The sequence below is a fragment of the Hyla sarda genome, chromosome 9 (assembly GCF_029499605.1).
Source record: "Hyla sarda isolate aHylSar1 chromosome 9, aHylSar1.hap1, whole genome shotgun sequence".
Classification (NCBI taxonomy): domain Eukaryota; kingdom Metazoa; phylum Chordata; class Amphibia; order Anura; family Hylidae; genus Hyla; species Hyla sarda.
The window spans coordinates 188217219-188289307 of NC_079197.1; positions in this window are offsets into that span (position 1 = coordinate 188217219).

Below are 72089 nucleotides of genomic sequence, written 5' to 3' on the forward strand. Positions count from 1 at the left end.
CAGGAGGCAGACCACCACAACTCCCAGCATTCCCTTATGGGCATGCTGGGACTTGTAGTTTTGCAACAGCTGGAGGCACATTCTTTCTATGGAAAAGTGTACCTTCAGCTGTTGTATAACTACAACTCCCAGCTTGCACAATCAGCTAAAGTGCATGCTGGGAGTTGTAGTGGTGCATCTGGTGGTTGCATAACTACAACTCCCAGCATGCCCGTTGGCTGTCGGTGACTGCTGAGAGTTGTAGTTTTGCAACAGCTGAAGGCACACTGAGTTAAATAGCAAACCAGTGTGTCTCCAGCTGTTGCAGAACTACAATCCCCAGCATCCCCAGCCAAAGTAGTATGCCTCCAGCTGTTGCATAACTACAAGACCCATCATGCCCTTCCGCTGTCCGTACATGCTGGGGGTTGTAGCTTTTGCAACAGCTGAAGGCACACTGATTGCAAAACACCAATGTGAACGTACAGGGTACACTCACATGGGCGGAGGATTACAGTAAGTATCCGGCTGCAAGTTTGAGCTGCGTCAAATTTTCTGCCGCAGCTCAAACTGCCAGCGAGAAACTACTGTGAACCCCCGCCCGTGTGACTGTACCCTAAAAAAACTACACTACACTAACACAAAATAAAATAAAAATTAAAAAATACTACATATACACATACCCCTATACAACCCCCCTCCCCTCCCCAATAAAAATGAAAAACGTCTGGTACGCCACTGTTTCCAAAACGGAGCCTCCAGCTGTTGCAAAACAACTACTCCCAGTATTGCCAGATAGCCGTTGACTGTCTAGGCATGCTGGGAGTTTTACAACAGCTGGAGGCACCCTTTTTGGGAATCACTGGCGTAGAATACCCCTATGTCCACCCCTATGCAAATCCCTCAAATGCGCATGGCGCTCTCACTTTGGAGCCCTGTCGTATTTCAAGGCAACAGTTTAGGGCCACATATGGGGTATCGCCGTACTCGGGAGAAATTGCCTAACAAATTTTTGGGGGTATTTTCTGCTATTACCCTTTTTAAAAATGTAAAATTTTTGGGAAACAAGCATTTTAGGTAAAAAAATATATATATTTTTTTACATATGCAAAAGTCGTGAAACACCTGTAGGGTATTAAGGTTCAAATTACCCCTTGTTACGTTCCCCGAGGGGTCTAGTTTCCAAAATGGTATGCCATGTGTTTTTTTTTTGCTGTCCTGGCACCATAGGGGCTTCCTAAATGTGGCATGCCCCCAGAGCAAAATTCGCTTTCAAAAAGCCAAATGTGACTCCTTCTCTTCTGAGACCTGTAGTGCGCCAGCAGAGCACTTTTCAGCCCCATATGGGGTGTTTTCTGAATCGGGAGAAATTGGGCTTCAAATTTTGGGGGGTATTTTCTGCTATTACACTTTTTAAAATTGTAAAAATTTTGGGAAACCAAGCATTTTAGGTAAAAAAAATATATATTTTTTTACATATGCAAAAGTCGTGAAACACCTGTAGGGTATTAAGGTTCACATTACCCCTTGTTACGTTCCCCGAGGGGTCTAGTTTCCATAATGGTATGCCATGTGTTTTTTTTGCTGTTCTGGCACCATAGGGGCTTCCTAAATGCGGCATGCCCCCAGAGCAAAATTTCCTTCAAAAAAGCCAAATGTGACTCCTTCTCTTCTGAGACCGGTAGTGCGCCAGCAGAGCACTTTTCACCCCCATGCGAGGTGTTTTCTGTATCGGGAGAAATTGGGCTTCAAATTTTGGGGGGTATTTTCTGCTATTACCCTTTTTAAAAATGTAAAATTTTTGGGAAACCAAGCATTTTTAAAAGTCGTGAATCACCTGTAGGGTATTAAGGTTCACTTTACCCCTTGTTACGTTCCCTGAGGGGTCTAGTTTCCAAAATGGTATGCCATGTGTTTTTTTTGCCGTCCTGGCACCATAGGGGCTTCCTAAATGCGGCATGCCCCCCAAAAACCATTTGTCGCTCCTTCCCTTCTGAGCCCTCTACTGCGCCCGCTATGTGCTTACTCGAGAGAAATTGGGTTTCAAATACAAGTAAAAATTTTCTCCTTTTTACCCCTTGCAAAAATTCAAAAATTGGGTCTACAAGAACATGCGAGTGTAAAAAATGAAGATTTTGAATTTTCTCCTTCACTTTGCTGCTATTCCTGTGAAACACATAAAGGGTTAATACACTTACTTAATGTCATTTTGAATACTTTGGGGGGTTTAGTTTTTATAATGGGGTCTTTTATGGGGTATTTCATTTCACTTGAAAACTGAACTGGTCCCTGAAAAATAGTGAGTTTGAAAATTTTGTGAAAATTTTCAAAATTGCTGCTGAACTTTGAAGCCCTCTGGTGTCTTCCAAAAGTAAAAACTCATAAATGTTATGATGCAAACATAAAGTAGACATATTGTATATGTGAACCCAAAAAAATATATTTTGAATATCCATTTTCCTTACAAGCAGAGAGCTTCAAAGTTAGAAAAATGCTAAATTTTCATTTTTTTCATCAAATTTTGGGATTTTTCACCAAGAAAGGATGCAAGTTACCATAAAATTTTACCACTAAGTTAAAGTAGAATATGTCACGAAAAAACAATCTCGGAATCAGAATGATAACTAAAAGCATTCCAGAGTTATTAATGTTTAAAGTGACAGTGGTCAGAATTGCAAAAAACGCTCCGGTCCTTAAGGTGTAAAATGGCCTGGTCCTTAAGGGGTTAATGGAGTACTCGGGGAAACTAAAACCATAGCCCATCTTTTCCCTTTAATCAAGATATTTAATTGTCTGAATGTCATTCATTACTGTAGCTATATAGAGCAGTTTACCCTCTTTTAGTTGTCACATGCAGGGAATGAAAAAAAAGACATCATTCAGCCTTTCACTGTGTATCTGTCCAAATCCCTATCTGAAAGCATCCCCCACCCTCTTAAGAGACATAGATCACATGGACTCTGTCCTGTACTGATGAGCCATGCTCCCGTTAGTGCTTAGAGCTGGGAGGTGTGTGCAGCCTCAGCCAATCACATACTGAACGCTCTCTCTTATCACATAGAAGGATGCTGCTTTCAGAGAGGGAGTGATAGCTGAAATGGCTCCCGGGAAATATAGTATTACTGCTGAAGGGAAGAGAATGATGGCAATGAATATCAAGCAGCCAAAGAAGACCACAGGGGTCACAGTTGTAATGCATTTGAGACAGGATAATTTACAGGGAACATATCCAGGTAGTGTAGTGACTTTTGAGATTTTTTTTATATCTTTCCCTTTAGTACCTGTTTAACCATATTAGAGATGAGATAAGTAGCTGTGTTGCCTTTTCCTACTCACATCATTTTCGATGCAGATTAACCCCTTTTAATGTGACTAATCCCTGTCCTGGTCATTCAAACCACATTCTAGATTTAATGAAAATGGAAACAATGGTGAAAATAGCCAACGCCAAGTAAACTACAACACAGACTGAGTATGATGCAAGATATTTTATAAGAGGAAATCGAGCAGATTTCAGCCCAGAATATGCGCAGATTCCATGACGTAAATCCAAGATGTGAACATGCTCTAAATCAGACAAGTTTTTCGCAGCCATTCTAATACGTATTATTTTGCATTAATGGGTAATCTGCGGATGTTACTTGGTTCTAATGGTTGTATAATGTCTCCTTAATACCTTTATCAATGAGATGCGGAACATGACCATTTGTGTTCTTACAGAACTTACTATAGTCGTCTTAAGACGTATCCTGTTAACAAGTTTTTTTTTTCCTATGTCAATTAATGTGCGAGTTCCTGTGACTTAATTAGAAGCCTGTTTGCCAGATTTGTATTCACTCTTGTTAACAATTTAATTAAGTTCCAGTAGAATCTTTTCCGAATGTCGGTTGCACTTTGGAGAATCTAATTTTAAGAGTTGAAATGTAAGTAAGTTGCAACAAACTTGATAATTAGCTCTAAATTTCAGGCGAGCTATCACGGGAACAATGGACCGGGTACACGATGACAGGACCACGGTGCATACTTCTTCCTTTTTGTTTTTTTAATCGAAAAAACTCACCAAGGACCTTTACGAAAATGTACCTCCGATCCTAAAAGCAGCCAACTGTGCCGTAAAGTAAGAACATTATATTTTTCATCTAATTTAATTTATTCTCTCAATAATTCAATGTAAAAAAAAAAAAAAAAACTATAAAGCAGATTTTAAAATATATTATAAAAACAAAATGAATACATCTAAAAGAGAACAATGCAGGGTAACAAAGGACTGTATCTAACTAACTGTATCTATGATTAACTTAAATATTTCAGACCATCCTTAGATATTTAAGCTTAGTATTGTATTATATACCTATTGCTTTATTGGCCTTTTGTTACCAGAAAAATACATATAAAGTTATGTGCATATGTTTGATGATGGGACATTGATGTTGTTTCTGTAGAATTTTTAATATTTATTGATTTTGTCTCACATATTTTAGATATATTACCATATTTATCATTTAGAGTTAGCAGGTCCTATATCCTGGAGTATTTTGTATTTGTGTAAAATATTGTTAATATTTACATAATAAAGAAACATTTTTATTGAGCTATCTTTGTAAGTATACACATTTTGTTTTTTTGGTTCTAAGTTGTACCCTAGGAATATTTGTATTATTATTATTATTATTATTATTATTATTGTTAATCGAAAGAAGAAGAAAAAGAAGAAGAAATAGCAGTAGCAGTATATAGATAGAGCTGGAAGGGAGGCGTAGAACTATTATATATACCAATCCCATGAAGATAGCAGCAGTATACAGATATAGCTTGATGGGAGGTGTGCAACCACTATATATATATATATATATATATATATATATATATATATATATATATATATATATACTGATCCCATAGAGAAAGTAGCAGCAGTATACAGATAGAGCTGGAGGAGAGGTTTATACCTACTGCTGTATATAACCTGATCCCATAGAAGGAGAAAGGAGGAGAAAACACAACGGGGCGCTCCCTGTGTAGTATTTCTTGAAAAAAAGATATCTGCCACCAATACCCAAGGTGATGTACTGACCTTGAGACTTGCGCACAGAGGTGTAGGGGACCTCTGAGGTTTGGTGAGGGGTAGGGAGAGAGAAAGATGGTTACAGTCTGCTGCTCTCACCCCTTGTGTTCCGTATTCCCGAGGGAGACGGACAATGATGCGAATGTGGAGAGTGAAAAAATGGGGTTTGTTGAGAGCACTCCTGTGTGACGACGGCGGTAAAATGAAGCAGAGGTCTGAGCCAGCCCTTACGCAGGAACCCTGGCCAGGACTACACAGACTTGCTATTTGTGGACCTGAGGAAGGCGCCAGTGAGCGCCGAAACGCGTTGTCCTGTTTTACCTGTTTGACTTCTTTTTGCAATAAAAGTTAGTCCTGTGTAAGTGTTGGCTCAGACCTCTGCTTCATTTGACCGCCGTCGTCACACAGGAGTGCTCTCAACAAACCCCATTTTTTCACTCTCCACATTCTGATCCCATAGAGATAGCAGCAGGATGAGGTCTCTCTCTAAGTCCCCATAGTAGCCATCAGTCTGTGTTTGCCCTTTTATCTCTTCTTTATCATACTATACATCAGATTAGTTCTAGTTATGATGTGGTATATACAGTAGTCGTAGAAGTCGATGTCACATGTCGCCTCAAACAACCTTCCTGATACAGATCTCAGATTACACTTGTTTTACTTCTAAGAGAACACAAGCTGCGTCCATGTTCATAAAAAATAAGAAAGGACACGAGATGAAAACAATCCGTGAGATTTGATTCCCAGCCGCTTAATTATGAACGACTGCAGAAATATCCTAATATAGAGAGTAAAGCACGGAGAGGGCTGGATATGGAGGAGTCTCTGGCAGTAAATAATCAGTATAAGAGTCCCTCTGTGGGTAATTAAAAAGCCATTCAAAAGTAACATGAAAAAAGTTCTATTATGTGTCGGCAGCTGATTAACTCAGTGATGGAACTGAAAGGGAAATCTGACTATAAAATTAGGATATCATGAAAATATCATATGGAATGTATCAATACACAGCGGAGTCTGTATGTTCTCCCGGAATCCAGTGAATCGGGAGCTATGATCGGACTCTAGTTATCACCCCCCTCCACCGGGAGTCCGGACAAGGTCACAAGTAAAATGGGCACTGTCAGATCCAAAAACTTTTTATATGTTGTTACTGATTAAAATGAAAAGCCTTTTGTAATATGGTAGAAAATGGCTCCTTAAAATCTTACCACTAGGGGTCCCCATACCTAATGGGAAACTAACTATTCCTGCAGCAATATCAGTCACAGACGAGAGATGAGGGATGCACAAGGCTGCATGAGCAGACACACCAATCCCCTCCCACCACCACAAGAGAGGGACACGCCCCCTCCCACCACACACCAATCACCTCCCACCACCACATAGAAGGGACACGCCCCCTCCTACCACACACCAATCCCCTCCCACCACCACAAGAGAGGGACACGCCCCCTCCCACCACACACCAATCACCTCCCACCACCACATAGAAGGGACACGCCCCCTCCTACCACACACCAATCCCCTCCCACCACCACAAGAGAGGGACACGCCCCCTCCTACCACACACCAATCACCTCCCACCACCACATAGGAGGGGCAAGCTACCTCCTACCGCACACTAATCACCTCCCACCACCACAAGGGAGGGACACCCCCCTCCTACCACACACCAATCACCTCCCACCACCACAAGAGAGGGACACACCCCTCCTACCACACACCAATCACCTCCCACCACCACAAGAGAGGGACACACCCCTCCTACCACACACCAATCCCCTCCCACCACCACAAGAGAGGGACACACCCCCTCCCACCACACACCAATCACCTCCCACCACCACATAGGAGGGGCACGCCCCCTCCTACCACACACCAATCCCCTTCCACCACCACAAGAGAGGGATACGCCCCCTCCTACCACACACCAATCACCTCCCACCACCACATAGGAGGGGCAAGCCCCCTCCTACCACACACCAATCACCTCCCACCACCACAAGGGAGGGACACACCCCCTCCTACCACACATCAATCACCTCCCACCACCACAAGAGAGGGACACACCCCTCCTACCACACACCAATCACCTAACACCACCAAAAGGGAGGGACACACCCCTCCTACCACACACCAATCACCTCCCACCACCACAAGGGAGAGACACACCCCTCCTACCACACACCAATCCCCTCCCACCACCACAAGAGAGGGACACACCCCCTCCCACCACACACCAATCACCTCCCACCACCACATAGGAGGGGCACGCCCCCTCCTACCACACACCAATCCCCTCCCACCACAAGAGAGGGATACGCCCCCTCCTATTACACACCAATCACCTCCCACCACCACATAGGAGGGGCAAGCCCCCTCCTACCACACACCAATCACCTCCAACCACCACAAGGGAGGGACACACCCCCTCCTACCACACACCAATCACCTACCACAACAAGAGAGGGACACACCCCTCCTACCACACACCAATCACCTAACACCACCAAAAGGGAGGGACACACCCCCTCCTACCACAGACCAATTACCTACAACCACCACAGGGCAGGACATCCCCCCTCCTATCATACACCAATTACCTCCCACCACCACAAGGAAAGAACACGCCCCCTTTTTTAACACTGTGAGCAAGTAAAGAGATGAATTTTTATGATAAATATAGATGATAGAGGCATAAAAATTAGATATACATGGTCAGGATTAGTAACATATTTTATTATAATTATTATTATTATTATTATTTTTTTTATTTTTTTTTTTTTTTTTGTGGGGTCTGACAGGTACGCTTTAAGATGGATTATCCTGAAGTTAATACAAGGGTTGAATGAACATATCTGGTTATCACCTACGCACAGAAGAGATCATGACTAGTGAATCAATTTTTTTCTGAACTTTAAAAAAAAAAGAAAAAATCTGATTTGTTCAAATCTGAACTTTTTGTGATTTCCCTCCCTGGTTCTGCTGGACCCCCACTGATCAGATATTTTGTTCTAATCCACAGTCCATTTTATTTTTGAATTTTCGTTTTTTCCTTCCCGCCTTCTAAAAATCCATTTCCATCCGCAGACCCATCATTTTACCTTGAAATGTACGGCAAAACAAAAAATATATTTTTTGTGTGGGGAAATTAAAAAGAAGACCTCAATTTTGGTAGGTTTTGTTTTCACGCTGTATACTTCCCAATAAAAATTATGTTTTCTTTATTCTGTGGGTTAATACAATTAAAATGATCCCCCTGGTTACACACTTTTCTATTACTGTACTGCTTTTAAAGCGTAAAAATTTTTTCCCCCAAAATAAGTATGTTTAAAACTGTCCTATCAGTGCTACTTTTGTATATGTGTGACTTTTTATTAGATTTTTATAAAAAAAAAAAATGTGATATAGTAGGACAAAAAAAGCTGCAATTTTGGCCCTTTTTTTTTTTTTGGTTTTTAAATTTACGTTATTCACCGTACAGGATTATTAACAATATATTTTGATAGTTCAGACATTCACGCACACGCCAATACCAAATATGTTTATTAAATTTAGTTTTATGCTTTTTGGGGTAACATTTTAAAAAGGCGCCATTTAAATTGGGGGAGGGAGGGGCTATTAAAATTTATTTTTAAACTTTATTTACAGATTTTTTTTACACTTTATTTGTCCACCATAGGGGACTATTTACAGCAATCCTTAGATTGCAGATACTGATCAATGTGATGTTTGGTGATTATTATCAGTGATTCATTTTATTATTACATTTTTGTAGGTTATCTTCTTCTCTGGTCTGTTTGATGTCAGACCAGAGAAGAAGAGTGAGGGGACCTCCGGCCGTCATCTATGCTGATCTGCTCCGATCACCATTTCAAACACCCACATTGCTGCCCATGACGTGATCTGTATTGATCATGGCAACTGAAGAGTTAATGGCGGACATATGCACGATTGCTGATGTCCCCCATTACCTGATAGCAGCCGGGACCTGCCGTGCATGACACGACCACTGCCCCGATGCTTGCGTTGCCTACAGGACATAAATGTATGTCCTGATGTGTTAAAGGGGTACTACCATGGAAAACTTTTTTTTTTTTTTTAAATCAACGGGTGCCAGAAAGTTAAACAGATTTGTAAATTACTTCTATTAAACAATCTTAATCCTTCCAGTACTTATTAGCTGCTGAATACTACAGAGGAAATGGTTTTCTTTTTGGAGCACAGAGCTCTCTGCTGACATCATGACCACAGTGCTCTCTGCTGACATCTCTGTCCATTTTAGGAACTGTCCAGAAAAGCATATGTTTGCTATGGGGATTTGTGTTCCAAAAAGAAAATAGTTTCCTCTGTGGTATTCAGCAGCTAATAAGTACTGGAAGGATTAAGATGTTTTAATAGAAGTCATTTACAAATCTGTTTAACTTTCTGGCACCAGTTGATTAGAAAAAAAAAAAGTTTTCCATGGTAGTACCCCTTTAACACATAAGGACATACATTTATGTCCTGTAGGCAACGCGAGCATCGGGGCAGTGGTCGTGTCATGCACGGCAGGTCCCGGCTGCTATCAGCAGCCAGGGACCCGCCGGAAGCGGGGGACATCAGCAATCGTGCATGTCCGCCATTAACTCTTCAGTTGCCATGATCAATACAGATCATGTCATGGGCAGCAATGTGGGTGTTTGAAAAAAGTTTTCCACGGGAGAACGCCTTTAAGTACCAGGACACCAGGACATACAATTATATCCTTTGTCATTAAGTGGTTAAATAATGGTGCTCCAGATCTTGCAAAACTACAACTTCTAGCATGCCCAGACAGCCGTTGGCTGTCTGGGCATGCTAGTAGTTGTAGTTTTGCAAGATCTGGAGGTCTGCAGTTTTAAGACCACTGTTCTATCTTAGGCAGCTTTCACACTATAAAAATACTTCCGTTATGAACGCCCATTATATAAAGCCTGGAAATCGTTAGTTATACGGCCGGGACAAAATCACTAATGACCATTAGAAAATCCCATTATAGTCTGTGGGATTTTTCTAATAGCCGCTTTAACCCGCTTTAACCCGTTATTTTGTGACGGGCGAATGAACGGTAGAAATAGTGCATTCATTATCCCGTTAGTCACGCCCATCACAAAATAATGGCCGTTATTAATAACGGGCGAAAGGAAATCGGTCATCCTGTTCATCCTCACTAAACTTAAAGGGGTAGTCCAGTGGTGAAAAACTTATCCCCTATCCTAAGGACAGGGGATAAGTTTGAGATCGCAGGGGGTCCAACCGCTGGGGCCCCCTGCGATCTCTCTGTACGGGGGCCAGGCTCTCCGGCCAGATAGCGGGTGTCGACCCCCACACGAAGCGGCGGCTGACACGCCCCCTCAATACATCGCTATGGCAGAGCCAGAGATTGCCGAAGGCAGCACTCCGGCTCTGCCATAGAGTTGTATTAAGGGGGCGTGTCGGCCGCCGCTTCGTGCGGGGGTCGACACGCGCCCTTTGCGCGGGCTGTCGGGGCCCCGTACAGGAGATCGCGGGGGGCCCCAGCGGTCGGACCCCCCCGCGATCTGCAACTTATCCCTATCCTTAGGATAGGGGATAAGTTGTTCACCACTTGTTCACTACTGGACTACTCCTTTAATACCCTGGGTAATAGTGCGGGGAAACACGAGTGCCAGGAGGGGTCACTGACTAAAATACGTACCTTAGGTCCGGAGCTATGTCCCACCGAATAACTACTTCTATATTCTCTGACTTGCTCCACCGGCTTAATTTGCATATTAATTGTCACATGTCAGGTGAGTGCTCAGTCGGCGCATGCGCTGACGTGACCAGACACTCTACGTCACAGCCAATGAATATGCAAATTGAGCCAACAGGGCTCCAGCGCGTAACTCAGAGAATATAGAAGTAGTTCTTCGGTGGGACATAAGGTACGTATTTTAGTCAGTGACCCCTCATGGGACTCCTGTTCACTCGCACTATAACCCAGAGTATTGGATTTAGTGTGGTTGAACAGGATGACCGTTTTCCTTTAAGGATAGTCCATCAAAAAAGTAATTGGAAGCCCTCATGGTTTTATTGCACACAATATACAACATGATTTAAAATAATAATAAGGGGTTCTCCACCGTAGGGTGATTTTAGTACGTACCTGCCAGACAGAATTGGACATTCCTAGGAAGGATCTGCACTAGTCTTGGGGCTAAATGGCTATGTTGTGAGATTACCATAACGCTGCGGCTATCCTTTTGAAAACTAGCTATTTCCTGTTGGAGTTTGTTCCCTTAAAGGGGTGCTCTGGTGGCAAACGTTTTTATTTATTTTTTGCTCAAGAAAGTTAAGCCAATTTTTTAATTATTTCTATTAAAAAATATTAATTCTTCCAGTACTTATCAGCTGCTGTATGTTCCACAGTTATTTTCTGTCTGATTACAGTGCTCTCTGCTGACACCTATGTTTATTCCAATAACTACTGGAGCAGGAATGGTTTTCTATGGGGATTTGCTCCTATTCTGGACAGTTCCTGACATGGACAGAGGTGGCAGCAGGGAGCACTGTGGTCAGACTGGAAAGAACTACACAACTTCCTGTAGAGCCTGCAGCAGCTGATAAGTACTGGGAGAATCAATATTTTTTTATAGAAATAATTTACAAGTCTGTTTAACTTTCTGGAACCAGTTGACATGGGAAAAAAAAAATAATAATTTCCACCAGAGTACCCCTTTAAGAACCAGGGGTTTTTCCATTTATGCACTTTGCTTTTTACCTTCTTACCTTAAAAAAATCATAACTCTTTCAATTTTGCACCTAAAAATCCATATGATGGCTTATTTTTTTGTGTAACCAATTCTACTTTGTAATGACATCAGTCATTTTACCCAAAAATCTACAGCGAAACGGAAGAAAAAATCATTGTGCAACAAAATTGAAAAAAACAAAAAAAAAAAAAACACCATTTTGTAAATTTGGGGGCTTCTGTTTCTACGCAGTACATTTTTCGGTAAAAATGACACCTTCTCTTTATTCTGTAGGTCCATACGGTTAAAATGATCCCCTACTTATATAGGTGATTTTGTCGCACTTCTGAAAAAAAATCATAACTACATGCAGGAAAATGTATACATTTAAAGTTGTCATCTTCTGACCCCTATAACTTTTTTTATTTTTCTGCATATGGGGCGATATGAGGGCTCATTTTTTGCACCCTGATCTGAAGATTTTAGTGATACCACTTTTGTATTGATAGAACTTGTTGATCGCGTTTTATTCATTTTTTCATGATATAAAAAGTGACCAAAAATTCACTATTTTTGACTTTGGAAATTTTTTGCGCGTACGCCATTGACCGTGCGGTTTAATTAATGATATATTTTTATAATTCGGACATCTCCGCACGCGGCAATACCACATATGTTTATTTTAATTTACACCGTTTTTTTTATTTATTTATTTTTTTTTATGGGAAAAGGGGGGTGATTCAAACTTTTATTAAGAGAGGTGTTAAATGACCCTTATTCACTGCACACACTGATCTCTTATACTGATCATTATTATCCCAGAGGGACCTATAACACTGCACACACTGATCTCTTATACTGATCATTATTATCCCATAGGGACCTATAACACTGCACACACTGATCTCTTATACTGATCATTATTATCCCATAGGGACCTATAACACTGCACACACTGATCTCTTATACTGATCATTGTTATCCCATAGGGACCTATAACACTGCACACACTGATCTCTTATACTGATCATTGTTATCCCATAGGGACCTATAACACTGCACACACTGATCTCTTACATTCATCACTGGTTTCTCATAGGAAACCATTGATCAATGATTCTGCAGCTTGACTGCTCATGCCTGGATCTCAGGCACTGAGCAGTCATTTGGCGATCGGAGACAAGGAGGCAAGGTAGGAGACCCTCCTCGTGTCTAACAGCTGTTCGGGATGCCGCGTACATCCCAAACAGCCCCCTGAGCTAACCGGCAGTGATTTACTTTTACTTTAGACACAGCGTTCAACTTTGAATGCCGTGTCTAAAGGGTTAACAGCGCGCTGCACTGCGATCCGTGCCGCGCGCTATTAGAGGCCAGGCCCTACCCTCTATGACGCAACACTGTATTATATAATGCACTAATTTCACAGCCCCTGTAGCATAGTAAATAAAAATAAAAATTGGAATACCCTTTTAATGAATGATACAGTAGACAAACCATATAGATGAGATGTCTCCTCTCTGGAGGTAACTGCACTCAATAAAATTATATTTCAGTCCCTAAGTGTCACAATTTCCAGGCATTTCTATAACAATAATTATGTGGCTGGCATGTATGCAGACGTGCCACAATATAGTGAGAATACATCACATTCTCCTGTCGGTCTCCTATGCCCACAATTGGCGCGGTGCCTGCCCGGTAAATTTAAATAAACATGGCCTGGGGTGGCCGGACGCCCACGTTTGTAACTAGATAATAACAATCTCAGACATAAGTGGAAATAATTCACAAATCACCCATTGGATAAACTTGTATAACCCAGAAGACCGTTCTGTCCCAGACACATAAGTGCTCTTCAAATCCGATATTTTGTTTCAACATCTAAAAAAAAAAAAAAAAAAAAAAAAAAAGATCGGTCCAGCTCCGAGGTTTGGTTATTAAATCGCACATCAAAGACACGTCTGCCACCGCCACGGAGTGCAGGAGCGCTGTTCATGCTTGTATAACCTTTTGCCATCAAAGCACTTTACACGCTTTTATTCCATCACTTCATCCATTTTTGACCTTGCGGTGTATCTCTCACCGGGTTGGATACAGTAAGTTGCAAATGTTGCTTTATTCCCAGGGGTGGAGATGAGTTATAATAAAATAAAAGCCTTAAAAATTATTTTTACTTGATGACCTGAGCGGTCATATCAAGAGCCAATGTGATTTATAGAATCTGTCTATCATCTATCTATCTATCTATCTATCTATCTCATATCTATCTATCCATCTATCTATCTATATATCTATCTATCTCATATCTATCTATCTATCTATCTCATATCTATCTATCTATCTATCTCATATCTATATATCTCATATCTATCTATCTCATATCTATCTCATATCTATCTCATATCTATCTATCTATCTATCTATCTCATATCTATCTATCTCATATCTATCTCATATCTATCTATCTATCTATCTCATATCTATCTATCTATCTCATATCTATCTATCTATCTCATATCTATCTATCTATCTCATATCTATCTATCTATCTATCTATCTATCTATCTATCTCATATCTATCTCATATCTATCTATCTATCTATCTATCTATCTATCTATCTCATATCTATCTATCTATCTCATATCTATCTATCTATCTATCTATCTCATATCTATCTATCTATCTATCTCATATCTATCTCATATCTATCTATCTATCTCACATCTATCTATCTATCTATTGAAAAAAAATCCAGGAAACAGCAGCACACAAAGGTAATCATGTCAAAAAAGGTGGAAGTTTATTCCATTAATCCAGTGAACAAAAAACGAGCAACGTTTCTGTGACCTCACGTCACCGTTATCTATCTATCTATCTATCTATCTATCTATCTATCTCATATCTCTCTCATATCTATCTATCTATCTCCTATCTATCTCATATCTATATCTATCTCTCTCTATCATATCTATCTATCTATCTCATATCTATCTCATATCTATCTATCTATCTATCTATCTATCTATCTATCTATCTCATATCTATCTATCTCTCATATGTATCTTATATCTATCTATCTATCTATCTATCTATCTATATCTCATATCTATCTATTTATCTATCTAAACAAGGATAAGTTGGCAGCACATACTGATACCAAACTACTGCATGGACCTAGTATACAGGTGCAGGCTGCTGGGCTGAATATACATAAACAGGAGAATACAGCAGCACACTGCTAGCACAAAGATACAGATAAAACATGAAATGCTATATTGCTACAATGCAAAAAATGAAAATATTGAGGTGCTTTGCTCACCATTTGGCCAAATAGCTTAGACCGTCCCACCGCGATAAAGTGGCCTCATTGGGACGGACCCTACACTGTGAATATGCCTCTGTGCAATCAGTTAGCAGGCTTGTAAGGTCTGGAACATCCAGGACCTTATGAGATGGGTGGGTACAGGAGCCAACATGGAGTTAGCCAGGTCCATGCAGTAGTTTGGTATCAGTACGTGCTGCCATCTTATCCTTGTTTGTGTTATACATATGGGGGAGTGGCTACCTCCATGTTGGCTCCTGCACCCCACCCATCTCATAAGGTGCTGGATGTTCCAGACCTTACAATTTTTTGCACTATAGCTGTATAGCATTTCATATTTTATCTGTATCTTTGTACTAGCAGTGTGCTGCTGTATTCTCCTGTTTATGTATATTCAGCCTAGCAGTGTGCACCTATCTATCTATCTATTTATATATCTATCTATCTCATATATATCTCGTATCTATCTCATATCCATCTATCTTATATCTATCTATCTATCTATCTATCTATTTATCCCATATCTATCTATCTATCTATCTATCTATCTATCTATCCCATATGTATCTATCTCATATCTATCTATCTCATATCTATCTATCTATCTATCTATCTATCTATCTATCTATCTAGACAAAGGTTGACAAAGGCTGCACTGGCAGCAGAAACGTTGCTAACTTGTATTATCATGGAATAAACCACTGTTTACACTTTTGAACCTTCCGTGTGCTGCGGCATCCTTCCTTGATGTCTGAATTGCCTTGACCGGGGCTCCACTCGCTGCTTGCACCGCTATCACATTATTGTGGGACGTGCTGCTCTAATTCTCCTGTGCTGTATCTATCTATCTATCTATCTATCTATCTATCTATCTCATATCTATCCATCGTATATCTATCTATCTATCAATCTCATATCTATCTATCTATCTCATATATCTATCTATCTATCTCATATCTATCTATCTATCTCATATATCTATCTATCTATCTCATATCTATCTATCCATCTACACAATAAAGCGCGGAGACAGCACACCAGAGTAGACAGCAGTAGGTGGGTGCAAGCCAAGATGAGCAGTCCCAGTCGCGGACTGTATAATAGATATCCAAAGTCGGTTTTAGGCAGCGCACCAATCCAGGTTCAAGCAAAGTGCAGTTTTATTTTCCCATATCCAGATACAACGTTACAACGATGTTTGAGAAAGGCTGTGGCTGTGTGATACTGCTGAAACATTGTATCTGGATATGGGAAAATAATACTGCACTTTGCTTGAACCTGGATTGGTGCGCTGCCTAAAACCGACTTTGGATATCTATCTATCTTTCTATCTATCTATCTATCTATCTATCTATCTATCTCATATCTATCTATCTCATATCTATCTATCTATCTATTATCTATCTATCTATCTCATATATATCTATCTTTCTATCTATCTATCTATCTATCTATCTATCTATCATTCTATCTATCTCATACCTATCTATCTATCATTCTATCTATCTCATACCTATCTATCTATCTTTCTATCTATCTGTCTATCTATCTATCTATCTATCTATCCCATATCTATCTGTAATAATAGAACTGTCTGTAAAATATTTTAAAAGACAGAATAAAATGTAAGACAATCTAAAATGTAGTAGAGTGTGCCCACTTTTTCATTAAAACGTGTGTCTGACCCGCCACACGGAGGGGGCCATACTTCAAAAGGGACCCTAACACGCTCACTTTACTCACCTCTGCCAGTCATTTAGCTTCCCTGTCTGTACATGTGGCTTACTACCAGCCAGCAAACAAATAAGACAACAAATGTGTTACAGTGGTGCAGGTTCCTCATTCCCTTACTTGCAGACTGACTTTCACCTTGTTTTAAAGCACAATCATTTCTGTCTCACCACCTGTGCTGACTTGGGTTGGAGTGGAGTCATCTGGAGTGGCATGAAAGGCCCCACTACCAAACCCGCCTTTCATCCCATAATAATCCAGGCCTAGTAACAGAACTTATAAAATCTCTAGCCATCTAAGGCTCTCAAGGGACTATAACTATTTCTTCTTGAAAGAGTATACAGTATAGTGTAATAAAGAACAATATATTATAAAGTATACAATGTAAGAGTGTATTGAAGAGAGCATATAAAAGTTATCTTAGAGTGCGCACAATGTACACCATTGAAGAGACTATATAATAAATTACATTTTACAGAGTATACAATGTAACCACCTTAGAGAGTATATACTGTAATTGAGTACATCACATTATAGAGTATACCATCCTAGAGAGGATACCATATAATAAACTATATAATAAATATAATATAATACACTATATTCATGAGTGCACAATGTAGCTGAGTATACCATCTTATAGAGTGCACAATGTAGGTGAGTATACCATCTTATAGAGTATACAATGTAGCTGAGTATATCATCTTATAGAGTGTATAATGTAGCTGAGAATACCATCTTATAGAGTGTACAATGTAGCTGAGTATACCATCTTATAGAGTATACAATGTAGCTGAGTATACCATCTTATAGAGAATACAATGTAGCTGAGTATACCATCTTATAGAGTGTGTAATGTAGCTGAGTATATCATCTTATAGAGTGTACAATGTAGCTGAGTATACCATCTTATAGAGTGTACAATGTAGCTGAATATATCATCTTATAGAGTGCACAATGTAGCTAAGTATACCATCTTATAGAGAATACAATGTAGCTGTGTATACCATCTTATAGAGTGCACAATGTAGCTGAGTATACCATCTTATAGAGTATACAATGTAGCTGAGTATACCATCTTATAGAGTGTATAATGTAGCTGAGTATATAATCTTATAGAGTGTACAATGTAGATGAGTATACCATCTTAGAATTTACAATGTAGCTGAGTATACCATCTTATAGAGTATACAATGTAACTGAGTATACCATCTTATAGAGAATACAATGTAGCTGAGTATATCATCTTATAGATTATACAATGTAGCTGAGTATACCATCTTATAGAGTTTACAATGTAGCTGAGTATACCATCTTATAGAGTATACAATGTAGCTGAGTATACCATCTTATAGAGTGTATAATGTAGATGAGTATATAATCTTATAGAGTATACAATGTAGATGAGTATACCATCTTAGAATTTACAATGTAGCTGAGTATATCATCTTATAGATTATACAATGTAGCTGAGTATATCATCTTATAGATTATACAATGTAACTGAGTATACCATCTTATAGAGTGTACAATGTAGCTGAGTATATCATCTTATAGAGTGTATAATGTAGCTGAGTATATCATCTTATAGAGTGTACAATGTAGCTGAGTATATCATCTTATAGAGTGTACAATGTAGCTGAGTATACCATCTTATAGAGTGTATAATGTAGCTGAGTATATCATCTTATAGAGTGTACAATGTAGCTGAGTATACCATCTTATAGAGAATACAATATAGCTAAGTATACCATCTTATAGAGTATACAATGTAGCTGAGTATACCATCTTATAGAGTATACAATGTAGCTGAGTATACCATCTTATAGAGAATACAATGTAGCTGAGAATACCATCTTATAGAGTATACAATGTAGCTGAGTATACCATCTTATAGAGTGTACAATGTAGCTGAGAATACCATCTTATAGAGTATACAATGTAGCTGAGTATACCATCTTATATAGTATACAATGTAGCTGAGTATACCATCTTATAGAGTGTACAATGTAGCTGAGAATACCATCTTATAGAGTATACAATGTAGCTGAGTATACCATCTTATAGAGTGTATAATGTAGCTGAGTATACCATCTTATAGAGTATACAATGTAGCTGAGTATACCATCTTATAGAGTATACAATGTAACTGAGTATACCATCTTATAGAGTGTACAATGTAGCTGAGTATATCATCTTATAGAGTGTATAATGTAGCTGAGTATATCATCTTATAGAGTGTACAATGTAGCTGAGTATATCATCTTATAGAGTGTACAATGTAGCTGAGTATACCATCTTATAGAGTGTATAATGTAGCTGAGTATATCATCTTATAGAGTGTACAATGTAGCTGAGTATACCATCTTATAGAGAATACAATATAGCTAAGTATACCATCTTATAGAGTATACAATGTAGCTGAGTATACCATCTTATAGAGTATACAATGTAGCTGAGTATACCATCTTATAGAGAATACAATGTAGCTGAGAATACCATCTTATAGAGTATACAATGTAGCTGAGTATACCATCTTATAGAGTGTACAATGTAGCTGAGAATACCATCTTATAGAGTATACAATGTAGCTGAGTATACCATCTTATATAGTATACAATGTAGCTGAGTATACCATCTTATAGAGTGTACAATGTAGCTGAGAATACCATCTTATAGAGTATACAATGTAGCTGAGTATACCATCTTATAGAGTGTATAATGTAGCTGAGTATACCATCTTATAGAGTATACAATGTAGCTGAGTATACCATCTTATAGAGAATACAATGTAGCTGAGTATACCATCTTATAGAGTGTATAATGTAGCTGAGTATATAATCTTATAGAGTGTACAATGTAGCTGAGTATACCATCTTATAGAGTGTACAATGTAGCTGAATATATCATCCTATAGAGTATACAATGTAGCTAAGTATACCATCTTATAGAGAATACAATGTAGCTGTGTATACCATCTTATAGAGTGCACAATGTAGCTGAGTATACCATCTTATAGAGTATACAATGTAGCTGAGTATACCATCTTATAGAGTATACAATGTAGCTGAGTATACCATCTTATAGAGTGTATAATGTAGCTGAGTATATAATCTTATAGAGTGTACAATGTAGCTGAGTATACCATCTTATAGAGTATACAATGTAGATGAGTATACCATCTTAGAATTTACAATGTAGCTGAGTATACCATCTTATAGAGTGTACAATGTAGCTGAGTATACCATCTTATAGAGTATACAATGTAGCTAAGTATACCATCTTATAGAGAATACAATGTAGCTGAGTATACCATCTTATAGAGTGTATAATGTAGCTGAGTATATAATCTTATAGAGTGTACAATGTAGCTGAGTATACCATCTTATAGAGTATACAATGTAGCTGAGTATACCATCTTATAGAGTATACAATGTAGCTAAGTATACCATCTTATAGAGAATACAATGTAGCTGTGTATACAATCTTATAGAGTGCACAATGTAGCTGAGTATACCATCTTATAGAGTATACAATGTAGCTGAGTATACCATCTTATAGAGTATACAATGTAGCTGAGTATACCATCTTATAGAGTGTATAATGTAGCTGAGTATATAATCTTATAGAGTGTACAATGTAGCTGAGTATACCATCTTATAGAGTATACAATGTAGATGAGTATACCATCTTAGAATTTACAATGTAGCTGAGTATACCATATTATAGAGTGTACAATGTAGCTGAGTATGCCATCTTATAGAGTATACAATGTAGCTGAGTATACCATCTTATAGAGTATACAATGTAGCTGAGTATACCATCTTATAGAGTATACAATGTAGCTGAGTATACCATCTTATAGAGAATACAATGTAGCTGAGTATACCATCTTATAGAGTGTACAATGTAGCTGAGTATATCATCTTATAGATTATTCAATGTAGCTGAGTATATCATCTTATAGAGTATACAATGTAGCTGAGTATACCATCTTATAGAGTGTATAATGTAGCTGAGTATATCATCTTATAGAGTGTACAATGTAGCTGAGTATATCATCTTATAGAGTGTACAATGTAGCTGAGTATACCATCTTATAGAGAATACAATGTAGCTGAGTATACCATCTTATAGAGTATACAATGTAGCTAAGTATACCATCTTATAGAGTATACAATGTAGCTGAGTATACCATCTTATAGAGAATACAATGTAGCTGAGAATACCATCTTATAGAGTATACAATGTAGCTAAGTATACCATCTTATAGAGTATACAATGTAGCTGAGTATACCATCTTATAGAGTATACAATGTAGCTGAGTATACCATCTTATAGAGAATACAATGTAGCTGAGAATACCATCTTATAGAATATACAATGTAGCTGAGTATACCATCTTATAGTGTACAATGTAGCTGAGAATACCATCTTATAGAGTATACAATGTAGCTGAGTATACCATCTTATATAGTATACAATGTAGCTGAGTATACCATCTTATAGAGTGTACAATGTAGCTGAGAATACCATCTTATAGAGTATACAATGTAGCTGAGTATACCATCTTATAGAGTGTATAATGTAGCTGAGTATACCATCTTATAGAGTATACAATGTAGCTGAGTATACCATCTTATATAGTATACAATGTAGCTGAGTATACCATCTTATAGAGTGTACAATGTAGCTGAGAATACCATCTTATAGAGTATACAATGTAGCTGAGTATACCATCTTATAGAGTGTAGAATGTAGCTGAGTATACCATCTTATAGAGAATACAATGTAGCTGAGTATACCATCTTATAGAGTGTACAATGTAGCTGAGTATATCATCTTATAGATTATTCAATGTAGCTGAGTATATCATCTTATAGAGTATACAATGTAGCTGAGTATACCATCTTATAGAGTGTATAATGTAGCTGAGTATATCATCTTATAGAGTGTACAATGTAGCTGAGTATATCATCTTATAGAGTGTACAATGTAGCTGAGTATACCATCTTATAGAGAATACAATGTAGCTAAGTATACCATCTTATAGAGTATACAATGTAGCTGAGTATACCATCTTATAGAGTATACAATGTAGCTGAGTATACCATCTTATAGAGAATACAATGTAGATGAGAATACCATCTTATAGAGTATACAATGTAGCTGAGTATACCATCTTATAGAGTGTACAATGTAGCTGAGAATACCATCTTATAGAGTATACAATGTAGCTGAGTATACCATCTTATATAGTATACAATGTAGCTGAGTATACCATCTTATAGAGTGTACAATGTAGCTGAGAATACCATCTTATAGAGTATACAATGTAGCTGAGTATACCATCTTATAGAGTGTATAATGTAGCTGAGTATACCATCTTATAGAGTATACAATGTAGCTGAGTATACCATCTTATAGAGTGTACAATGTAGCTGAGAATACCATCTTATAGAGTATACAATGTAGCTGAGTATACCATCTTATAGAGTGTAGAATGTAGCTGAATATGCAATCTTATAGAGTATACAATGTAGCTGAGTATACCATCTTATAGAGAATACAATGTAGCTGAGTATACCATCTTATAGAGTGTACAATGTAGCTGAGTATACCATCTTATAGAGTTTACAATGTAGCTGAGTATACCATCTTATAGAGTGTACAATGTAGCTGGGTATACCATCATATAGAGTATACAATGTAGCTGAGTATACCATCTTAAAGAGTGTACAATGTAGCTGACTATATCATCTTATAGAGTGTACAGTGTAGCTGAGTATACCATCTTATAGAGTGTACAATGTAGCTGAGTATACCATCTTATAGAGTATACAATGTAGCTGAGTATACCATCTTATAGAGTATACAATGTAGCTGAGTATACCATCTTATAGAGTGTACAATGTAGCTGGGTATACCATCATATAGAGTATACAATGTAGCTGAGTATACCATCTTAAAGAGTGTAAAATGTAGCTGACTATATCATCTTATAGAGTGTACAGTGTAGCTGAGTATACCATCTTATAGAGTATACAATGTAGATAAGTATACCATCTTATAGAGTATACAATGTAGCTGAGTATACCATCTTATAGAGTGTACAATGTAGCTGACTATATCATCTTATAGAGTGTACAGTGTAGCTGATTATACCATCTTATAGAGTATACAATGTAGCTGAGTATACCATCTTATAGAGTGTATAATGTAGCTGATTATACCATCTTATAGAGTATACAATGTAGCTGAGTATACCATCTTATAGAGTGTACAGTGTAGCTGATTATACCATCTTATAGAGTATACAATGTAGCTGAGTATACCATCTTATAGAGAATACAATGTAGCTGAGTATACCATCTTATAGAGAATACAATATAGCTAAGTATACCATCTTATAGAGTGTACAATGTAGCTGAGTATACCATCTTAGAATGTACAATGTAGCTGAATATATCATCTTATAGAGTATACAATGTAGCTGAGTATACCATCTTATAGAGTATACAATGTAGCTGAGTATACCATCTTAGAATGTACAATGTAGCTGAGTATACCATCTTATAGAGTGTACAATGTAGCTGAGTATACCATCTTATAGAGAATACAATGTAGCTGAGTATACCATCTTATAGAGTATACAATGTAGCTGAGTATACCATCTTATAGAGAATACAATGTAGCTCAGTATACCATCTTAGAATATACAATGTAGCTGAGTATACCATCTTATAGAGTGTACAGTGTAGCTGAGTATACCATCTTATAGAGAATACAATGTAGCTGAGTATACCATCTTATAGAGTATACAATGTAGCTGAGTATACTATCTTATAGAGTGTACAGTGTAGCTGAGTATACCATCTTATAGAGAATGCAATGTAGCTGAGTATACCATCTTATAGAGTGTACAGTGTAGCTGAGTATACCATCTTATAGAGTGTACAGTGTAGCTGAGTATACCATCTTATAGAGTATACAATGTAGCTGAGAATACCATCTTATAGAGAATACAATGTAGCTGAGTATACCATCTTATAGAGTGTACAATGTAGCTGAGTATACTATCTTATAGAGTATACAATGTAGCTGAGAATACCATCTTATAGAGAATACAATGTAGCTGAGTATACCATCTTATAGAGTATACAAAGTAAGAGAGTACATAATGTTATACAGTATTAGAGAGTCCGTCATATTAAGGATTATATGTAGATGAGTAACATTCAGTACTCACAGCGTTCTCTATGCTCAGGGTTTTTGTTTTTCTTATGCCTTTTTTTTTTTCAGCCTCACAAAATTATGTTTCTTAAATAAGTGTTTATTTTACAGACATCAATGAGAGCGAACATGAAAAAAAAGAGAAATCTATTTGAGAATTGATTTTTTAGCCTCTCCAGTCAATTTGTGTAGTGCACCGGACAAAGTTTCCTATTTTCTAATGCGCTGCCAGACACTATCATTTTGGACAAGAACAGTTCTCTAATGATAGCGGCAGAGAGCAACATGTTCTAAAAAGCCAAAAATACTAGTGTGATATTGACAGGAAATAAACTCTGCTGCCTAGAAGCGAGTGCTGAGAATAAGTCTCTTTTATATCTGAGGATGTAATTGGTGTGATGTATGACATGCAGAGATAAGCCTCCAATTTCACATGGATATCATTTCTTCTTTATGGAAAAAAATAAAAAACTATAAAATGACTAGTCCTTGCATATAATAAAAATAATGCAAACATCCCCACTTTAATATATAGAGCATAATCTACCCCACTGGGGACACATTGTTCATGAATAGTCATTGGAAACATAACAAGTCATGATCTCAACAGGATCCCGATAGACTCTCTGCCATGGCGGCTCCCAGTTTGGTTAATGGATTTCTCTGATTTAAGTAAAAAACAAATGACGGTTGGATAGGGCTGTAAAATAATAATGATCATGAATAGGCGGCACTCACCGGACATATACGGAAAACCGTTGTCACCACACAGACAATGGTGAAGTGCAACAGCCATTTCACGCCTACAAATGGCTCTTCGTCTGACAAAGCCCCATTTGTGGTCATGAAACAGCTGTTACTTTACTGTAGTCTGGTGACAATAGTGAAGACAATGGTGAAGTGTAACAGCCGTGTCCCACCCACATATGGCTCTTCATCTTACAAATAGAGATGTCGAGAATTGTTTAGCATGTTCGCGTTCACATCGCCGGGCGAACATATGTGAAGTTCGATCCGCCCCCTATACTTTAACATTGCAGTAAACTTTGACCCCGTGAGTCAGAGTCAGCAGACAAATTACAGCCAATCAGCAGCAGTCCCTCCCTTCCAGACCCTCCTACCTCCTGCACGGACGCCATTTTACCTTCATTCAGCATGCTGCAGGCTTAGGAAGTGGAGGGTCAGAGAAGCTGCTCCTGCTGTATAGGGAAAGCGATAGCTAGGTTGCTGCTAGGTGGTGTATTCAGGGTCCAGTTTACTCCTAAAGCACTAGTGTAACATCTGCTTTAAGGACAGCACCCAAAAAAGCCCTTTTTAGGGCTGAAAGATATCAGTCTGTGTGTCTTGCAACAGCTGGAGGCACCCTGGTTGGGAGGGAACCGCTGGTTAAAAGGGATACTCCAGTATAAAGCTTAAGTTCCATCAAGCAACTAACTACTTCAGTATTCAAAGGGCTGAAAGATATCAGTCCGTGTGTTTTGCAACAGCTTATTTATTTATTTTATTTATTTATATATATTTATATATATATAGCGCCTACAGATTCTGCAGCGCTTACAATTATGGGAACAAACAAAGACAAGTATCAGACATAATATTACGCAATAACTATTCAAACAAGAGGTGTGGGGATATGTTGAGGATATGTTGAGGATATGTTGAGGATATGTTGGGGATATGTTGGGGATATGTTGGGGATATGTTGGGGATATGTTGAGGATATGTTGAGTATATGTTGGGGATATGTTGGGGATATGTTGAGGATATGTTGAGGATATGTTGGGGATATGTTGAGGATATGTTGGGGATATGTTGAGGATATGTTGAGGATATGTTGAGGATATGTTGGGGATATGTTGGGGATATGTTGGGGATATGTTGGGGATATGTTGAGGATATGTTGAGTATATGTTGGGGATATGTTGAGGATATGTTGAGGATATGTTGGGGATATGTTGGGGATATGTTGAGGATATGGTGGGGATATGTTGAGGATATGTTGAGGATATGTTGGGGATATGTTGGGGATATGTTGAGGATATGGTGGGGATATGTTGAGGATATGTTGAGGATATGTTGGGGATATGTTGAGGATATGGTGGGGATATGTTGGGGATATGTTGAGGATATGGTGGGGATATGTTGAGGATATGTTGAGGATATGTTGAGGATATGTTGAGGATATGTTGGGGATATGTTGAGGATATGTTGGGGATATGTTGGGGATATGTTGAGGATATGTTGGGGATATGTTGGGGATATGTTGAGGATATGTTGGGGATATGTTGGGGATATGTTGGGGATATGTTGGGGATATGTTGAGGATATGTTGGGGAGGATATGTTGAGGATATGTTGAGGATATGTTGGGGATATGTTGGGGATATATTGAGGATATGTTGGGGATATGTTGAGGATATGTTGAGGATATGTTGGGGATATGTTGAGGATATGTTGAGGATATGTTGAGGATATGTTGGGGATATGTTGGGGATATGTTGGGGATATGTTGGGGATATGTTGAGGATATGTTGAGTATATGTTGGGGATATATTGAGGATATGTTGGGGAGGATATGTTGAGGATATGTTGAGGATATGTTGGGGATATGTTGACGATATGTTGAGGATATGTTGGGGATATGTTGGGGATATGTTGAGGATATGGTGGGGATATGTTGAGGATATGTTGAGGATATGTTGGGGATATGTTGAGGATATGGTGGGGATATGTTGAGGATATGTTGAGGATATGTTGACGATATGTTGAGGATATGTTGGGGATATGTTGGGGATATGTTGGGGATATGTTGGGGATATGTTAAGGATATGGTGGGGATATGTTGAGGATATGTTGAGGATATGTTGGGGATATGTTGAGGATATGGTGGGGATATGTTGAGGATATGTTGAGGATATGTTGAGGATATGTTGAGGATATGTTGGGGATATGTTGAGGATATGTTGGGGATATGTTGGGGATATGTTGAGGATATGTTGGGGATATGTTGGGGATATGTTGAGGATATGTTGGGGATATGTTGGGGATATGTTGGGGATATGTTGGGGATATGTTGAGGATATGTTGAGGATATGTTGGGGATATGTTGGGGATATATTGAGGATATGTTGGGGATATGTTGGGGATATGTTGGGGATATGTTGAGGATATGTTGAGTATATGTTGGGGATATATTGAGGATATGTTGGGGAGGATATGTTGAGGATATGTTGAGGATATGTTGAGGATATGTTGAGGATATGTTGGGGATATGTTGGGGATATGTTGGGGATATGTTGAGGATATGTTGGGGATATGTTGAGGATATGTTGAGGGTATGTTGGGGATATGTTGAGGATATGTTGAGGATATGTTGGGGATATGTTGAGGGTATGTTGGGGATATGTTGAGGATATGTTGAGGATATGTTGGGGATATGTTGAGGGTATGTTGGGGATATGTTGAGGATATGTTGAGGATATGTTGGGGATATGTTGAGGATATGTTGGGGATATGTTGAGGGTATGTTGAGGATATGTTGAGGATATGTTGAGGATATGTTGAGGATATGTTGAGGGTATGTTGGGGATATGTTGAGGATATGTTGAGGACATGTTGGGGATATGTTGGGGATATGTTGGGGATATGTTGAGGATATGTTGAGGATATGTTGAGGATATGTTGGGGATATGTTGGGGATATGTTGAGGATATGTTGAGGATATGTTGAGGATATGTTGTGGATATGTTGGGGATATGTTGAGGATATGTTGGAGATATGTTGGGGATGTGTTGGGGATATGTTGAGGATATGTTGAGGATATGTTGAGGATATGTTGGGGATATGTTGGGGATATGTTGAGGATATGTTGGTGATATGTTGGGGATATGTTGGGGATATGTTGGGGATATATTGAGGATATGTTGGGGATATGTTGAGGATATGTTGGGGATATGTTGAGGATATGTTGGGGATATGTTGAGGATATGTTGGAGATATGTTGGGGATATGTTGGGGATATATTGAGGATATGTTGGGGATATGTTGAGGATATGTTGGGGATATGTTGAGGATATGTTGGGGATATGTTGGGGATATATTGAGGATATGTTGGGGATATGTTGGGGATATGTTGGGGATATGCTGAGGATATGTTGAGGATATGTTGAGGATATGTTGGGGATATGTTGGGGATATATTGAGGATATGTTGGGGATATGTTGAGGATATGTTGAGGGTATGTTGGGGATATGTTGAGGATATGTTGAGGATATGTTGGGGATATGTTGAGGGTATGTTGGGGATATGTTGAGGATATGTTGAGGATATGTTGGGGATATGTTGAGGGTATGTTGGGGATATGTTGAGGATATGTTGAGGATATGTTGGGGATATGTTGAGGATATGTTGGGGATATGTTGAGGGTATGTTGAGGATATGTTGAGGATATGTTGAGGATATGTTGAGGGTATGTTGGGGATATGTTGAGGATATGTTGAGGATATGTTGGGGATATGTTGGGGATATGTTGGGGATATGTTGAGGATATGTTGAGGATATGTTGAGGATATGTTGGGGATATGTTGGGGATATGTTGAGGATATGTTGAGGATATGTTGGGGATATGTTGAGGATATGTTGGGGATATGTTGGGGATGTGTTGGGGATATGTTGAGGATATGTTGAGGATATGTTGAGGATATGTTGGGGATATGTTGGGGATATATTGAGGATATGTTGGGGATATGTTGAGGATATGTTGAGGGTATGTTGGGGATATGTTGAGGATATGTTGAGGATATGTTGGGGATATGTTGAGGGTATGTTGGGGATATGTTGAGGATATGTTGAGGATATGTTGGGGATATGTTGAGGGTATGTTGGGGATATGTTGAGGATATGTTGAGGATATGTTGGGGATATGTTGGGGATATGTTGGGGATATGTTGAGGATATGTTGAGGATATGTTGAGGATATGTTGGGGATATGTTGGGGATATGTTGAGGATATGTTGAGGATATGTTGGGGATATGTTGAGGATATGTTGGGGATATGTTGGGGATGTGTTGGGGATATGTTGAGGATATGTTGAGGATATGTTGAGGATATGTTGGGGATATGTTGGGGATATGTTGAGGATATGTTGGAGATATGTTGGGGATATGTTGGGGATATGTTGGGGATATATTGAGGATATGTTGGGGATATGTTGAGGATATGTTGGGGATATGTTGAGGATATGTTGGGGATATGTTGAGGATATGTTGGAGATATGTTGGGGATATGTTGGGGATATATTGAGGATATGTTGGGGATATGTTGAGGATATGTTGGGGATATGTTGAGGATATGTTGGAGATATGTTGGGGATATGTTGGGGATATGTTGGGGATATATTGAGGATATGTTGGGGATATGTTGAGGATATGTTGAGGATATGTTGAGGATATGTTGGGGATATGGTGGGGATATGTTGGGGATCTGTTGGGGATATATTGAGGATATGTTGGGGATATGTTGGGGATATGTTGTGGATATGTTGAGGATATGTTGAGGATATGTTGAGGATATGTTGTGGATATGTTGGGGATATGTTGAGGATATGTTGTGGATATGTTGGGGATATGTTGAGGATATGTTGGGGATATATTGAGGATATATTGAGGATATGTTGGGGATATGTTGGGGATATGTTGAGGATATGTTGGGGATATATTGAGGATATATTGAGGATATGTTGGGGATATGTTGAGGATATGTTGAGGATATGTTGGGGATATGTTGAGGATATGTTGGGGATATGTTGAGGATATGTTGGGGATATGTTGAGGATATGTTAAGGATATGTTGAGGATATGTTGGGGATATGTTGGGGATATGTTGAGGATATGTTGAGGATATGTTGAGGATATGTTGGGGATATGTTGAGGATATGGTGGGGATATGTTGAGGATATGTTGAGGATATGTTGAGGATATGTTGAGGATATGTTGTGGATATGTTGAGGATATGTTGAGGATATGTTGAGGATATGTTGAGGATATGTTGTGGATATGTTGGGGATATGTTGAGGATATGTTGTGGATATGTTGGGGATATGTTGAGGATAAGTTGGGGATATATTGAGGATAAGTTGAGGATATGTTGAGGATATGTTGGGGATATGTTGGGGATATGTTGAAGATATGTTGGGGATATGTTGGGGATATGTTGGGGATATGTTGAGGATATGTTGGGGATATGTTGAGGATATGTTGAGGATATGTTGGGGATATGTTGGGGATATGTTGAGGATATGTTGAGGATATGTTGGGGATATGTTGAGGATATGTTGGGGATATATTGAGGATATGTTGAGGATATGTTGTGGATATGTTGAGGATATGTTGAGGATATGTTGAGGATATGTTGAGGATATGTTGGGGATATGTTGAGGATATGTTGGGGATATATTGAGGATATATTGAGGATATATTGAGGATATATTGAGGATATGTTGAGGATATGTTGGGGATATGTTGGGGATATGTTGGGGATATGTTGGGAATATGTTGAGGATATGTTGGGGATATGTTGAGGATATGTTGAGGATATGTTGGGATATGTTGAGGATATGTTAGGGATATGTTGGGGATATGTTGAGGATATGTTTGGGATATGTTGAGGATATGTTGGGGATATGTTGAGGATATGTTGAGGATATGTTGGGGATATGTTGGGGATATGTTGAGGATATGTTGAGGATATGTTGAGGATATGTTGAGGATATGTTGGGGATATGTTGGGGATATGTTGAGGATATGTTGGGGATATGTTGGGGATATGTTGAGGATATGTTGAGGCCAATTAGAGACTGTTATAGGCCTGTCTGAAGAGATGTGTTTTTAGGCCACATTTGAAACTATGGATGTTGTTGAGTCTGAGGGATTGAGGGATAGCATTCCAGAGAACCGGTGCAGCACGAGTGAAGTCTTGGAGACGGGAGTGAGAAGTTCGGATTATAGAAGATGTTAGTGTGAGATCATTAGCAAATCGGAGAGAACGTGTAGGATGGTAGATGGAGATGAGAGAGGAGATGTAGGGAGGTGCAGCATTGTGGAGAGCTTTGTGTGTGAGACTGAGGATTTTGTACTGTATTCTGAACTGAATTGGTAACCAGTGTAGTGATTGGCACAGGGAGGAGGCGTCGGTGTAGCGGCTGGAGAGGAAGATGAGTCTGGCTGCGGCATTAAGGATGGACTGGAGAGGAGAGAGTTTGGAGAAAGGAAGGCCTATTAGTAAAGAGTTACAGTAGTTGAGGCAGGAGTGAATCAAAGCAATAATGAGAGTTTTAGCAGTTTCAGTAGTGAGAAACGGGCGGATTCTGGAAATTTTTTTGAGATGCAGGTGACAAGAACGTGAAAGGGACTGAATATGGGGAGTGAAAGACAGATCAGAGTCAAGTATAACTCCAAGACAGCGAGCCTGCTGCCCGGGAGTTATGGTAGTACCCCATACCGAGCTGGAGGCACCCTGGTTGGGAACCACTGCTTAAAAGGGGAACTCCGCTGGCAAGCTTTTTTTTTTCTTTAAAGCAACTAACTACTACAGTATTCAAAGGGCTGAAATATATCAGCCCGTGTGTCTTGCAACAGCTGGAGGCACCCTGGTTGGGGACCACTGCATAAAAGGGGAGCTCCGCTGGCAAGCTTTTTTTCTTTAAAGCAACTAACTACTACAGTATTCAAAGAGCTGAAATATATCAGTCCGTGTGTTTTGCAACAGCTGGAGGCACCCTGGTTTGGGACCATTACTTAAAAGGGGAACTCCACTGGCAAGCTTTTTTGCTCATTGTCACACCAGTGCAAATCTCATTAGGTGTGACAGTTGTGCAAATAAAATAAAAAAAATACCTTTTTTGGTTGTTAACTAAAATCAGTCATCACTGTCAGTTCACGTCACAGTTGCCAGTTTTTTTGCCTGCAGGGCAAATTGTGTCACCCTAGTGCAAATCACATTAGGTGTGACAGTTGTGCAAATAAAAAAAAAACCTTTTTTGGCTGTTAAATAAAATCAGTCGTCACTGTCAGTTCACGTCACAGTTGCCAGTTTTTTTGCCTGCAGGGCAAATTGTGTCACCCTAGTGAAAATCACATTAGGTGTGACAGTTGTGCAAATTTAACCAAAAAAATGACAGGCAGAGGAAGGCCACCCCGCACGGGCCGTCTTGGTGCTGGGACTCCCTTTGGCCCTAGAATGGCCAGTGTTCAGAGGCCATGTACTCTGAACCCCCAAAGTTCTGAGGATTTAGTTGACTGGCTATCACAAGACACAAAATCTACTACAAAAGCTTCCGCTTGGAACCTTGACGCACCGTCCTTCTCCTCCTCTAGCTTAGCTTCGGGCACCTCTCATGCTACCACTTGCCCGCCTGCCGCCACCACCAACAACACTAGCACCACAGCAGCTTTACTTGATCTGTCAGAGGAGTTATTTACACATCTATTGAAGACATGTGTGATGCACAACCATTATTGCCAGAGGATGTAGTTAACAGGGATATGTCTCAGTCAGGCAGCATTACACACATGGACGTACGGTGTGATGATGATGTTGTACCCGCTGCTGCTTCCTTTCTTGAGGTGTCAGATAGCGGTGAAGGTATTGATGATGACGATGTGTCCGTGGATGCCACGTGGGTGCCCGCTAGAAGAGAAGAAGAACAAGGGGAAAGTTCAGATGGGGAGACAGAGAGGAGGAGGAGACGAGTTGGAAGCAGGGGGAGGTCGTCGCAAGGAGCTAGTGACACAGTCAGACAGCATGTATCGGTACCCGGGGTCAGCCAGACGGGACGCCAATCAACGCATGCTGTTGCCACCACCAGAATGCTGTCATCGCAGAGCTCAGCAGTGTGGCATTTTTTTTGTGTGTCTGCCTCTGACACAGCGAGGCAATTTGCAACCTGTGCCAGAAGAAACTGAGTCGTGGGAAGTCCAACACCCACCTAGGCACAACTGCTTTGCGAAGGCACATGATGTCACATCACAAACACCTATGGGATCAACACGTCAGTACAAGCAGCACACAAAGTCAAAGCCGCCATCCTCCTCCTGGTCCAGCATCTTCAGCCAGGTCAATCACTGCTGCCCTCCTTGCCCCCTCTCAACCATCCGCCTCTCCGTCTCTCGCCTTGAGCAGTTCCAGCTCATCTGCCCACAGTCAGGTGTCTGTCAAGGAGATGTTTGAGTGCAAGAAGACAATGTCTCAAAGTCACCCCCTAGCTCGGCGTCTGACAGCTGGCTTGTCTGAACACTTAGCACACCAGCTTTTACCATACAAGCTGGTGGAGTCTGAGGCCTTTAAAAAAAATTTAGCCATTGGGACACCGCAGTAGAAGGTACCCGGCTGAAATTTTTTTGCACAAACCTTTACTCCATTTTGCAAAAGGAAATTATGGCATGTCTGGCACACAGTGTAGGGGCAAGGGTCCATCTGACCACTGATACCTGGTCTGCAAAGCATGGTCAGGGCAGGTATATCACCTACACTGCGCATTGGGTAAACCTGGTGACGGCTGCCAAGCATGGAATGCGTGGCTCTGCAGAGGAGTTGGTGACACCGCCATGACTTGCAGGCAGGCCTGCTGCCACCTCCTCTACTCCTCCTACTCCACCCTCTTCCATAACATCCTCGGCCAAGTCCTCTTCCACTGCTGCATCTTGCTCCACATCACCGGCACCCCCCCAGCTCCCCAGGTGCTATTCCACATCCCCAGTGTCACGCCATCTTGGGATTGACTTGCCTCAAAGCGGAGAGTCACACTGCACCAGCGCTCCTGTCGGCCCTGAACACACAGGTGGACCAGTGGCTGACTCCGTACCAACTGGAGATCGGCAAGGTGGTTTGTGACAACGGAACAAATTTGTTGGCGGCATTGAAGTTGGGCAAGTTGACACGTGCTGTGCATGGCACATGTGTGTAATCTCATTGTACAACACTTTGTGCTCAAGTACCCAGGCTTACAGGATGTCCTGAAGCAGTCCAGGAAGGTGTGTGGCCATTTGAGGCATTCCTACACGGCCATGGCAAACTTGTCAGATATCCAGCGGTGAAACAACATGCCAGTGAGGCGCTTGATTTGCGACAGCCCGACACATTCTAATTCAACACTCCTAATGTTCGACCGCCTGCCATTAATGAATATTTGTATGACCGGGGTGCTAGGACATCATCTGTGGAGCTGGGAATTTTTTTGCCACGTTACTGGAGGCTCATGCGCAATTCCTGTAGGCTCATGCGTCCTTTTGAGGAGGTGACCAACCTGGTCAGTAGCACCGAAGGCACCATCAGCGACATCATACGGTTTGTTTTCTTCCTGGAGCGTGCCCTGCGAAGAGTGCTGGATCAGGCAGTAGATGAGCGTGAAGAGGAAGAGTTGTGGACACCATCACCACCAGAAACAGCCTGATCAGCATCGCTTGCTGGACCTGCGGCAACGCTGGAAGAGGATTGTGAGGAAGAGGAGTCAGAGGAGGAATGTGGCTTTGAAGAGGAGGAGGAAGACCAACCACAGCAGGCATCGCAGGGTGCTCCTTGTCATCTATCTGGTTCCCATGGTGTTGTACGTGGCTGGGGGGAAGAAGATTATACCTTCCCTGACATCACTGAGGACGAGGAACGGGACATGAGTAGCTCGGCATCCGTCCTTGTGCAAATGGGGTCTTTCATGCTGACATGTTACCAACATTACAGCAAGGCGGAAAGGATTCAGCAGGTCCAAAATAAATTAAGAAGTATGCTGTACACAGCGTATAAGGGTCATGTCACAGCACAACAGGGATCTAACAGGGGAAGAGGTGAAAGTAATCCTCCTCCTCCTCCCATGATCACGCCGGTAAGGACAGGATGCTGTACAGACATGCTTTTGATGGAGAACATGCGGAGCTTTTTAAGTCCTACGCATCGCCACAGCCCTTCGGGGTCCACCATCAGAGAACAACTTGACCGACAGGTAGCAGAATACCTGACCTTAACCGCAGATTTCGACACTCTGAGGATCGATGAACCCCTTGACTACTGGGTGTGCCGGCTTGACCTGTGGCCTGAGCTATCCCAATTTGCGCTCGAACTTCTGGCTAGTCCTGCTTCAAGTGTCCTGTAAGAAAGGACCTTCAGTGCAGCAGGAGGTATTGTCACTGAGAAGAGGAGTCGCCTTGGTCAAAAAAGTCTGGATCACCTCACCTTTCTTAAGATGAATGAGGGATGGATCTCGAAGGGACTGACACTGGGCGATACATTTGACTGAACAAGGCCTGATCAGATGACCTGCCTTGGGCTAAAAATGGTCCACACGCTGCTGTATTTGAACTCTGAATGGCGGATGACTTGCGTGACTTATCCGCCACCAACTAGGGTTCAAGCTGCAATGTTTTAGGGCACTTTCTGCCTGGTGAAACAAACAGAAATTCTTCTGGCCGCTGCTACAATACCAAATTTTCCAGCCAGGTGTACATGCCTAATTTTTCTGGCCTCTGCTGCTGCACTTGTTATGGTGCTGCAATTTTTCTGGCCGCTGCTAAAGAAGCGGCTGCAACAATACCACATTTTTCAGGCATGTGTACATGCCTAATTTTTCTGGTACTCTCTGCTGACATCTCTGTCCATTTTAGCAACCGTGGATATTAGAAGTATGCTCAGGGTAGCATGGTGGTTCAGAGGTTAGCACTGCTGCCTTGCAGTGCTGGGGCCTTGGGTTCAAATCTCACTATGTGCTGCCTCAAGGGGGGCTCTAACTATGTGCTGCCTAAAGGGAGGCTGTAACTATGTGCTGTCTAAAGGGGGGATCTAACTATGTGATGCCTAAAGGGGGGCTCTATGTGCTGCCCAAAGGGGGCTAAAGCATGTTATTCCAAACCATTTAGGAATAATAAGTGATTTATGCCCTTTATGGATCAAAACCAGACTCTGCATCAACTATGTAATTTTCCATGGGAGATTTGCCATGGATCCCACTCCGGCACGCCACAGTCCAGGTGTTAGTCCCCTTGAAACAACTTTTAAATCCCTATTGTGGCCAGAAAGAGTCCCTGTGGGTTTTAAAATTTGCCTGCCCATTGAAGTCAATGGCGGTTCACAAACTTTTGCGGAAGCTCGCGTTCGCGAACCGAAAATTTTATGTTCGCGACATCACTACTTACAAAGTGAAGTAATCAGGAGGCACTCATCGGACATGCAGAAAACACCCTTTTTATTCCAAAGTTAGCAACACATCAGAGTATTGGGATAAAAACCTTGACCCCACAGACAATGGTGAAGTGTAACAGCCGTTTCACGTCCACAAATGGCTCTTAGTCTGACAAAGTGCCATTTGTGGGAATGAAATGGCTGTTACACTTCACCATTGTCTGGTGACAATGGTGAAGACAATGGTGAAGTGTAACAGCCATTTCATGCCCACAAATGATGCTCCGCCTGACAAAGCGCCATTTGTGAGCGTGAGACAGCTGTTACACTTCACTGTTGTCTGGTTACAGTGGTGAAGACAATGGTGAAGTGTAACAGCTGTTTTACACCCACAAATAGCACTTTGTCTGACGATGAGTCGCACTGTGAGAGCTAAAGAATTATGCGGTTGTGCCGACTACTGTGCCTACCTACGGTTTCATGTAAAATAATAAAATACACTATACTCTGATTTAAGTACAAAACAAATGATGGCCAACTGGGCCGATAAAAATAGTAATTCATCCGTGTAGTAATCAGGAGGCAATCACCGGACATACGGAAAACACTATTTTTATTCCACTGTTAGCAAAACATCACAGTATTGGGGAAAAAAAGCCTGGGAGCCGTTTCACGCCCACAAATGGTGCTTTGTCTGTTTATGTCGGTTTTGGTATAACATGGAATTCCATGCAACTTTCCCGAGCTGGATTTTGTTTTCTCTCTTATTGGTTTCAAGTGTTGTCCTTCACTTTCTGTGTTGTGGCCGGTCCGTGAGGGTGATCTTGTGTACTATTTGCCAGTGGCGTTGCTAGGGTTAGTGTCACCCGGTGCGGTAGAAAATGGTGTCACCCCATACCTTCCCCCCCTCAGTAAGTTTTTAGCCTGTTGTGACAGACACCACTGTTGTAGCGCATTGTAAGAAATTCCAGTATAATAATCAGATATACCAGTTGCCACAGAATAGGAAAGTGTTAAAGAAGTTTTCACCATTTAAATATACAGCTCCCAGAATTACTTAAAGGGGTACTCCACTGGAAAACATTTACTTTTATATCAACTGGTGCCAGAAAGTTAAACAGATTTTTAAATTAATTCTATTTAAAATCTTTATCCTTACAGTGCTTATAAGCTGTTGTATTCCACAGGAAGTTGTGTAGTTCTTTCCAGTCTGTCCACAGTGCTCTGTCTGTCCATGTTAGGAACTGTCCAGAGCAGGAGAGGTTTGCAATGGGGATTTGCTCCTACTATGGACAGTTCTTGACATGGACAGAGGTGTCAGCACAGAGCACTGTGGTCAGACAGAAAATAAATTAAAAAAGAAAAGAACTTCCTGTGAATCACTTATACAGCAGCTAATAAGTACTGGAAGGATTAAGATTTTTAAGTAGAAATAATTAATAAATCTGTTTAGCTTTGTAGCACCAGTTGATAAAAAAATTTTTTTTCCAGTAGAGTACCCCTTTATGCAGTGGTGAGGTTATGCTGGGAGTTGTAGTTTCACTCATCATAACTGTAGAACTGACAAGTGACTACAGCTCTGATAGGACATAGTGAGGAGAATACACAATGATATCAGTGACTACAGGTGACGTCTTCTCTGTAGAGAGGAGAATGTACAATGATATCAGTGACTACAGGTGACGTCTTCTCTATTGTGAGGAGAATACACAATGATATCAGTGACTACAGGTGACGTCTTCTCTATAGTGAGGAGAATGTACAATGATATCAGTGACTACAGGTGACGTCTTCTCTATAGTGAGGAGAATACACAATGATATCAGTGATTACAGGTGACGTCTTCTCTATAGTGAGGAGAATACACAATGATATCAGTGACTACCGGTGACGTCTTCTCTATAGTCTTTCCTTATCTAATTCAGATGGTACATACCGCCAGGAATTGTTCCAGCTAAAACTTCTGTCTGTAGAATGTGACGCCCAGATGTCTCCACACTATGTCAGTGCATTCTCATCCTCTATATGAAAACAAGTATTATTATAAACCTGCCAGACACTGTATCCTCTAAATATAATACTACTATACAACATACTCTTTGACTATAAACCTTCCATACACCATACCCTCTGAATAATACTACCACACACTGTACATTCTGAATATAATACCAACACATACTGTACACTCTGAATATAAATCTGCCACATACTGTACCCTCTGAATATAAATCTGCCACACACTGTACCCTCTGAATATAAATCTGCCACATGCGGTACCCTCTGAATATACCGCCACACACTGTACCCTCTGAATATAAATCTGCCACATACTGTACCCTCTGAATATAATACCAACACATACTGTACCCTCTGAATATAAATCTGCCACATACTGTACCCTCTGAATATAAATCTGTCACATAATGTACCCTCTGAATATAAATCTGGTGGTGTTGCTAGTGGATGATGGGGGTGCTAGTACTGGGGAGGTGTTGCTGGAAGAAGATGAGGGTGCTACTGGCCATCCCCCCTGGCAGTATCACCCCCATCATCCATCGGCAGGATCCTCCTCCTGGCAGGAGCACCCCCATCATCCACCATCAGGATCTGCTGATGGAGGTGCTGCTGCTGGGGGGTTTACTGGTGGATGATGAGGGTGCTACTGCCAGGGGGGGAGCATTAGGTAGGCAGCAGTTCCCCCACTTAAGGTAGGTAGCAGTTCCCCCACATTAGGTAGGTAGCAGTTCCCCCACATTAGGTAGGTAGCAGTTTCCCCACATTAGGTAGCATAGATTCCCCACATTTGGTACCAGTTTCCCCACATTAGGTAGTAGTTTCCCCACATTAGGTAGCACAGATTCCCCACATTAGGTAGCACAGATTCCCCACATTAGGTAGCAGTTTTCCCACATTATGTAGCAGCCTTCGCACATTAGGTAGCAGTTTTCCAACATTAGGTAGCAGTTTCCCCACATTAGGTAGCATAGATTCCCCACATTTGGTAGTAGTTTCCCCCCCATTAGGCCGCAGGTTCCCTTGCATGTTCCCCACAATAGGTCAAAGTCTCCCCATATTAGATCGCTGGTTCAAACAAACCCCCCCCCCTCCCCCCACACAAAAAACACACACAAAAAACACACACACACACAACACAGAGACACACACACACAGATAGATAGAAAGAGATACACACACACAGTCAGAGAGACACACACTCACAGAGAGACACACACACACAGAGTCACACAAAGACAGAGAGTCACACACAGACAGAGAGCCACACACAGACAGAGATAGCGACAGACACACACACAAACACACACAGAGAGACACACACTCACAGACACACACACACAGTCACACACACACAGTCACACACACTCACAGACACACACACACAGTCACACATACACACACAGTCACACAAACAGAGAGAGAGAAACAGACACACACTCACTCACCCATCCAGCGCAGCGCTCCTTCTCTCCTTCTCTGCGAGTGACGTCACGTCCACCTGCGCCGGCCCTGCGGAGGGACGTCGGACCGGCGCAACAGAAGACGTGGGGGCAAAGGCCGGTTCACTGTGCAGGTGACGGGGAGGGGGGGTGCTAGTACAGAGGCGCAACAAGTGAGGACCGGGGGGGGGGGCGGGGATGCTATTACAGAGACAGCGCAAGTGGGGGCAGGGGGGGTGCTGCTAGTACAGAGACAGGCAGCACAACTGAGGACCGGCGGCGTACCTGGTGTCACCCCCCGCACCCCGGTCGCAACGCCATTGCTATTTGCCCATTTATGGCCATAACATATTACAGTCTGAATCATCCATAAAAATGGATCTTCCTTAATCTATTGAAATCCTTGTTATTTGCATAATACCCTCAGCACCCTTTACCTTCCATCACCCCTAGTCATGGACTTGGAGATATCTTCTATGACTTCTTCCAACTTCATAGATGAAGCCTCCATGTTTTCCCCTACTGCAGTTCCCTATGATGATTATGACCACAACAGAGAGGAGGAAATGACTATACAGCGACAGGAAGTGATGTCATTACTTTGACAGTTGTAGATAGGAAGACACCCTTTTTTATAATATTTTGTATCTGTAACATAAGTCACTGTCTACAAAGATGAAATGAAACAGGGCACTCATCAGCGGTTTTTGCTTGCTTCGGTGCGCTTCATTCTATAAGTAGAATAGCAGGTAGAGTCGCAGGTACGAGACAACCGACAAGCAGTAAACACCCCTACTATGCTGATGGATTCTACTAGATTCTACTTAGAATCAAGCAAGCAGGAAACACTGGTGAGTGCCCTGTTTTATTTTGTCTTTGTGGACAGTGTTTGCATATATAAGTCTATTTAGCAGCAGTGAGCACCACCTCCATCGGTGTTAGTTGTCGGATCTAGGGAAATTGTATAACCAATCGAGAACGTAGTAGTGCCAAGGTCTTCTTCTGTTGTAGGATTGTGTAACATAAGTGACATTTTAATGATGAACAAAGAAGACGACACTCACCAACCAGGAAGGTGCTTTGTTGACTGTGTAGAAGCATAACAAGCATGGGCAGGTCTGGCGATGGGAGGCGGGGGCAACTGGTTGCCCCTGCCTCACATTGCCAGACCTGTCCATGCTTGTGATGCTTGCTCACAGTCAACAAAGCACCTTCCTGGTTGGTGAGTGTCGTCTTCTACATCTTCTTTGTTCGTCATTTGCATTACTCAAGGCTTAGCGGCAGTTTTTTACAGGTCAGCCCAGACTTTATCCTATACTGTGAGGGCTAGATATCCAGAGATGTTAGTGCCAGTCACACTTCTCCACATTTTGATTTGTTGTTGAATTGGCCCAAAAAATGCTTCCAATGTGACCTAGAAGATCAAGGATATCGGTGTTGACCCCCCAAAATTTCTTAGAGTAAATATAAAACAAGTAAATCATAGTAATGTCCACCCTATTCCTAAAATGATGGTACCTACCTACAATGACCAAACTCTTCGATATAACAGTCCAGTATTTGAATATTTATCAGGCTTTATACACCAGAAATAACATATTTTTCTGATGTTAGAAAAGAATGGCTTCAGAAACACAAAGCAATTTTTTTGTTCAACTAAAGAGATGAAACCATAAAACCCTATGAAATATGAGGCCCCCTCCTTGGCAGCACCTCCAGAGGAACTCGAAATCAACATGGGATTCGGGACAGAAAAACCTTGAATTAGTATGGAACAGCACAGCCAGTGTCGGAGGAGGATGTCAGGAGAACATGATAAGGTTTGTATGACAGATAGTCAAAAATATATTTTATATCTACACTAATGGAAGGAGGGAAGGCAAGACAATGTACTGTACAGCTCATTTCATTTCTCTACGAGCCGCGATGTACAAGTACACAAAGAAGGACTGTAAAGAGGGAAGTATAACAAAGGCATTTCAAAGGGAAAGATTCACTCCCAGGGTTTTGTTCTTTATTTTTTAAGCCTCTTTCCTGGAACTCGAAATTTTGTTTGTGTTGTGTTTTACCATTATGGCAGGATTGAATAAAATTTAATGGAATGAATTATTCATTAGGCCCAGGGAACCTCTGTACTAAGTAAATTGTGTTCTTTGAAGACAAATCGCAGCTGTAGTTTTTATGATGATTGCAAAATCACTGGTGATGTTATACAATACAGTATGGAAATTAAAGGGGTACTCCGCCCCTAGACATCTTATCGCCTATCCAAAGGTTAGGGGATAAGATGTCTGATCACAGGGGTCCCGCCGCTGGTCTCGGCCAGCACCCCAGACATCCGGTGCACGGAGCGAACTTCGCTCCGTGCCGGATGACTGGTGATGTGGGGCGGGGGCTCGTGACGTCAAGGTCACGCTCCACTCCACGCCCCATCAATGCAAGTCTATGGGAAGGGGCGCGGCTGTGACATCACGAGCCTCTGGCGCTGAACCAGACGCTCTAAATGAACGCCAGGTGAAGCACGGAGATCGCGCGGGTGCCACCGCTGGGGAACCCCGTGATCTCTGTGCTGCACCCAGAGTTTGTTTACGGGGAAAAGATGTCTAGGGTTGGAGTACCTCTTTAAGCAATCCAAAATGGCCTCATAAAAATGTAGGATTTAGCCAGTGGGAGGGATCTTAATGGACACTGGTGCACAAAAATAGTCTGCATTTCCATAGAAGTTTAAAGGGGTTATCCAGGAAAAAACGTTATATATATCTTATATATATATATATATATATATATATATATATATATATATATATATATATATATATATCTTATATTGTCAATAAAATATATTTTTATTATTTTTCATTTTGTTTACAGTGAACAAAACAATTCCCAATTTTTTACTATTTTTACTCTTATTGTTTCTAGTCCATCAAACCTTATTCTAAACCAGAGTATCCCATGCCTCCAATACTCAGTTAAAGGGGTTATCAACTGGCTCCAGAAAGTTAAACAGATTTGTAAATTACTTCTATTAAAAAATCTGAATCCTTTCAGTACGTATGAGCTTCTGAAGTTAAGGTTGTTCTTTTCTGTCTAAGTGCTCTCTGATGACATGTGTCTCGGGAACCGCTCAGTTTAGAAGAGGTTTGCTATGGGGATTTTCTTCTAAACTGGGCGGTTCCCGAGACATGCGTCATCAGAGAGCACTTAGACAGAAAAGAACAACCTTAACTTCAGAAGCTCATAAGTACTGAAAGGATTAAGATTTTTTAATAGCAGTAATTTACAAATCTGTTTGACTTTTTGGAGCCAGTTGATAACCCCTTTAACTGGGTATTGGAGGCATGGGATACTCTGGTTTAGAATAAGGTTTGATGGACTAGAAACAATAAGAGTAAAAATAGTAAAAAATTGGGAATTGTTTTGTTCACTGTAAACAAAATGAAAAATAATAAAAATATATTTTATTGACAACTATATGAAGCCTGCAGGCAATGTGTGACCAGGACTGGTCCACTAAGATAAAGGTCCTCGACCCAGTCCTTGGCTCTACCAACAGTCCAGCATTGTATTTGTTTCCTGTTCTATTTTAATGGAGTAATTTAAAAAAAAACGGAATGTTGGTGGCCTTGAGGACTGGGATTGGGACCTCTGCACTAAGTTACTTTCCTTTGCTGGGTTTTCTTTCACATCCATTGTATTTACTCCATGTGCACCAGGCTAAGGGACTTAAGGCCAACCACATGGCTACTACTTACCTGATCCACTAAGTCAGCAAATCGATGATGGTTACATAGTTAGTATGGTTGAAAAAAGACATACGTCCATCAAGTCCAACCAGGGAATGAAGGGAAGGGTGTAAGGGGATAAGGGAAAGGGATGTAGTTTTGTAATTCTACATACGCATTAATGTTATTTTGTTCCAGGAATGTATCTAATCCTGTTTTAAAGCTGTTAATTGTTCCTGCTGTGACCAGTTCCTGAGGTAGACCGTTCCATAAATTCACAGTCCTCACGGTAAAGAAGGCGTGTCGCCCCTTTAGACTAAACCTTTTCTTCTCCAGACGGAGGGAGTGCCCCCTCGTCCTTTGGGGGGGTTTAACCTGGAACAGTTTTTCTCCATATTTTTTGTATGGGCCATTAATATACTTATATACGTTTATCATATCCCCCCTTAAACGTCTCTTCTCAAGACTAAACAATTGTAACTCCTTTAATCGCTCCTCATAGCTAAGATGTTCCATGCTCCATATTAGTTTAGTCGCGCGTCGCTGCACCCTTTCCAACTTCGCAGTGTCCCTTTTATGTACAGGCGACCAAAACTGAACAGCATATTCCAGGTGAGGCCGTACCAATGCTTTATAAAGGGGGAGTATTATACACTATAGACTGTACCAATGCTTTATAAAGGGGGAGTATTATGTCCCTGTCCCTTGAGTCCAGGCCTCTTTTTATACATGACAATATCCTGCCGGCCTTGGAAGCAGCAGCCTGACATTGTGCTATTCTGTAGTCTGTGATCTACAAGTACACCCAGATCCTTCTCTACTAGTGTTGAGCGACATAGGCCATATTCGAATTTGCGAATATTCGCGAATATATGGACGAATATTCATCATATATTCGCGAATATTCGCATATTCGTAATATTCGCGTATTATTATAAACGAAAATTCGCGAATGCGAAAATTAACATATGCGAAAATTAGCATATAAAAAATTAGCATAAGCGAAAATTCGCATATGCGAACATTAGAATATGCAAATTTTCGCATATGCGAAAATTCGCACGGTAGTATTAGAGTCTTCTTTACACCACAAAAGCTGGAAGCAGAGAGGGATAATCACTGTGATTTGTACTGTGAAAAAAAATTACAAAAAAAATAAAACGAATATTACGAATATATAGTGCTATATTCGCGAATATTCGCGAATTCGCGAATATTTGATATTCGCGAATAAAGTTCGCATTGCGAATATTCGCGAGCAACATTATTCTCTACCAGTGACTCTGACAGTTTAATCCCCCCTAAGACATACGACACTGCAGGTTATTAGTATACACAGCCCCCTCTATATACACAGCCCCCCTCTATATACACAGCCCCCCCTCTATATACACAGCCCCCCTCTATATACAGAGCCCCCCCTCTATATACACAGCCCCCCTCTATATACACAGCCCCCCTCTATATACACAGCTCCCTCTATATACACAGCCCCCCCTCTATATACACAGCCCCCCTCTATATACACAGCCCCCCTCTATATACACAGCCCCCCTAAGACATACAACGCATGTAGGTTATAAGTACCCAGATGCAGAACTTTACATTTATCCACATTGAACCTCATTTGCCAAGTGGAGGCCCAGACACTTAGTCTATCCAAGTCATCTTGTAACTTATGCACATCCTCTATATATACACAGCCCCCCTCTATATACACATCCCCCCTCTATATACACATCCTCTATAGACTGTACCGTGCTACAAAGCTTGGTGTCATCTGCAAAGATAGAAACAGAGCTGTTATTACCATCCTCTATATATATACACAGCCCCCCTCTATATACACAGCCCCCTCTATATACACATCCTCTATGGACTGTACCGTGCTACAAAGCTTGGTGTCATCTGCAAAGATAGAAACAGAGCTGTTAATACCATCCTCTATATCATTGATAAATAAATTAAACAACAGCGGGCCCAGTACTGAACCTTGGGGTACACCACTAATTACCGGGGACCAATCAGAGTACGAATCATTTACCACCACTCTCTGGGTACGATCCATGAGCCAGTGTTCAATCCAGTTACAAACTAAAGTTTTCAAACCCAAAGACCTTAACTTACCTGTCAGACGTCTGTGAGGGACAGTATCAAACGCTTTAGGAAAATCCAGAAACACTATATCCACAGCCCCCCCTCTATATACAGAGCCCCCCTCTATATACACAGCCCCCCTCTATATACACAGCCCCCCTCTATATACAGCCCCCCCTCTATATACACAGCCCTCCTCTATATCCACAGCCCCCCCTCTATATACACAGCCCCCCTCTATATCCACATCCATTCCTCTATATACACAGCCCCCCCTCTATATACACAGCCCCCCTCTATATACACAGCCCCCCTCTATATACACAGCCCCCGCTCTATATACACAGCCCCCCTCTATATACACAGCCCCCCTCTATATCCACAGCCCCCTCTATATACACAGCCCCCCTCTATATACACAGCCCCCCTCTATATACACAGCCCCCCTCTATATACACAGCCCCCCCTCTATATACACAGCCCCTCCTCTATATACACAGCCCCCCTCTATATCCACAGCCATTCCTCTGTCAAGGCTTCTACTCACCTCTTCATAAAAGCAAATTAGATTGGTTTGACAACTTCTATCCTTAGTAAACCCATGCTGGCTATCACTTATAATACTATTATCCCCTATGTATTCCTGTATGTAATCCCTTATAAGTCCTTCACACAATTTACCCACAATGCACGTTAGACTTACCGGTCTATAATTGCCTGGCGAAGACCTAGAGCTCTTCTTGAAGATTGGTACCACATTCGCCTTGCGACAGTCTCTTGGCACAATACCAGACACCAGAGAATCTCTAAATATCATGAAGAGGGGTACAGATATTACTGAACTTACCTCTCTAAGAACTCTTGGGTGTAGTCCATCCGGTACTGGAGATTTGCTTACATTTACTTTACTTAACTTACCTTGTACCATCTCTACATTAAGCCAGTTCAGTACATTACATGATGTGTTACCAGCACTGACCTGTACATGATGTGTTACCAGCACTGACCTGTCCAATGTCAGCTCCTCCTTCCCTAGTATATACAGAACTAAAGAACCCATTCAGTAGCTCCGCCTTCTCTTGATCGCCCGTGACAAGCTCCCCATTATCATTATTAAGGGGTCCTACATGCTCTGTCCTTGTTTTTTTTGTATTTATATATCTAAAAAAATATTTAGGATTAGTTTTGCTTTCTTTGGCCACCTGTCTCTCATTTTGAATTTTTGCTGTTTTTATTACATTTTTATAGATTTTATTAAGCTCCTTGTACTGATTAAATGTTATAGCTGACCCATCAGATTTGATTACATTTGAACTTACCAGCTGCCTGATATCCCAGTTATCACTGTTCATAACATTATCCCGTTGGCCATCGAGGCCAGTCCTAAAATCCTTAGGCACATTTTTTGGGGCTGATTATGGTTGCAACATATTGTTCTCATACCTTTTGTTTTTTGGGTTACTGTCCTGCAGAGAGAGTAAACACAGTGGTGGAATGTATTCAAAGTTACATAAAGAGGCACTATTATGCTATTTCAAGGCTGTTACTAAGCAAAATGTGGTAGAAATGAAAATGTATCAAAATTTGTCCGGGTCAAAAAAAGGCAACTTAAATGTATCCCCATCTGCAGGATAGGAAATATGTTTTAGATCATGGGGGGTCCAATAGCTGGGACTCTCCGCGATCTCCTGTATGGTGCCCTGGCTCACTCCGGGAACGGGGCGTGTGGACCCCAGCACAAAGTGGCGGCTGACACACCCCTTCCATATATCTCCATGGGACAGCCGTTCGCTTTCTACTTCAGTGAATGGCTTAAAGGGGTTATCTAGAAACAGAAAAAAAAAACAACTACTAATGTTGCAGTGTATTTTATGGTAAAATGAAAGGTGTCATTACAAAGTGTAATTAATTCCGCAAAAAAAAACCAAGCCTCATATGGGTCTGTGGATTGAAAATTAAAGGAGGAGAAAATACTTTAAATGCAAAAATGAAAATTTTTTCCATTACGGGGTTATTGTTCTCAGTCAATGCTCTGGTTATGTATTAGTACAGATTATTATAAAAGTATCAATTTTTCTTAAACCTCAGATTTATATTTTCTTCAATTGATAAAACAAATTTTTTTGGACACATTTGTTTTGCAGGATTCTGTTTTGAACTAGCGATCCGTCTCCTCGTTCCTGGGATAGATATAAATATTTCATGGCGTACGTTACTGTGTCACCTGAACACCGACTCCCGTCTCAGTTATGTGATACACAAGGATATTTTTAGTGATAACTAAGGGGAAAAAAACAAATGTGATAAAAAAATAAATAAATAAATAAAACAACTATATTCTAAATGAAAATAATTACAGATAATTTACTGTAAGATGTAATTAAAATGACATTTATAAATGATGTTTATTTAGAGTTGACTTTGTTAATCAGTCAATTTCTAAGTATGAAATCATTTTGTGTATTTTGTATATAATGGCTGTGAACTTTTTTGTCTTTTGTTTTATTTAGCAGAAATGCCACATAGATAATTTTTCTTAATTACGGTAAATCAGTAACTCCATTAGAGGCCACACCCTGCTCTTTTAAGCCCCACCTACCTGAAAGAGATGGCACTGTTTCTTTTTTTTTTTTTCAGCGCTGTTTTTGCAATTCCCCATTGGAGTAAATTGGAACTGAAAACAATGTTTCTTTTGAAGCTTCTTTAGCCTGTGTGAACATAGCCCATTACTCCTGTATTGCTGTGTGTGTTATTGCAATATAAGTTGCCTAGGACATAATGGTGGACAGTGGTCAATGATCTCCGGCAGCTTCCATCAATAAAGCGGTAGTATCCACATGTGCCTGCTGCTCCATTCCAATGGCAGACTTAAAGGGGTACTCCGGTGGTCAATGTGTTTTTCCGTTTTTTACTTACCCTATTTGTTTTGTTTCATTTCTATTCTTGTTGTTTTGGTGACTCTATTTCCGTTCTTTGTTGTCTTTTTATCCTCCACTTTGTTTTCCTATCTTTGCTTCTATTTCCTGTTTCTTGCTGTGCTGAAAACTACAAATCCCAGCATGCCACATGCCTTGGGGCGGCTCCTTTTTTTTTTGTTTGTTTGCTCGGCCCTTTACCCATCCTACTATTTTCCCGGGTCGGCCCCCTTATACACAGCACACTAATATAATCAGCCTTGGTTGGGATACACTGTCATACACACACTAAAGGGACTACAACTCCCAGCATGTGTCATTCAGGAGTCTGTGGTATAACACCAGCATGCTGCCTCTGTAGTCTCCTGGGGGTTGTAGTTCACCACACCTCTATAGGGCATACACCAGTGTTTCCAAACCAGGGTGCTTCCAGGTGTTGCAAAACTACAACTCCTAGCATGCCTTGACAGCCTTTGGGCATGCTAGAAGTTGTAGTTTTGCAACAGCTGAAGGCACACTGGTTGGGAAACACTGGTGTAACATGATGTGTATGCTGAATTTGCTAGAACAGTGTTTACCAACCAGTGTTCCTCCAGCTGTTGCAAATCTGCAACTCCCAGCATGCCCAAAGTCTGTCAGGGCATGCTGGGAGTTGTAGTTTTGCAACAGCTGGAGGCACACTGGTTTGTAAACACTAGCATACACACACACAACAGGGACTACAACTCCCAGCATGTGTCATTCAGGAGTCCCCCCCCCCCTTCACATATAGAGATCATTCCCAGTATGAGATTTATTTCCCTGCAGTATATACATCCCCGGCCCGTGCACCTTCTCATCACATAACACTTATCTTCGCTGTCAGGTCCTTCTCCTGTGCAGACCTGCCTCCTTAGAATACAGAGCAGGGGGGAGGGGAGGAGCTGTGTACTCAGCTGGATGAGATGAGGGGGCGTGGCTTATTCCTCTCATGCAGACAGAGAAAAAAAAAAAAAAGCTGTGACATCTTGTCCACAACAGACTCAGAACTGTGGACAACAGTAAAAGAAAACCCTCAAAACTACAGAACTTCCTGCCCAACAAACAGGTAAGAAAACACATGAATGCTGCCAAAACATATAACACATGTATATTACAAAAAAACTAAACTTACAAAGAAGATGCCATATAGTCAAAAAAATTAACCACCGGAGTACCCCTTTAAACCCCCATTCTCAATATTGTGGAAGTCCCAGCAGTCAGACCCTCCGCTCTCATACACTCCTGTATATAGGGCATAAGTCGTAATGGTAGGACAATGACATTTATAGCAGCAAAACCAAAAACAAACAATCGATCCAGCACTAGAGTTCTATACAGCTATATCCCATTTAGCAGTGTGAATGAACAGCACACTTAAAGAGGTACTCCGCCCCTAGGCATCTTATCCCCTATTCAAAGGATAGGTGATACAATCTCTGATCGTAGGAGTCCCGACGCTGGGAACCCACCAAATCTCGGCTGCGGCACCCCAGACATCCGGTGCATGGAGCGGACTTCACTCCATGCCGTGTGACTGGCGATGTGGGGCAGAGGTTCGTCACCTCACTGTCACACCCTGCTTGTAACATCATGGCCACGCCCCCTCAATGCAAGTCTATGGGAGGGGGCGTGGCGGCTGCCACACCCCCTTTGATAGACTTGCATTGAGGGGGTGTGGCTGCGACGTCAAGAGCGTGGCGTGGCCGTGATGTCAAGAGCCTCTGGCACTGCAACCAATGCTCTAAACGAACGCCGGGTGCAGCAGGGAGATTGCAAGGGGTCCCAACCGGTGGGACCCCTATGATCAGACATCTTATCCCCTATCCTCTGGATCAGGGATAAGAGGTCTATGGGTGGAGTACCCCTTTAATTATAACATCACAATCCCAGCTGGACACGTTTCAGGCACATGTGCTCTTAATGTAATAATACATTTTCAAACAAAATAAATGAGAAATCAATTACAAAAATACATTAATTTTTTTCAGCCAATCAAAAAAACATTGAGAATTTTTTTCATGTTTTCGTCGCAGGTTGCAACATTTTGTACATTTTAAGGGACCCCCAAAGGGTATCTTTAGTGTTTATTGAATCCTGCACTAGGCATAAAACAATGGACCTGGTTTCTGGAATATTCTTTTAAAGGGGTACTCCGGTGGAAAACATTTTTATTTTTTTTTCTAAATCAACTGGTGCTGGAAAGTTATACAGATTTGTAAATTACTTCTATTAAAAAATCTTAATCCTTCCAGTACTTATCAGCTGTTGTATGCTCCACAGGAAGCCATGTAGTTCTTTACAGTCTGACCACAGTGCTCTCTGCTGACACCTCTGTCCATGTCAAGAACTGTCCAGAGCAGGAGAGGTTTGCTATGGGAATTTTCTCTTACTCTGGACAGTTCCTGACAAGGACAGAGGTGGCAGCAGTGAGCATTGTGGTCAGACTGGAAATGACTACACGGCTTCCTGTGGAGTATACAGCAGCTGATAAGCACTGGAAGGATTAACATTTTTTAATAAAAATAATTTACAAATCTTTTTTAACTTTCTGGAGCCAGTTGATTTAAAATAAAAATGTTTTCCACCAGAGTACCCCTTTAAGGAACAATCCAGAGACTGAATTAGTGACCAGACCTCAGTGTGTTCTGTTCAGTATTGATCAGTGTGGGTCTGAGTGTTCAGAGTTCCTCCATTCAGGAGAACGAGCCGTTTTATCATGTGATTGAGGCACACTAAATAGAATCACATTGTGAATGTGTCTCAATCATGTGACACAGAGCCGGGAGAGAACGCGCTGAGCACTAACTTCTCCTGGATCGTTGACCTATTCGGTGGAGGTCTGAACACTACAGTGGGGATCAAAAGTTTGGGCACCCCAGGTAAAAATTTGTATTAATGTGCATAAAGAAGCCAAGGAAAGACGGAAAAATCTCCAAAAGGCATCAAATTACAGATTAGACATTCTTATAATATGTCACCAAAAGTTACATTTTACTTCCATCATTTACACTTTCAAAATAACAGAAAACTAAAAAATGGCATCTGCAAAAGTTTGGGCACCCTGCAGAATTTATAGCATGCACTGCCCCCTTTGCAAAGCTGAGACCTGCCAGTGTCATGGATTGTTCTCAATCATCATCTGGGAAGACCAGGTGATGTCAATCTCAAAGGTTTTAAATGCCCAGACTCATCTGACCTTGCCCCAACAATCAGCACCATGGGTTCTTCTAAGCAGTTGTCTAGAAATCTGAAACTGCAAATAGTTGACGCTCACAAAGCTGGAGAAGGCTATAAGAAGATAGCAAAACATTTTCAGATGTCTATATCCTCTGTTCGGAATGTAATAAAGAAATGTCAGTCATCAGGAACAGTGGAAGTTAAAGCAAGATCTGGACGACCAAGAAAAATATCAGACAGAACAGCTCGCAGGATTGTGAGAAAAACTATTCAAAACCCTTGTTTGACTGCACAATCCCTCCAGAAAGATCTGGCAGACACTGGAGTTGTGGTACACTATTCCACTATAAAGAGATACTTGTACAAATACGGTCTTCATGGAAGAGTCATCAAAAGAAAACCTCTTCTACGTCCTCACCACAAAAATCAGCGTTTGAACTTTGCAAATGAACATATAGACAAGCCTGATGCATTTTGGAAACAAGTTCTGTGGACCGATGAGATAAAAATTGAACTTTTTGGTCGGAATGAGCAAATGTACGTTTGGAGAAGACGGGGAACAGAATTTAATGAAAAGAATCTCTGTCCAACTGTTAAGCATGGGGGTGGATCAATCATGCTTTGGGGTTGTATTGCAGCCAGTGGCACAGGGAACATCTCAAGAGTAGAAGGAAAAATGGATTCAATAAAATTTCAGCAAATTTTGGATGCTAACTTGATGCCATCTGTGAAAAAGCTGAAGTTAAAGAGAAGATGGCTTCTACAAATGGATAATGATCCTAAAGACACCTCAAAATCCACGGGGGATTACATCAAGAGGTGTAAACTGAAGGTTTTGCCATGGCCTTTACAATCTCCTAACCTCAACATAATTGAAAATCTATGGATAGACCTTAAAAGAGCAGTGCGTGACAGGCAGCCCAGAAATCTCAAAGAACTGGAAGACTTTTGTAAGGAAGAATGGGTAAAGATACCTCAAACAAGAAATGAAAGACTCTTGGCTGGCTACAAAAAGCGTTTACAAGCTGTGATACTTGCCAAAGGGGGCAGTACAGGATATTAACTCTGCAGGGTGCCTAAACTTTTGCAGATGACATTTTTTTTGTTTTCTGTTATTTTGAAAGTGTAAATGATGGAAATAAAATGTAACTTTTGTTGACATATTATAAGAATGTTTAATCTGTGATTTGATGCCTTTTGGAGATTTTTCCATCTTTCCTTGGCTTCTTTATGCACATTAATACAAATTTTTTACCTGGGGTGCCCAAACTTTTGATCCCCACTGTAAGACCCCGGCCAATCAATGCTTTTGACATGATGCGAGAACATGTTTTTCAAAGTGACAGTAGCCTTTTAATAAATTGCTGATGCTGACGTTATTTATCTCACTATTCTTAATTCCACTTTCAACTCTCAAGACTTTTAAGGAGCGTGGCACAAGCCATAGTCAGAACCGTCTCACTGAATAATTGACAGTATCATAATGCACGTTCTATTGGAAGCTGTTTGAAAATTCATGGCTTTCTCTGGTTTTTGGAAGGCTACAATTTGACCAATTCCCCAAAATAACATTGAAAAGCCCCTCCAGACCCAACTGACTTATTTCCCGGCTTCCAATGTCTCATCTGTTCCATCATAAAACCTTTTTGTGATTAGCAAATAACATTTACTGCAGGGTGAAGCAGCAAATTGAAGAGAAATCTGTAAATTAATCATGATTATTTGAAACAAAGACGTAAATTATAGAGAAGCCAAAGTGGGTTGCTTAATTTACAATTACCAAAAACATGGCAAACCTCCCAAATCCAACGCCACTGTTTATGCAGTAGGAGAACGCTTTAGCCGTTGCATCTTATTTATTTTACATCTACACAATGGATGAAATCCCATTTGCACTTAGAAATTCACGCTTCGCCAACCACTGGCGTCCAAGCCAAGGTTCTACTCTATGTTAATAGCTAAATGACTGCCTCTTTGGAAAACAAACAGCGAATTATATTTTACGTTTTAGACAACTGGGCTTTAAAATGTATTTCCAAAAAATTGTGATTAAATTAAAGAAAGAAATTTTAAAATAAATTAAAAGATAAAAGTAGCAAGAAAAGGGCAAGAAATCTCCAGTATACTTTGCTACTAACTTGTTAAAAGGCAATGGCTCCTTATAGTCGAGACCTGCGAAACAGTTCTAGCAGAATTTAGCCTTATAAAAATAAACAATAAATAAAACTAAAGTCAGAAATGAGACATCCAAAAATGTATAGAAAATTGTGGTATGATGCCAAATCCTTTAAATATGTTATCAAACCTAAGTATAAATTGGCAGACATTAATGTTAGATTAATTTTTTAATCTAAAAACCAACTTATAGAATCTGTAATAAGGGACATTTTTTATCATATTTTGTTATGATTGATTTTTGATGGTGCAAACATCCAAGAAAAGATTTTCATGCACCATTCAGTACTGGTTTAGAGGTGAAAAGAGTCATATCTACTAGGGCACTGACAGATGCGTTACATGGAGATAGGGACCCTGTGAAAACTCTGTAACAGGGCCCCTGCTTTATTTATACTATTTTTTGTAAACAATAAAAAGCTGGAAAATTTTCAAAACAGGTTTTGTGGCTGGAAACTGAAGAAGACAAAATAGCTTTTTTAAGAGTTTCAAAAATTTGCAACAGGATTTGTGTCCCAAAACAGGTTTTGTATAAAAAGTCCAAAAAATTATTCATTTTCCTGGGGTCAGGGGTTGTTCAAAAAGTCTTTCTTCATGGTTGCAACATGATTAGTGTCCTGAAGTGGTGAAGAAGAAACAAGTTTTGTATGAAATGCCAAAATAAAAAAAATAAAAAATCCCTTTTTTGAAATAATGAGTTTCGTATGGGAAGGCCTGGCTGGTAGTAGTTGTAGGTAGTAGTAGCTGATTGGTAGGAATAATAGTTTCCAGCATACAGCAGGAGGTGGTGAAGTAGTGCTAGCTGTAGGCACCAGACAGCAGGCATTGGTGGACTAGGTATACTTCTAGCCAGACTTTATGATACCTCTTTATGTGCTGACGTAGAGGCCTAATTCCTAAATTCGGACCCTGGCTGAGCCTTAATCTCTCTATGCAAATACAGCGCTGTGCCTGCTTTTCTTCATCTGGTAACATAGTAAAGAATTTCCAAACTGCAGGATACTGTACATAAGTAAATCACCAACCATATGTGCCTCTGTACATCACCACCCAAATATGCCCCTGTACATCACCACCCAAATATGCCCCTGTACATCACCACCCAAATGTGCCCCTGTACATCACCACCCAAATATGCCCCTGTACATCACCACCCAAATGTGCCCCTGTACATGATCACCCAAATGTGCCCCTGTACATCACCACCCAAATATGCCCCTGTACATCACCACCCAAATATGCCCCTGTACATCACCACCCAAATGTGCCCCTGTACATCACCACCCAAATATGCCCCTGTACATCACCACCCAAATGTGCCCCTGTACATGATCACCCAAATGTGCCCCTGTACATCACCACCCAAATATGCCCTTGTACATCACCACCCAAATGTGCCCCTGTACATGACCACCCAAATGTGCCCCTGTACATCACCACCCAAATGTGCCCCTGTACATCACCACCCAAATGTGCCCTGTACATCACCACCCAAATGTGCCCCTGTACATCACCACCCAAATATGCCCCTGTACATCACCACCCAAATATGCCCCTGTACATCACCACCCAAATGTGTCCCTGTACATCACCACCCAAATGTGCCCCTGTACATCACCACCCAAATGTGTCCCTGTACATCACCACCCAAATGTGTCCCTGTACATCACCACCCAAATGTGTCCCTGTACATCACCACACAAATGTGCCCCTGTACATCACCACCCAAATGTGCTCCTGCACATCACCACACAAATGTGCCCCTGTACATCACCACCCAAATGTGCCCCTGTACATCACCACCCAAATGTGCCCCTGTACATCACCACCCAAATGTGTCCCTGTACATCACCACCCAAATGTGTCCCTGTACATCACCACACAAATGTGCCCCTGTACATCACCACCCAAATGTGCCCCTGTACATCACCACCCAAATGTGCCCCTGTACACCACCACCCAAATGTGCCCCTGTACATCACCACACAAATGTGCCCCTGTACATCACCACCCAAATGTGCCCCTGTACATCACCACCCAAATGTGCCCCTGTACATCACCACACAAATGTGTCCCTGTACATCACCACCCAAATGTGCCCCTGTACATCACCACACAAATGTGCCCCTGTACATCACCACACAAATATGTCCCTGTACATCACCACATAAATGTGCCCCTGTACATCACCACCCAAATGTGTCCCTGTACATCACCACACAAATGTGCCCCTGTACATCACCACACAAATGTGCCCCTGTACATCACCACACAAATGTGCCCCTGTACATCACCACACAAATGTGCCCCTGTACATCACCACCCAAATGTGCCCCTGTACATTACCACACAAATATGTCCCTGTACATCACCACCCAAATATGCCCCTGTACATCACCACACAAATGTGCCCCTGTACATCACCACACAAATGTGCCCCTGTCCTAGAACTTTTTTTTTCTCAAGCCTTGAGAGCCAGCACCAGTGTAATTGTCACCTGCTCCTGAGCTGCTTAGACCAACAGACCTGCTGACATCTTCATCATCCTCCTCATCATCATCCCCACCACTCCTTTCAGGAAGAACTTCTGATGTGTGATTGTGGCCTCCTTGTCCACCCTTTGTACATCATGATGCCTTACAATATCCCCACCACATCTACCACCACCAGTCCAACTAGTGCTATGCTTGGCCACTGCATCCTCCTCCACCACCTCAGCAACACGCTCCAAAAGCTGAACGTGACACAACTTCAACTCCACCTAATGGCTCATGCTATCCCTATGCGTAGCAGTAGGGGGAGAACAAAGTCAGAGATAAGGAAACAGAGCAACTAGGACGGACATTTCTACTGTGCCATGTAGATAATGAGGAACCCACTGACAGCTGGCTCGCCGTCATATCATCAAACTCTTCTTCCTCCTCCTAAGAAGACTTCAAATGAGTGAACCAGTACTCTCCTGTACTAGTACTGCCACCAACACTTATACTGCCAGAGGACAATGTCCTCATCCAACTACTCCAGACCTGACATTTTATTTTTAAGTTTTGGGATGATTTTTCAGTCACCAAAAAGTGTTGGCGAAACTGCCAGTATACTTTCACGCTCAAAGCTATCAATGGGCATTTATGTTAAAGTACAGGTCAGCTCACTGCTTTGCTTGGCTTCCTTTGTATTGTAATGTTTAAGCTTTTACAGGCTTGTTTTGCAGAGACACTGCTGGGATCTGTAGTGCATAAACTGGACATAGTAATGCAGGGAGGTGACAGAAGGTCGCTGTCTGAGGTAAGGTCACTGCTCAATGCTTTGCTCAGTTTGCTTTGTATTGGATAAAGGCTTTCTGGAATCAGTTGTTCCTGAGCACTGTCTGCTCTCTCACAGCTTTCTCTGCAAGATTTAAAACAAAAATTAGAGAAACAGAAACACAGCCGCACAGCCACCATTTTGTATTTAGATCTACTTGCTTCTCAGCATAATTTCAAAATCTAACAGGTTGTTATTATACATTTTGATAGATTACAAGCCCACTTGCCACGTTAAGGCCATCTAGTCAAAGTGGGTCCCTAAACTACCACTGGAATAGCATCAAGCACGTAGGGGGAATGACCAGGTGGCCATGCAGCCCCACTGCTGCCCAATCAAACCCTTGGTTCTGGGCGACACCACCCCACAGGCAAAGCATCACAGCAACAATGGCCGCCACAGAGCACCATACTCGTGTGAACATCTACCATGTGCTCCCTGCCAGAGGGGAGGAGAATGCTAGGAGGAAACCCATATGGCATTTCCTGCTAAGAAGAAATGGAGACTGCATATGGATTTCCTCCTAGCATTCTCCTCCCCTCTGGCAGAGAGCACATAGTAGATGTTCACACTGGTGTGGAGCTCTTTGGCGGCCAATGTTGCTGTGTTGCTTTGCCTGTGGGGTGATGTGACCCAGAGCCGGGGGCTTGGTCGGGCACCAGTGGGGTTGCCCTACCACTGGGTCATTCCCCCTGCGGGCCTGGTGTCGTGGGGCAGTGGTCGCCACTCGGGGCTATGCCAGTGGTAGCTCAGGGACCCACTCTAACTAGGTGGCCTTGACGTGGTGAGTGGGCCTGTACTTTTTGATCCAAATGTATACTAACAACCTGTTAGTATTTGAAATTATGCTGAGAAGCAAGTAGATCAAAATACAAATGGAGGATGTGCGGCTGTGTTTCTGTTTCTCTATTTTTGTTTTTCTCTGCAAGATGTCGTCTACAATGCAGAGCATGGGGCTTTATCACCCTCTTAACCCCCCCCCTCCTTGTGTTGTCTCATGATTGGCCCTGAAGCTGTATGTCACATAATGCAAGCAATGATTGGATAATCTTTGGTCATGTGATCTTTCTGCTTGCTGCAGGGTATGCTGGGCTACCTGTACGTCATATCAGTGTTTCTAGGTCTATCAACATTCATTCTGGTGCCAAAATGCATGTGTTCCTCATCCATTCTGTTAATTGTATCATTGATGCCAGGCAACTGCAAACCAAGCCTGGCAAGTGCTGAATTTACCTTAATATACTGAGCGAGACCACATTTGCCGGGCTTTGCTCGCTCATCCCTAGTCAGGAAGCTGCTTTTTTTGTTTCAGTATTACCCGGCATATGATGACATAAATTCCAGCACATTCCCATTTCTACAACAACAAAAGGCCGATAATAACCAAAACAATCTAAAGGTTACGGCTAAATCTCATGGTAAATAAGACCAGGTGGCCGCTATCGTCTAATAAAACCAAAATATATGACACTTGTTGACATACTGGTAAAGGTCTCCATTATATCTGTGTGGTCACTGGTAATTTTACTGTAGATGTGTACTGCATAGCGCCATCTGCAGGGGAATATCCACAATGCTGTCACAGGGGGCCTTCCTCTGTCCTGGGGAGGCCATTTATACCCATTGGTTAAGAAGTCCGTACCACGGGATCTACTTGATTGACAGCTAGAGATCCTAAAAGAACCTGAGGACAGGAAGTAAGGGCAGTTGAAGTAAGGACACCAGAAGATGTCAGGACACCAGAAGATGTCATGAGGTAGTAAGTCGTCTCCACCCGCCCCAAGGCCCATGTCAAAATGAAGGCCCTGAGAGACTGTCCAGGTGCTGCTGTATGTCCCGATACCCAGTAACATTATGTTATGTATTATGTCTTTTCCTCTTTTCTCTGTTTCTATATACAATAGCTCCTTGCAACTGGTAACAACAAGTTAACTTCTTAGATGGTAAGAATCAGAGTTAAGACGTGGATGTCATTGAGGCAATTGAGATACCGAATAGATCTATGAAATCTCCAGGTGAGATTGTAGCATGTTTAGTTAATAGCGATCATCCAACTTTCATCTGCAGAGAAATGGGGCATGGCCTATGTATATCAGTGCATTAACATTAGTGCACATTTAGCATAGTTCGCTTCCTTCGCTATTTAATTTGTCATAAATAAGAATATATCCATGGAGTTCCTCATAGAAGCTCCTGTCAAATTTAGTACATATATATATATATATATATATATATATATATATATATATATATATTGAGCTGTATCTAAATTGTTGTTCCATTGTGTGTTAGGTAGTTGGGGGTTAGGCAGATGGGCTTGTGTTAACATTTGTGTCACTTATATCCCCCCCATTAGTGTGAACAATTGTGTCACTTGTATTTCCTATATGTAAAGGGTGGGGGGGGGGGGATGTCCGTTCTGTATTCCTCTTGGTATAATATTCTCTCGGGGAGTGATGCCATAGATTTGATTTGCTGACCGTGTAGTAACTGATGTTTGTACAACACAATTACTTGTAGCTATTGTAATTTTGTAGCCTCTATATAGCTACTATCTGCATAAGCTTAGCGTGCTTCTATATATGTTCTACACATTTCTTATTTTATATGCTTCATATATGTAGTCATTGTGCTTATATATTTAATTACGCTTAAATATTGTTCCATATGTGTCATATTGATTTGGGATAGAAAGATGGTCTAATGTCCAGCGCAAAATAGGTCCAACAAACTCAGCTTTATTGATTAAAACCCAGGAAACATGGATACAGCAGATACAGGTGACGTGTTTCGGCTCAAAGATGAGCCTTAGTCATACAAAGTCTGTACATCAGCGCCATTCTTTTATAGAGCAGACCACGTCAGGTACCTCCCCTAACAATAAGGGGGGAGGGTCCAGGCGTGGTCCATCTACATCGCTTTCACAGGTGAACACAACAGAAATAACGTTGTGTTCAGACTCGGCAAAACGAGGTGGTAATATAAAACATATATACACATAAATATAAAATAAGCATACAGCAATAAAAAAAAGGTGTATATAATATAATGAAACATGACACGTATAAATTGCAACAAGTTGAAAAGACAGTATAAGAGATGGACAAAAACATGCACATGATGTCCAAAAGATGCAACAAGACATATCATGTAAAAAAACAGAATTATACCTCTTATTGACTCCAAAGCATATATAGAAGGTCATAATATTGCTTATATATGGATGGCAAAATTATATCCGGAAGGGAATTGATTTGGGATACATAGATGTATAACCTTTGTCTTTATATACTCATTTTGTTTATAAATCATAACCAATAAATCTGCATAATTAATAATACCTGTGTGTTATTTTATGATATTGCAAAACATACCGCCATAGTGTAAATCAATGAGCTTTTATTCTGGGTAAATAGTCAGGGCCAGATATTTGAATTGCATCATAGAGATTTTAGCAATTTATAAGATCACATATGTTAAATTACTGGTGACTGCAGGTCATGACGTCCCCCCCCCCCATAGCGGGATAGACACAACATTCATCTGGGGGTCATCCTGTGGGGGGAACTAATCTCCTCCCACAAATGTAAGGAGGTCGGCACGTGGGTCACCATCGTGTGTGATCAATCAAACTGACATATTTGGTGGGTCATACCAAGATCAGATAATACTGACATTATTTGGTAGATCCCACCGCAGATCACATCAATAATACTGACAATAGGTATGTGTCCCTGTGATTGACAGATCATCAGAAGAAGAAGCGCTCCCTCATATCACTATAAAGAGACAGACAGAGACCCCTCGTAGACTCCAGCATTATCGTTCCAGGGAATTGGTCTACAAGTAGAAGGTTGAAGTGAGTTAAAATGATAGAATCTTCTCCTTTCATTATACAGTGCAGTGAATATAGGAGGGCAGGATCCTCACAGTTATTAGTCTGTGTGTTAAACCGAACCACCTGAAGAACGGATGACACGGCGCAGAACTTTATAACCACCGAGGCCATTAACTTGCAAATCCGAGGCAACCTATATAATGTATTCCTTTAATGTTGGTAGAAATCCAGAGACCTGTTTGTTTTATTATCTACGACTTCGCTTCTAGGAGTCTCATGACAAATACACAAAGTTTTTCTAGTATGAAAGGCCCATCCTGAGCGTTAATGATCAGATAGATTCCTGTAAGGCAGGACGGGTCATCCAAGACAAGACGCCATTACAGAATATCTGAAAGGCGATGATATCAAATGGATGAGAATGTTCTATGGGAATTTCAAATGGGATTTTCAGATTAAAAAGAGAATAACAAGTAATATAGAGAACGAAAGAAGAAACGTAAAGCTATAGATAGTAATGCTCAGGGGAAATGCTATAATACAGGGATCAGGCAGATGTCAGGTGCCTTAGTTAACATGAACAGGGGGACAGGAAAGGTGAAGGGTGGAAAATGCCAGTGACCTATAATATCCACAGAGAGACCATATAAATAACTTTCTATGAGACATCAATGGTGAAAAAAACAGACATGGTCGCACATCTACATCTTGCAGAAGTTCCTGAGCTGCTCAGTATATATATGTATATATATCCAATAAGGGTAATGTTTTTACACATCCCATGACACTACGTACTTATCCTATCAAGTTTTATCTCACATGTGAGAACAATTTTATAGTCTACATCCTGTGGTGTCCATGCAAACTTATCTATGTTGGTGACACCAACAATGTCTTTCTGTATATGTTACTGTGGCATGTTATATTCATTATATCTTCTTTATTATATCTAGTACATCATCTGTACCTGAGACCACCCATGCTATCTACCACTATCAAGAAACCAACAAAAAATGTTTTCCAGAATTTCTTCCGCTGTTGCAATCACCCATGGCAACCTGCAATTGTGCTTGAAACTACATGAGCCATTTTTTCTTTCCTTTTCTTTTTTCAGAGGGAACATTGTCTATGTCACGGGTATGCATGGTATCCTTGTATGTACAATAGGGGCACATTGGAGACCATTCCCAGAACTGTGTGGATGGGGGAGTATGGAATGTGGGAGATGGTAGTTGGCCTTGGTTACCGACACATCCCCTATACAGTGCAGGTCTCACATATGTGCATAATGTGCACCATTTAGCACCTCCCCAGATGCCCTATACACAGGGGATTGTGCTGTCATCGCCCCGATGTGGATGTGCGGTATGTGTCGGTGACGGCATTGCTTCCCCTGATATGGACACTTTGGCATGATTTTTATGTGTGCAATTATCAATGGATTGCACCTACTTGATTGTGTTATTGGATCCTGTTGCCAAGGGCTACGGCTCGCTAGCACAGCGGGATATTATATGTTCACAATCACGCCTTCCTTCAGCAGTGAGCATGCGTACAAAAGGATTCCAGATAAGGCAACAGTTACTATGGATGCACTGCTACGCAAGCTAACCTATGAACGGCTCCGGATGTAGCGACATGCAGGTTGCCATGGACGCCTTGTGACGCACTCGGCATATCCGAAGTAGTACAGCGCGAGGCTGTCATCTTGTGAATACAGCGTTCCGGAAGGAGTAGATCGTGGGAGCGGCTCGGGAGGTATTTTTCTTATTCATATTATGGACACTTTTCTTATGGACACTTACTGCACCACACAATCGGGTGATGCACAATGGAGGACTTGCACGATGCACAGAGAGAAGTGACTTTTTTCCTTTATTTCTGTAATGTTTAGACATTTTATATGTAAATCACTGTGATGATGTCATAAGTTTGTGATTGGTTGGCTTATTTAAACCTCATACATGTCACTTGAGAAAGCCAGCGTGAGGCTGGAGAAACGTAGTCTCTATCACATCATGGATTGAACTTCACCTGATTGGATTTCAGTCGTGGTGTGCTGCCTGCATTATATATATATATATATATATATATATATATATATATATATATATATATATATATATATATATATATATATACATATATATATATATATATATATATATATATATATATATATATATATATCAACAGGAGAATACAGCAGCACACTGCCAGCACAAAGATAAAGATGAAACATGAGTATATAGATAAAACATGAGTATATAGATAGAACATGAAAAGCTATACAGCTGTAATGCAATAAATGAAAATATGAAACTATGAAAATATGAGGTACTTAGCTTGCAAATTTGGCACCAAATAGCGTGGACCGTCCCACCACGGTAAGGTGACCTCATTCTGGGACGGACCCTACACTGTGTATATGCCTCTGTGTGAACAGTACAGCAGGCATGCAAGGTCTGAAACATCCAAGGCACCTTATATACACCTAATAGAGGTGGGTGGGGTGCAGGAGCCAACATGGAGGTAGCCACTCCCCCGTATGTGTAATACAACCAAAGGATAAATTGGCCAGCACTATTGATCCAAACTATTGTAAAAACCTGACTTGCAGGTGTAGGCTGCTGGGCTAAATATACAGCAACAGGAGAATACAGCAGCACACTGCTAGCACAAAGATATAGATGAAACATGAGTATATAGATAAAACATGAGTATATAGATAGAACATGAAAAGCTATACAGCTGTAATGCAATAAATGAAGATATGAAACTATATGAGGTGCTTAGCTTGCAAATTTGGCGCCAAATAGCGTGGACCGTCCCACCTCGGTAAGGTGACCTCATTCTGGGATGGACCCTACACTATGAATATGCCTCTGTGTGAGCAGTACAGCAGGCATTGCAAGGTCTGAAACATCCAAGGCACCTTATATACACCTAATATACACATTTATTGCATTACAGCTGTATAGCTTTTCATGTTCTATCTATATACTCATGTTTTATCTATATACTCATGTTTTATCTATATCTTTGTGCTAGCAGTGTGCTACTGTATTCTCCTGTTGCTGTATATTTAGCCCAGCAGCCTGCACCTGCAAGCCAGGTTTTTACAATAGTTTGGATCAATAGTGCTGGCCAATTTATCCTTTGGTTATATATATATATATATATATATATATATATATATATATATATATATATATATATATTTTTTTTTTTTTTTTTTTTTTTTTTAACAGGTGATTAGTGTAAGTCATGTTCATAATGTGCAAGCCCACTAGCCATGTCACAATCAACTTGTGTAGCAAGTGGATCAGGTCCATGAAAACTGTATTTTGCCAGGTGCTTCTGTTCTTAAAATGACAGTCCAGACCACACTGGGTGGATGAGCAGAAAAGATGGTGCACCATCAATAAACTTGACTGTTCTTTTCTGCACATCCTCCCAGTGTGGTCTGGACTGTCATTTTTGAGAAGAGAAGCGCCAGGCAAAATCCGGTTTTCACGGACCTGATCTGCTTGCTGCCTACCCATTACTGAAGTGACCTTGGGCCACTTAAGAGGACATCGGCCATCAGCTGACCTCCAATGTCTTTGCGATTCTACATGCACATCACGGTGTTGTGCCGGCAGCACAACAAGCTCTGGTAAGCAGACTATACACCTTGAAGGGGCACCTGCTTATCTAAATCATCTGCACTGGGCGCGCACGTGTGTTTTCTTTTTCTGTTCACAAACTTTGTGTAGCGGGTCCCTAACATACAATGGCATAGTGCTGAATGGCGACCACCACCGCCATGACACCAAAGCCCATTAGGGGAATGGCCCAGAGGCAGAGCAGTCCATTGTTGCCTGACCTAGGCCCCGACTCTGGGCTGTCCCACCCCGCAGACAAGGCGCCACAGCAGCAAAGGTCACCCAGCACACCAGAGTGAACAGATGGCAAAACTCACTCACCATATTCTCCCAGTTTGAGGACTGGAAAACTCTGAGCATGTGGTGTACATTGTATATGGGCAACCTTGTCAGTTTTTCTTCATAAAATAACTATTTATTATGTGTGGCATTACCCCTACTGACCAGTTCTTTAAGGCATATAACTAGATCTAAAAACAAAGGGGTTTGAAAAATAAATTTAAACAGTAACCAACCCCTCAAGACTAGTACCACTTACCTGATACATAGATGAACAACATGATAATAATAGATAACTTGATCGTGCTTTAATTATAAGATACAAATTTTGAAAAAATAATTATTTTATTTAAAATATAAAATCTCAGATAGTGTATTTTGACCTCATAGCACAGGGCCCTTGTGCAGAGGAAAACAGATATATATATATATATATATATATATATATATATATATATATAATTAGAACATAAAATCAAAATAAGAACAAACACTGATATCTAACATTAATAGGATGATATAAAATGTGATGGCACTTTCGGTAATCTGGCATGCCTAATGAGGTAGGGGCTGTGTATTACATATAAGAGCCCTGAAACGCGTCTAGGTGTATCTAAGCTACCTTTACACCACCGATAACTAACCACTCACTTACCTGAAGATTCTAACCAGTCTTGAATATTTTGTGTTAAACCAGCAACACCATCTGAATCCAACTTCCAGGCAGCATTGCCAAGCGCCTTTGATGTCACACGCCATCAGGATACCACGAGGTCTGCATTAATCCATCGCTTGATGCCATCCACAGCGAACGATCTTGGAAGTGGCTTTTATTCAATCTGGTCTGTGGCAGACAGACCGCCGCGGTGACGCATGCCGGCGTCTTTTACCATCCAGGACTTGCGGACCTCACCATCTATCCTCAGGCGACGCTATGTTGGTACTTGTACCAGGCTGATAACTATACTTCATCCATTTACATTCAGTATACCGCAATCCCATATTATTTACGGGACTTTTCTGGACTATCAGTTGCCGGATTACCGAAAGTGCCATCACATTTTATATCATCCTATTAATGTTAGATATCGGTGTTTGTTCATATATTGATTTTATGTTCTAATTATATATATATATATATATATATATATATATATATATATATATAAATATATATATATATATATATATATATACATATATATATATATATATATATATATATATATATATATATATATATAGACTGACGAACAGGGAACCTTTTTGAAATTTCTTTATTATTAAAATTATGAACACTTGTCGGGTATATAATATTAGATCGCACCTTAGCTGCCTATTTCTTGCCTTGAGCGTAATTACCATAAAGAGACATGTGTCTTGCTTCTGTCTTCTTGTTGTGTAATATCAGGCAGTATTCAGACTTGCATATATTGTGCGTAATATTGCTATGCACAGTTTTAGCAAAAGTGTGCAATTTTCTCCTTTACTTTCGCATTTAGTATATCAGGCAGTGTTCAGACTGTGCATATATCATGCGTTGTGTTGCTGTGCATAGTTTTTGCAAAAGTGGCTATGTGCAAAATTCTGTATATCAGGTAATGTTCAGACTGTGCATTTATCATACGTTTATGTTGCTATGCACGGTTATTTGCAAAAGTGGCTATGTGCAAGAAATTCTTCTTAACCTTCGCAATTAATATATCAGGTAGTGTTCAGACTGAGCATATATCATGCGTTATGTTGTTGTGCACAGTTAATTTCAACAATGGCTATGTGCAAAAATTCTTCCTTACTATATCCATAGTTATAGTGCTTGTTCATGTAAGTACATTGCTTATATAGTCCTCATTTACTCATAGCCATGAAGTATTCTTGCATTGTCCACAATTTCTTATTGCACTATTAATTATTAGATATGCCACTTAGCTTATTTTCTTTTTCTTTTGGAGATAAGGTGCGTCTTTGGCATCCTTGGAGCTTGAGTGTGCCTGTTAAGCCGATCCTTAGCCGATCCTACGCGTTTCCTCTGTGCGATTCTTCAGGGACCTTGTTGCGGCTTTTCAAAATCTAGGCTTGCATCTTTGTTTGATAAGCGGCTCCTTTTTATGTGTGTGGCTCTGATGCCGGCCATACTCCATTTGATTTTCCCGCTGTGCTTTATACTCAATAACTCCCCCTTCGCTCCACCTATTACTTGGTCCGCCAATCTCCAGCTTGCGCATAGAACCTGCGCTCTCTATTGCCGCGGCTGGACTCTCTCAGGTATGGCTGGAGGGGGGGGGGGAGTGTCTTCAATACTCAGGTGTGCTGTTCAGCCCTCGTTCTGAGCTCTGGACAGACAGTGGACAGGTAGCTTTTCTTGCGTTCCAGCTGTATTTTAACTCTTTTATCACTGGATTACGTGTTCTTTTTTTTCATTATTTGCATTATTTGTTTTTTATCGCGTATCGATTAATGTTCCATTTACAATTGATATATTCGCTTTTGTGATGTAGTTTTACTAGTATTTATACTAGTATTTTTGTAAACAGCTGTAGGTGTATTATTTAATGAAACATGCGTAGGATATAAAGTCATTTAAACCCTCCGGTTTTACTGCTTCCAAAGTGAAGGTCCAGAAGGCTTCTCTCTGAAGGAGCATGTTGTCCCAGTCTCCTCCTCTATTTGGTGAGGGTATAACTTCAATTATTTGTGCTTGAAGACCTTGTAAATCACTTTGGTGATGGGAGGCAAAGTGATTTGCTACCGGGGTGTCTCGCATGTGCACTATATCCCCTACATGTTCTTGAAGTCTTCGTCTAAAATTCCGAAAAGTTTTGCCCACATAGTTTAGTGGACATGTGCAGGTTAGGAGATAAATTACTCCTTTTGTTTCACAATTAGCAAAGTGTTTGATCTGATATTCCTGTTTTGTTACTGCACTGCTAAATTTGCTTCCTTTTTTAATATATCGGCACATTGTACATTTGCCACATTGAAATGTTCCGTTGGGTTTCGTTGTAAGCCATCTCTCACTTGGAATTCTCTCAAAGTTACTATGGACTAGTTTGTCCTTTAGATTACATCCTCTTTTGTATGTGATGTGAGGTTCATTAGGAATCAGTTCTTTCAAAGTATCATCTAGCCTTAGTATGCTCCAATATTTGTTTAGAATTTGTTTTATCTCTCTGGCTTTGTCATCATACACCCCTATTATTCTGGATATTTCTTTTCCTTCTTTCCAATCTTTTTTCTTTGGGGTCAGAAGTGAGGACCTATTTGCTTTCAGTGCTCTATGATAAGCTCTTTTTATTATTTTGTTGGGGTATCCCCTATTTCTGAGTCTGGTGCGAAGCTCCCCTGCTCTGCTTATAAATTCATCCAGGGTGGAACAATTTCTCCTAATACGGAGGTACTGACCCGTTGGGATTCCCTGCTTCAGAGGCAGACCCAGGGGCTCCAGAAGAAGGGGTGGTTTTTTAGAGAAAACCCCGAGCATGAACAATTACCTGCTCAGGAGTGCACCTTAAATATACATGAAACTCAATTCACACAAATTAACGAAAGTGAATTACAAATTATTAATCTAACCCCAAAAATATTGAGTCCAGCAGAGATGAACCTCCTGGCAAGAGGACTGTCATATGTGCCCACAGTTAAATTCAGTTCATTTTCATGGGCCAGAGATATAAATCTCTATGCCAGGAAGCTCAAATGGCGAAAATACTTTCATATAAAAGACATGAGATTGGGACAACACTTGGGAATTGACCAGGAAGACATGTCACTCTTTAGGGACCTGGACAGTCTCTCTAGGGAGAACAATGAAGGAATAGAAGGGGAAGGCCCATTCACGCAATTAAACAAAAAAAGTAAAAAACCACCCCCAGTAGGAGATTACTCTAACATTGATATATTTGTAGGATTAGTTACAAAAGAATTAAAAATTTTAGAGCAGAAAACAATTAAGAACCAAAACCTCACCTGGGCCGAGAGACAGGCATTAAAAACATTAGCAGATGATTCCTCCCTGGTCATCAAACCCTCAGACAAAGGAGGAAATATTGTTTTGATGACCAGGGAGGAATATAAGAAGATGTGTCTTGAAATTTTAAATAACAAAGACTGCTATAAAAAACTGAAAATAGATCCAACTAGAGAATTTTTAGGGGATCTTATACGTATTTTGGAAGAAGGGCTAAGTTCAAAGCTCCTGATTAAAATAGAATTTGATTATATCAAACCTATTACACCGAAAATTGCGTGTTTCTATTCAGTTCCCAAAATCCACAAGGGGTACCCCCCGTTACGGGGGAGACCCATAGTATCTGGAATTGGGAACATAACAGAAGGTGCAAGCCAATATGTGGACAGCGTATTGCGCCCGTTTGTGTACGCGTTGCCTTCATATATTTGCGATACTACTGATGTATTAAAAAGACTTGAGGATGTAAAATTAGAAGAGGGGGTGCTGTTGGCCGCCCTGGATGTTGAGGCTTTGTACTCCTCCATCCCCCACGATAAAGGACTGGAGGCAGTGGAGTTTTTCCTCAAATCAAGGGGTAACCAATATGTCCCCCACAATAGATTGGTAATGACACTATTGAAATTTGTTCTAACAAAAAATTATTTCCAATTTGAAGGGGAGTCCTTCCACCAAAGCCGAGGTACAGCGATGGGGAGCCCTTGCGCCCCCAGCTACGCTAACCTGTACCTCGGCTGGTGGGAGGACCAAGTGGTCTTTAGTGACAGGATGTCGTCATGGACTAGCCACATAACATTGTGGCTTAGATTCATTGACGACATCTTGATCATTTGGTCGTCCACCAAAGAAAAATTTGAGACTTTTGTGAGGGAACTCAATGTCAATCAACTAGGACTTAGGTTCACGAGTTCCATCAGTTCTGAAAGCATGGTATTTCTAGACTTAAAAATTTGGGTCACAAAAGACAGGAATGTACAAACTACTGTGTTCCGAAAAGAAACAGCTACTAATTCCCTGCTTCGGTGGGACAGCTGCCATCCACGACCACTGAAGCAGGGAATCCCAACGGGTCAGTACCTCCGTATTAGGAGAAATTGTTCCACCCTGGATGAATTTATAAGCAGAGCAGGGGAGCTTCGCACCAGACTCAGAAATAGGGGATACCCCAACAAAATAATAAAAAGAGCTTATCATAGAGCACTGAAAGCAAATAGGTCCTCACTTCTGACCCCAAAGAAAAAAGATTGGAAAGAAGGAAAAGAAATATCCAGAATAATAGGGGTGTATGATGACAAAGCCAGAGAGATAAAACAAATTCTAAACAAATATTGGAGCATACTAAGGCTAGATGATACTTTGAAAGAACTGATTCCTAATGAACCTCACATCACATACAAAAGAGGATGTAATCTAAAGGACAAACTAGTCCATAGTAACTTTGAGAGAATTCCAAGTGAGAGATGGCTTACAACGAAACCCAACGGAACATTTCAATGTGGCAAATGTACAATGTGCCGATATATTAAAAAAGGAAGCAAATTTAGCAGTGCAGTAACAAAACAGGAATATCAGATCAAACACTTTGCTAATTGTGAAACAAAAGGAGTAATTTATCTCCTAACCTGCACATGTCCACTAAACTATGTGGGCAAAACTTTTCGGAATTTTAGACGAAGACTTCAAGAACATGTAGGGGATATAGTGCACATGCGAGACACCCCGGTAGCAAATCACTTTGCCTCCCATCACCAAAGTGATTTACAAGGTCTTCAAGCACAAATAATTGAAGTTATACCCTCACCAAATAGAGGAGGAGACTGGGACAACATGCTCCTTCAGAGAGAAGCCTTCTGGACCTTCACTTTGGAAGCAGTAAAACCGGAGGGTTTAAATGACTTTATATCCTACGCATGTTTCATTAAATAATACACCTACAGCTGTTTACAAAAATACTAGTATAAATACTAGTAAAACTACATCACAAAAGCGAATATATCAATTGTAAATGGAACATTAATCGATACGCGATAAAAAACAAATAATGCAAATAATGAAAAACAAGAACACGTAATCCAGTGATAAAAGAGTTAAAATACAGCTGGAATGCAAGAAAAGCTACCTGTCCACTGTCTGTCCAGAGCTCAGAACGAGGGCTGAACAGCACACCTGAGTATTGAAGACACTCCCCCCCCCCCCTCCAGCCATACCTGAGAGAGTCCAGCCGCGGCAATAGAGAGCGCAGGTTCTATGCGCAAGCTGGAGATTGGCGGACCAAGTAATAGGTGGAGCGAAGGGGGAGTTATTGAGTATAAAGCACAGCGGGAAAATCAAATGGAGTATGGCCGGCATCAGAGCCACACACATAAAAAGGAGCCGCTTATCAAACAAAGATGCAAGCCTAGATTTTGAAAAGCCGCAACAAGGTCCCTGAAGAATCGCACAGAGGAAACGCGTAGGATCGGCTAAGGATCGGCTTAACAGGCACACTCAAGCTCCAAGGATGCCAAAGACGCACCTTATCTCCAAAAGAAAAAGAAAATAAGCTAAGTGGCATATCTAATAATAAATAGTGCAATAAGAAATTGTGGACAATGCAAGAATACTTCATGGCTATGAGTAAATGAGGACTATATAAGCAATGTACTTACATGAACAAGCACTATAACTATGGATATAGTAAGGAAGAATTTTTGCACATAGCCATTGTTGAAATCAACTGTGCACAACAACATAACGCATGATATATGCTCAGTCTGAACACTACCTGATATATTAATTGCGAAGGTTAAGAAGAATTTCTTGCACATAGCCACTTTTGCAAATAACCGTGCATAGCAACATAAACGTATGATAAATGCACAGTCTGAACATTACCTGATATACAGAATTTTGCACATAGCCACTTTTGAAAAAACTATGCACAGCAACACAACGCATGATATATGCACAGTCTGAACACTGCCTGATATACTAAATGCGAAAGTAAAGGAGAAAATTGCACACTTTTGCTAAAACTGTGCATAGCAATATTACGCACAATATATGCAAGTCTGAATACTGCCTGATATTACACAACAAGAAGACAGAAGCAAGACACATGTCTCTTTATGGTAATTACGCTCAAGGCAAGAAATAGGCAGCTAAGGTGCGATCTAATATTATATACCCGACAAGTGTTCATAATTTTAATAATAAAGAAATTTCAAAAAGGTTCCCTGTTCGTCAGTCTATCTTAAAAACTTGGGAGACCTCTAAAAATTTAA